This window comes from Phaethon aethereus, assembly GCF_964289735.1.
Source record: "Phaethon aethereus genome assembly, chromosome: 3".
Taxonomy (NCBI): Eukaryota; Metazoa; Chordata; class Aves; order Phaethontiformes; family Phaethontidae; genus Phaethon; species Phaethon aethereus.
The window spans coordinates 91,174,048-91,246,136 of NC_138576.1; the positions used below are offsets into that span (position 1 = coordinate 91,174,048).

Genomic DNA, 72,089 nt, shown 5'->3' on the forward strand with positions numbered 1-72,089 from the left:
CAGCCACTGAGGAGCAGTGTGATGAAGTGGTCTGGTTTAGCTGAGCTTGAACTGACAGCAAGGCTTATCTGAGCAGGCATCAGAGAGGCAGGCAGACTGTGTTTGGAAAGAGGGTCTGCAATTCCTCTTGCCCAGTTTTAAGTCTCTACAGTACAGTCATCAGCATCAGTGTCGGAGCCACTCAGCTGGGCTCCCTTTTCAGCTAGGGGAGAGAAACAGGTTTGCCTGGGTGCCATTCATCTGACCTGCTTTAGATACCTCCTATAGGATCAGCTGTAAAGGGGGTCTAGGATGGCAATGCAGGTAGAGACACCTGTACCTGTTTATTTTTGGTCAGGTTGATCTCACCTTGAGAGATTGATCTGAATAGAGCACTGGATCTTTAAGTTGTTCAGCAGCTGAATTTATGTTTGCATTTGGAATTACGCAGAGATAAGGCATAGAAGAGAAAGAGGACAAGGACAGAGCTTTATACCAACCGTGCTGGAGTCTGGCGAGTGAGATAAAGAGGAACTTCCAAAAGCCGAGCTGGTTGCGTGAGGAAAGAGAAAAAGGAGGGTAGAGCTATGAAAGACAGAGGGAATAAGCTCTCAGAGAGAGTAGCTCTGTTGACTTTGTGGCAAGTGCCTGACAGGCGAACGGAGATGTAGGGGAGAGCTGGAGCTGCCTAAGGGCAGCCAACATTGCAAGCTCCCACAAAAGCCATGCTGATGGGATGCAGGGGCAGAAGCCAGGCGAGGGAGAAGGAGCTGCAGGAGGAGGACTCCAGGCTCTTTCACTAAGCTTATAAAGCAAAGAGAACTGAGATGCATGCTGGTTAAAAGAAAGAAAAATTTATAAAGACTAGTTATTGGAGGGGAGTTGTGTGTTTGTAAACAGTAAGAGGATTAACAGATGTGTTTATTGGAATGATAAAAAGCCAGAGAAGGGTGAGCAATTAAAGAGATAAAATGAGAGTAGGGCAATTAAGGAGATGAGAGAAAGTGGAACCAGGAGCAAGCAGAGGAGCAAGAGCACAAAAACAAGCTCTGTGTCTGTGGCACCAACAAAGAATTGGAGAGAGGTAAGTGGAATTGGATGTGAGACAGTGTAGGGGTGTCCAAAGTCAAAATACTGGAAGCAAGCAGAGAGATCCTGTGCAAACAGAGAAGCAGGAAAGAAGGAAGGAAGGAAAATGCAGTGAAGAGGGGAGATGCTGCAACTGAAATTGTACGGAAATGGTATGCAAATTGAAAATGTTCAGCTAAGCTGGAAAAAACAGGCTGCTTGGCGTACAAGATGTCATCAGGTTTTATGCAGTTAAGATTGTTGAAAACCTAGTGGACAAGCTATATTTGAAACCTCATGTTCTTATTTAGCTAAGTTAATGATCGCCAAATCTGATTGTTATGGTTGGGTAAAGAAGAAGTGGAGCCACTGCTGCAGCAGCACAGCAGCTCTGGAATGGGGCCCCTGAGACCTAGGCACTAACTCAGCCGTTCACTGCCTGCTGCGGTGCAGCTGCGCCTTCCTGGGCGCCAGGTACCTATGCAGCCCTCGGGGGTACCCGGCCCTGGCAATACCCCCTCCCCAGGAGGACTGGGCAGCCTGGAGCACAGCGCTGGGTGCGGGGAAGGGCTCCAGCACCGCTGGCTTCTCGACTGAGGTAGACCCTCTCCTCTGAGAGAGCTGGGGGAAGAGCTCAAAAGCAGTTTTTGAATTTCAGGGAGCTGGAGGTGGGGTGGAATCATGGGCAGCACAACTTTCCTTCCAAGTCAATAAGTCAATACCTAATTACAGGTGAGACTCGGTAGCACAGTCTGCTGCCTTGTGCCGCCCTGGTATCACGGTGCAGCTGTCGCTCCAGCGTAACCAGTCAGCATCTCCTTTTGCCTTTGTATTGTATACAAGTATCTGTGAATCTGCCTCAAAAAGCTAAAATGGAAACTGATGCATGTTTGATAATAATTTTTTCAAATCATTGTGAAGAGCATACAGTAGCATCCTCTACAAGCACTTATTAGTTGGTGCTCACAATCTGAAATTTTCGTTAAGCTGTATCAAAATTAAGCAAATCCTCAGATGAAGAAAGCCCTCTGTTAAAATGAAGTTCAGACTGTAAACGTATACTAGGGACATATAGGTGAAGCAAAAAAAGAAAATGGTGCGGAGTAATAATTATTGTAATGATAATGTAATAATTATTTCCAAGCACAAGTTTGTTTATACAGGATGCTCAGGGATGTGGTTATACTTATCCAAATATGTAATTACAAGGATACAAGTTTAAAAACAAGAATTAAATACAGTTTGATTTTTGTCTTTCAGTAATTACGTAGGAGGAATCTATTTGGAAAACATATCCTGTGTCTTTAAAGCCAAATATTAAAAAGCCTCACTGGCAGTTTGGTGGCACGACAGCCAGGAGTTTGGGCTGTTTGAGAGGTTTCATTGTGAAATGTTTCAACTGAGAATTTCTTGATTCAGTCTGTTTCACAGTTTTTAAAAGACTAGTCTTAATTTAATCTTCTGGTTTCAGAATGCCTGGTTATGAGATACTAGCGATTAGTTCTATACATTTTTTACTCTTAAGTAACTTAGAAATATTCTCAGCCTTTATTTCTACTATATATTTCATTGGGAATAAATATTTGCTATTTTTTCTTTAAAGTGGTATTAATTCAATTGTAGGGCATGACTAATATTACACATTATGCTTACAAAAGCATCAATTAGTGCTTTCCAATATCAAAACCAAAGTAATTAGAAACTTAATGAACCAAAAATAGTATTATGGGATCTCTTCTATTCTCCACTAGAGCAGCAATAATTTAATATAAAAAGAGGCACTCCAGAATTTCCCAGAGAAAGAAAATTAAATGGTGGTTGGAACTGCAGTTGCTGAAGAGTCCTGCAGCCGTAAAAAAAAAAGAGGGAGAGAAGTGTGCACAGTTCAGTTCAAGCAGAAAAAGGGACTTTAGGAGACCTTGAATACTGCTTTCTTGAGCAGCACACTGTGTATTGGTCACACCTCAGTTTCACCTGTAGAAAATGTTACAGCTTGACTGTCAGAGCTACTGTCAGCTGCATTTTATGGATTACAAAACTATGTATTACAAAGTTTTGGGGTTTAAGGTTTGGGGTTTTTTTTCCATTGGGCTGATTGTTTGAAGCCTAGACATCTTTCTCTTGCTGATCTAAAATATGACTTTTCTTCCCTTAAATCAGGTTAGGACAGGACGGTGTTTTCTGGGTGTGATCCTCTGTCACTGCACTGCTGTGCATGGCAGTTGGGGAAGTACTGTGGTCAGCAGGTTGGGTGTGAGCGGTGGCACTGAAAAGACCTGTCTTTGCTCTAACACTTAGTTTGCATATATGTGTTCCTAACTGAGCAACAGAGAGAAGAAAAATGCTGTAAGGTCTGTCCTCAGGGAGGTGGGAACCTCTGAGTAATGTTATTAGCTTGACTAATGCCATTCAGGCTTTCAATTTTGTAATTCAGGGACACCATGTCATCTACTTAAAATCTACAAAAAGCAGTCACGTAGAAGTGAGGAAATGAGGGATTTCAAATGTTTTACATTGCCCAGATAAGCAGTTTTTTTCTCCTCAAGTATATTCATTTCTTCACAATGCAATAACCTTCTTTGTTAACCCAAAATTAATATTGCTCTGTCAATAGCAAGGCTGAGAAGGAATGCAGACGTACCTTCAAGGGAGGTGATTGCTTCTAGAAACAAACTGGTGATTATGACAGGATTTATCTCATCTAACATTAGCCATCTGAAAGATGTGTATCCAGTTTAAGCGTGCCCAAAAGACTGTTTTTCTTCAGCTATGCTGACTGATCCATAAGTCAGATTTCTCTTGCTTACAACCCTGCAGTGCCCTGGACCTTACACCCTCCCACCTACAGCACCACTGCCGATAAATTAAAGAAGTCATCTGGGCTCCCTCTGTAGCTGGAGGAAAGAGCATGCACTTCAGGAGACCTTGTCCCATCGCAGGAGAGGCACCTGGGTGGGTCAGCATGAGTGTCCCTCTGGGGTGCCAGGGTCTCCCTCTAACATTAAAGGGAACCTAGACAAATTTCAGGGAAGGGGGCTTCACTTTTAGATAGCTACCGATGGCTGGGAGGAATCCCTCAGTTCATCAAGGGTTGGGAAGCTGCTGCTGCTACACCTTGTTTAGTGCATAGCCAATTAAATCTTAAAGTGAGCTTCTCCTATATGTTGCACTTGTCAGACCGCTCTAAGACCTTCCAATTATCCAAAATGATCATGAAATGAAAGGCAAAATAACTCGCCAGATGCAGGAGTCTCTAATTATGTATCACAGTTCTTTACAGGGAAGTTCATGGCCCATCATTTGTTTACCCTTCCATTCATGTTTCTTTTTAGCTTCTTGCAGGTAAAGGTAGGTGGTTGCTTCAATGTGTCTAAAATGACTAACATACCAAAAAAAACCAAGGATAAGCTGTGCTAACATGGATATACCTTACACCAGTTAATTCACAGCAGGCAGGTTCTTTCTTTTCAGTTTTTTGTTAGTTGACTGCACAAGAAGTTCCCAAGTTTTCCAGAAGCATTTCACTTGCCCACCTTCTTTGATAATTGATGTTCCTCATTGTGCAACATGAAGGTCACACAGCGAAAGTACCCACCGGTCAACAAAAAGTGGGACGTTCACATTACAGCCGTAGCACTTGGTCTGCATTACAGATCTTGATAAAATTGGGGTTTATACTTGATGATGTGCATAACAACAGATACTCCTTTACATAGGAAAGGAATAGAAGTTCTTGCACAGCATATGTGCAATGTGGCTGAACTAATCATACTGTTCGAGCACGATGGCTTTTATACCTATGCTTTTGCTGATAAATCTCAATGGTCATTAGTCCAAAATCAAGCTTTTCCCACAAAATAAAAAAGATAATTTATTCAGAACTGAGGTTGCATTTTCTGGTCTCTCTTACAGTTCTGACAAACCCCCATCACCTTTCATATTGAAACAAAGGAATAATGAGTTTGCACAGTTGGAAAAAAAGAAATTAATCCTAAAGAGTAAGATCTTAAAAATCTGACTTTGAAATACAGTTTCCCTATGATTTCTGGTGCGGAGGGATGTTTGAACTCAGTTTATGCAGCACAGCAGCAACAGGCAGCGCACTGGAACTGAGAAGTGTGTTGCTATGCTGGGCTGCTGCAAAATAGCCTGCAGATGCTTTCTGAGGTCTAAAATAAAAACACTCCAACAATTAAGATGGGGTTTGTTTCATTGGCACCAAAATCACTCTGCTGAGTACAGGTCGTTATCACTGTGCAAATACTACATGTGTAAGGTGGTTTATACTGTGTTCAAATTTGGAGTGCCCTAATTTAACACAACATGAGCTGGGAAGGGATCAATTTGAGGTTGTTAGTGTGGTGGGTTGACCCTGGCTGGACGCCAGGTGCCCACCAAAACCCCTCTATCACTCCCCTCCTCAGCTGGACAGGGGAGAGAAAATATAACCAGAAGCTTGTGAGTTGAGATAAGGACAGGGAGAGATCATTCAGCAATTGCCCTCACAGGCAAAACAGACTCAACTTGGGGAAAACGATTAATTTAATTTATTGCCAATCCAAATCAGAGCAGGATAATGAGAACTAAACCCAAATCTTAAAACACCTTCCCCCCAACCCTCCCTTCTTGCCAGGCTCAACTTCACTCTCGATTTTTTCTCCACCTCCTCCTCCCGAGCGGCACAGGGGGTTGGGGAATGGGGGTTGTGGTCAGATCATCACACGCTGTCTCTGCCGCTCCTTCCCCCTCAGGGGCAGGACTCCTCGCACTCTGCCCCTGCTCCAGCCTGGGCTCCCTCCCACGGGCTGCAGTTCTTCATGAACTTCTCCAGCTTGGGTCCAGCGTAAGCCCCTCTCCATGGGCTGCAGGGGCACAGCCGGCCTCACCAGAGTCTTCTCCAGGGGCTGCCAGGGAACCTCTGCTCTGGTGCCTGGAGCCCCTCCTGCCCCTCCTGCCCTGACCTGGGGGTCTGCAGGGCTGCTCCTCCCACGTGTTCTCGCTCCTCTCTCCGGCTGCAATTGCTGTGTGCTTTTTTTTCCCCTTCTTAAAACGGGATTATCCGAGAGGTACTACCACCATCGCTGATGGGCTCGGCCTTGGCCAGCGTTGGGTCCATCTTGGAGCCGGCTGGCACCAGCTTTATCAGACACAGGGGAAGCTTCCAGCAGCTTCCCACAGAACGCACCCCTGCAGCCCTCCCACCCCTGCTACCAAAACCTTGCCACACAAGCCAATACAGTTTGTATTAGGCATTTTCTTTGGTGGTTATAGTCTCTGTGCGTGACCTTAGGTCAAAATACCAAAAAGTGTAAACTAGAAAACTTGGATGCAATCAAATCCAAACTTACGTAGCAAAAACACGAATGCTAGAAAATACAACGTGAAAAAGAAAAATAAATCAGACCAGATTCTTTTCACAGGAAATGTGGTCATATATGTTGAAATGACTGTGAAATACAGATCTGTAAAAAGCCTGCAGTATCCAGCAGTTCCTCTCTAAGGAGACAAAGCAAATTATAGACATTCCTTGTGGCCATGTGCAGGGGAGCGCAGGATATCCGTGTTTCCTCAAACCATCTGCAACAGACTGGCTCTTGAAAGCATTTGAGAGAAAGAGTCATTTCCCTGTGCAGGTACAGTTTATTGTCAATGTGCCCAGCTGTGTGACAAGCACTGCTGAGCGTGAGCGACTAATAATTTGCCAGCACAGCAACTGCTATGCCTAATTTATTGCTGTGTGGGCTGTCTGGGTAGCTCAGCCCTGCAGCCTTTTATTCTGCCAGATGCTGATCACCTCCTGAGAGGTGCTAAGATACCTCATTTGTCAATGGGTGCTTGGCACCTTGCAGAAAGTGATCAGCGCCTTGTTGGGATTGACCCAGGAGTACTGAAAAATAAAGGTTATCCATCCTCTTGCATACAGAGACAGCTAACACAAAGCCGGTGCCCTTGAAAGAGCCACTGTGACCTCTGGTGTGCGCAATTTAGAGGAGGAGACATCACTCAGTCTGCTGAATCTGCTTATTAGCTGCTGGAACAAAGAGTCACCGTGAATAAATAGCCCTTTTGGCTTCTCCTACTCCACCATTTCAAAGCTAGAAAATATTTTTCTGGAAGTGGCGTAATGGAAATGAACTGAGAGCCACCAGCCTGGGGGTCTCCCCGGGCAGCCTCAGGCACAGGGCAGTACCCAGCCAGGCTCCGAGGGGGGCTGCGGAGGTTAGCCCCCAGGCTTCGCCCTCCTGCCTGGCTGCCCCGCCTGCGTCCCTGGCTTGGCTTGTGCTGGGATCATGTCCCTGGCGCAGCTGGGATGGGTAACACTGCATGACCTGCCCCAGAGCTTTGCCTGAGGCCCCTGGGGGCTTTCTGGGGAGGGGTCTCTTCCCTGCAAGAGAGCCCCAGCTTGTATGTAGCACCAACGCTGTTGAAACACATCACGTGAGGCAGGGATCAGCTGGATCATCTCCCCGTCTCCACTAGAAACTACACCAGTAGCTTGTACCGTGCTAATTAAACAAGTCAGTGCAGCTTTCAGGAACAAAACAGATGCTGATATCCTACAAGGACCATTTAAAATGAGTTTTTTTGCCAGCTTGTGTTGCTGTTCCTTTTGCTGATTGTGAGAAAATACTTCTTTTAAGTGAGGAAACAAACAGGTATATTTACTATTCCCTCTCTTCTGCTAGCAAACGTCTCTGCCCTAGGTTGTATGGATGTCAGCATCAGACAGTGGGAAAATCATGGGGCGTCCCTGAAAAAATACTGACAAAACAGTCACTTATTTTCTTGTTTCTTTGCCCTCTCCTTGCACTGCCAGCTTCAAACAGCAGATGAATCTAAGAATTACTTTAATAGCTCAGTAGGGACGCAGGGCAGGGTGCTGCCTCCTCACCACCAGTGCCTCCAGCGGAGCCAGCTGCTCCTCCTGGGTGCCACCACATGCAGCACGTCTGCGTGGGACCGGCCACGCTGCAACGCCATGCCTGGCACCCTGCTGCCAGGTACCTGCATGGTATTTGGCTTCGTCCCATGGCGGGTTATTTCCATCCAGAATTTCATAGGATTTGGAAAAGGACTGAGCATTTAAAGGCTAGCAGAGCTTTCCAGAGCAAGGAAGAAAAGCCAGTACAGTCCTGTTACACATATCACTGGCTGTGTGATCCATAACTGGTTGTGAGCAAGTTGTGTGATTTCACTTACAATCATTTATATTACAGTAGTGTCTAAGCCAGCCAGCACCAGTCAGTGAGAGGACTCTGGTCGTGGATCTCACTGGAAGCAAGCTTTGCCAGGTTTCGCTAACTGACTTGTCCTGCAGTCCTAGAGGAGATCCTACATTTCTTTTGCAGTCTCCCAGCCACTTCAACATGCCCCTGCCTCTACTGCTGCTGAGCCCTGTTTGTGTTTTTTTTTTAATGTACCTAGCTAAAAACCTAAGTTCAACAAGTTTGGTCTAACTGCACAGGCTGAGGTAAGAGTCCTGTTTCATTAGGCTTCATATAAAGACAGGATTGTACTCAGCCTGTCTCACAAAGTGCTTGCAACTTGACAAACTGGAAGGGGAACAACTATAATGAGAAATGCCTTGCCACAATTCATGCAACGGATCAAACACTGAGCCAAAAACATTAGCCAGGTATCCCAGTTCCTGACATCACTTGTTCAAGTAGACCAGCTTTCGAAGTGGATAGCAGGTGGATCTGTGTATTTATTCATACCAATAGCTGCTGTCTCTTAAGAAATATGCTCAGAAAATTATACTTATAACTTAAATATACTTTGGAGGAATTGCTGGCCCCTGGCTGAGCAGCACTTCCGTCAAGGAACAGCTCCAGCAGCAGCTGCTTGTGCTGGGTGGTTAACATCACCTTCCTTGGATTTTGCAAAGCTAACAGCATACAAGGACCTACCGAAGGGCCAGATGGCACCATTGACTTCTAGTTCACATTCACCCTTGATTTCAACCGGGAATTCTACCTAAAAATAATCACTGTGACTTGGCCCTGGCTTTGAAGAATTAAGATGCATAGATTTTTCAAGTTATAAGAGGCTAATTCAGTATTCTAATCCCTCTTCCGGCATGAGAACAAATCACTGGATTTTACGTAGTCATTTCCACATCAAGATCATGACTTTTGTCATGATCGAATGACAAATTAATGCTGCTGTATTATGCACGCTAGCTGAGTACCTCTCACTTCAGCTGGAATTAAACCATGGGAGTCCTCCTCCCAAGCCCCCTGCCCTTCTGAGTGAATGTGGTTTGTCCCAAAGTATCATAGATTGTTTTAGCTCCTTGCATACATGATAGATTCTAGCTGCCCTGCATCTTCCGCTTTATTAATTGAAACCAGCTCCCTGGGAAGGAGCATTAGGTCTAGCATTTGCTTTTGACTGTGTTGCCCATTAGGTCTGCCAAAAAAAAAGTACTGCTGTAACTCAAGAAACATAAGCCTGCAGATTGATACACTTGAGCCCTGGGCATACACTTAGAATTATGTGCTTAAGAGTTCTGTTGTGGTTAACCTGCTGTATAATAAGGGAATTCAAAGTCCTTAACACTAGTCAATCTTTTTAAGACTATTTTGCAGTGAGCTGATGCAAATTGTTTCACCTCAGCCTGAAGCCTTTTTGGACAGGACCAGGATATAGTGCAATGTACCAGTGAGACAGACAGAGGGACAAAGGTGAGGTTGTCAGAACAAAAAGGAGAGAAACAGGGACCCAAACTGTGGAGGTTACATACGGTGTTAAAACCCCACAGCTAACTGCAGGAAATCAGGTGTAATGCTGAAGACAGTAACTGAGCAGCTTGGCTGCAAAAAATGAAGAAAAATCAGAACTCGGGGGTTGCCTGTGCTGAGAAGGTGATTTTTTATTCTGTGATACATAGTAATAGGGACTGGGTTTGCTCAGCAAAAATTTAACTGCACCGTAGGGCTAGCACTATATGGGTTGCTGGTTGCTGTACTACCCAGGCTGCCTTGACAGAGCTTCCCCTGAGAAAACTGTTCTTCTGACCATGACACTGAACAGTTGTAACACAAAGGTGTGTGAACCACCAAAATGATGTATTTCCATCTACCTTGTCAGCTCAAGTAAGGACATGTCATATTTCTGAACCAGGCAGAGCTTGCAAGTGTCTGCCAGCAGCAGAGAGCAGAGCAGGAGAGCAGCCGTGCGCAGGGGAGCCCTGCCATGCCGTTTAATTGTCACAGGGCGGGCATTTTTCTCACGGCTCAATGTAGAACAAATAAATAAAGTTTCTGTCAAGAAAGCAACTTGCTGCCAAGCAGGAGAAGGAGCACAGCTGTTGATACAGCAACAGAAAAGGACTTGTAGGAAACCTGAGGCAGTGCCCTGGCAAGTGACAGGCTGTGATAGTTTCTGCTGTGGCTGCCCTTCTCCCTAGGTTAGTGAAAGGGACAGGTCTGGTTTCAGGGCCATAATATCTACACAGGGACAGGTTATTCTTTCTTATTTGGGTGCCAACCATGGGAAACGCGTTCGATTCATTGCACAACTTTCACCATTTTGGATTTTTTTTCATTTGATCTGTTACACAATTCTGCATGGAATGAGCATCAATAGGGAAAAACGTGCATTGCCAGAGGCGACAGCTGCTATACTTGTGCTTGAAGAGGAAGAAAGAAAATCTTTTTGTGATGACTGCCAACAACTTCTTTGTGCTCTTTGAATAAGAGTGAAACAACAGCTGGTACAGACACGTGTTCCTCTCCCTCCCCATCTTGCATTATTAGCAACTGTTATTGCAAGTCAAAATAATAGTTATTTGCTGGTAATAAGTAATTTTATCTGAAAATAGTTAATTCCATACATCTGTGAACACATTCTCAAATGGAAAGATACAAATTAGTCATGGTAATTCTATTGAAGTAAATGGGGTTTTAGGCTCCTTGGACTGAAACTTGTGCAGCATCTGATGTTTAAGGCTATAGCAATAAAACATGAATGATACTGTCATCAAATCATTTGAATGAGAGGTTAGAAACTTGTAATGCTCTGTCTGAGAAATTAGTAACATGACAACACTCTGCATTAAGCAATTGCAGCATTGCAGTTGGTAGGAAGTCAGACTGTCAACATCTCCACAGACTGAGGAATAAAAACATCACCAAAACACACTTTGCTGCAATTGAGAAATCCTTCCAGTGAAGAGAAATAAAAGGCAATACCAACGGGTTTGAAACCCAGCATCAAGTGCAGGTGACACGCAGCGCTTGGCCCAACTCAGGTAATGTACTATTGACGAGCTGCTCCTCCAGCCACCTGCCTTCTTCACTCCTTGCTCCTCAGAGAACAACAGGCCCAAAACACCTTTGCTTTCACCATTTCCACTCAGGATAATGTATCATTGCTTCTGTTACCTTCCTCAACTCAAGGAAGAGGGGAGGAAATAAATCCATGTGATATCTTAGGTGCATACATTTTTTTCCAGGGGAAGGAGTCTGCTTTACTCTTTGAGCTCTTCTGAATATGTTTCTCAGCCTTTCCTGCCATTTCCCATGATAGCAGCTGGGTGACATGTTTTCATACAGAAGGACTGTCTCTACCAGGACGGAAAGGGCATTGCATCCACCTCAGGAGAGTGAGCATGCACCTGGCTATCACAACAGCTTCCTTGTGAGAGCTCTGGCTTGAAGGTGGTACCAGGAGCTGCTTCTTGCAAGGATCAGCTGCTAAAGCTGAGCCATTCTCCAGCCTGGATGAAGCCTCCACAGGAGGTCCTTCCAGGTCTCACAGAGATCCTTTGAGCAGATGTCATGGATGGTCATCACGGTGCATTAATCAACCACAGGGCTATGATGAGTCCCCAGAGTGATACAGACATGAAACAAGTTAAATATAGTTGTCAGATGTGTCAGGCCAGGCTTTTGCAGTAGGCTTTGGTGCTGTTGCACAGAGGCAGAGGTTAAGCCCTCGCCTGCAATCCTGTGACTAAGCCTGGTCACTCATGTTGAGGGAAGATTAAGTCAGATGGAAGCAGGTGAACAATGGAGACATTTTTTGGCAGAGAATATGCTAAAAGGTGCCAAGAAGAAGTCACTGCATCCTTTGTTGGGGTTGCTAGTGAGGAGAGTGTGCTGGAGGCCTCTCCAGCCCCACCAGCTGCCCGAGTCAACCACGCCAGCACTATGGTATAAGGCTGCAGTGGTCCTGTGAGCCAGCTCCACCTCTGAGTCATCACCCTGTCTCCAGCATGGCTGTGAGTCATCCCTCCTTGGCTGTTCTTCCTCTCAGAGTTTCAGCATGGCAGAAAACCCCAAACAAAAGTGTGTTGGGTAGAGGAAGCATGGTGCTCTCGTCAGAAACTGCCACATGCTCGCTACCCTCTTGGGGGATGGCCAGGCAGACCCGCTGCTGCGGTTAAGATCTTTCCCTCTCTGTAACGCACTAATTGCGCAGGGCGTCTGGCATAATCAAAAACATTTCTTTGATTTACTCAAATTCCAGTTTACTCAGTTCCCAGTCGCTGCTTCACCCAGGGGAGCAGGGATGGCTGGGGCTGGTGAAGAGCTCGTCATGTCCTCTGAGCCACAGCAGTGACGCAGTGTCAGTAGACCTCAGACAAGATGTGCTGACAGCTAGAAAAACTCAGGAAACACAGTGCTATGGCACTGGCTGCCCTGTAAAGCCAGGGCCTGGGCAGAAGGTGTGGATTGGTTTCACTGAATATTGGTTGCAAATTAATGATAATGATTTGTTAGATATAACCAGATGATGTCTGGATTGCAAGAACGGAAGAAATTTAGACAAATGGGTAAATTCGGTCCAGCATCAGAACCCACCTTATCTTATAAAGGAAGGCTAATTAGTAAACTCTTGGTAGCCTTTCTAGTCAGGAGTCATTCATCCAGTTTGGGATAAGTCATAGATAGGCTGGGTCTAAACAGAGCCCTGGCCAACAGAGAGTCCTGGGGGACTCACAGGCCAGCATCGGCCACTAGCATCACCCCGCTTCAGGGAACATAACACCATGCTTAGAGCAAAGATGACGCCCTGAACACGCGGGGGTGTCCACTGCTACCCATCAGAGCTGATGTTAGATGGGCTTCTTCATCCTTAGCCTGAAGAGCTCAGTCTGGGGGTGACTTCTCTAGGCAGGGGCACTGGCCCTACCATTGCCTTCATGCCATCCTGAACTCCCTCTTCAAAGTCCCCAGTGACCTTCCCAGCCATGCACACATAGCTTTCCTGTTTCTTACTGTCATTGAACCTTATGTGGAGCTTCTCATCTGACCTAGTCTGAATTCCCAAGTAAGCTGATCCCACTGCAGACCCCCTGCCCTAATGCAGGAGCCAATCCTTTTGTCCCTCCCAGGGGGTACAAAGAAGTCGCCCCTGTGTTCACCTCCTCCATGACCTGCTCAAGGGTGGAAATTCAGCTCTTTTCTGGTCTTTTCCAACTTCATTTGCTTTTAGAGCAGGGAACTCCATTAATTTTCTTTCCTCCACTCAATACACGCTCACCAAGCTTATATTCACCACCTGGGATTGTAGGCTGCACTCTGGATAGGGGCATAACAGAAGTACGCAGGGTACAGGCTTGCATCTCCCAGGGTGGAAAAATCCCATGCAGCATCCCAGAGAGCCTGAAGCTCAAATCATCCAAATGGAGAGCAAATGCAGAGATACATTTTAAAGGCAGCAAAGGAAAAGCCCAAGAGGTGTGGCAAGAGATGGCAGGGCATTGACCCCACAGAGCCAAGCCACAGCTCAGGGACTGCCAGCTCAGGTGGGGTTTGAAGGGTCACACTGGACTTGCTGACACAGACCCAAGGTGAGGTTATGCAGGGAGAAAATTAGAAGGGCCAAAGCCCAACTAGAATTTAATCTGGCTGCTGCCATAAAAGACAAAAAAAAATGTTTCTATAAATACATTAGCGACTGTCCTGGTTTCAGCCAGGGTAGACTTAATTTTCTTCACAGAAGCTAGTGTGAGGATATGTTTTGGATTTGGGATGAGAAAACGTTGATAAGGTGCTGATGTTTTGAGTTGTTGCTAAGTAGTCAAGGACAGTCCAGCTTCTCATGGACAGTCCAGCTGACCCAGGCTGGCCAAAGGGATATTCCATACCATACAACGTCATGCCCAGTATATAAAGCTGGGACGAAGAAGAAGGAAGGGGTGGAGGGATGTTTGGAGTGATGGCGTCTGTCTTCCCAAGAAACCATTACACGTGACTCATCCCTGCTTCCCTGGAGATGGCTGAACACCTGCCTGCCCATGGGGAGTGGTGAATGGATTCCTTGTTTTGTTTTGCTTGCGTGTGCGGCTTTTGCTTTACTTATTAAACTGTCTTTATCTCAACCCATGAATTTTCTCACTTTTACTCTTCGGATTCTCTCGCCCGTCCCACCGTGGGGGAGTGAGCGAGCGGCTGCGTGGGGCTTAGTTGCCAACTGGGGCTAAACCACGACAACGACAAAAGGAGGGCTGAGGAGAATCTCCATCCTTCACTGGATGTGGGGGGAAACATAGCGACAAAGGATGAAGAAAAGGCTGAGGTACCTAATGCTTCTTTGCCTCAGTCTTTAATAGTACGACCAGTTGTCCTCCGGGTACCCAGCCCCCTGAGCTGGAAGACAGGGACAGGGCACAGAATGAAGCCCTCATAATCCAAGGGGAAATGCTTAGTGACCTGCTACACCACTTAGACACTCGCAAGTCTATGGGGCCAGATGGAATCCACCCAAGGGTACTGCGTGGGCTGGCAGAAGTGCCCACTGAGCCACTTTCCACCATTTACCAGCAGTCCTGGCTAACCGGGAAGGTCCCAGTTGACTGGAAGTTAGCAAATGTGATGCCCGTCTACAAGAAGGACCAGAAGGAGGATCCAGGGAACTGCAGGCCTGTCAGTCTGACCTTAGTGCTGGGGAAGGTTATGGAGCAGATCACATTGAGTGCCATTACGTGGCACATACAGGACAACCAGATAATCAGTCAGCACAGGTTTATGAAAGGCAGGTCCTGCTTGACCACCTTGATCTCCTTCTATGACCAGGTGACCCATTTAGTGAATGAGGGAAAGACTGTGGATGTGATCTACCTAGACATTGGTAAAGCCTTTGACACCATTTTCCACAGCATTCTCGAAGAGAAACTGGCTGCTTATGGATTGGATGGGCGTACTCTTCACTGGGTGAAAAACTGGCTGGATGGCCAGGCCCAAAGAGTTGTGGTCAATGGAGTTAAATCCAGGTGTCAACCAGTCACAAGTGGTGTTCCCCAGGGCTCGGTTCTGGGGCCAGTCTTGTTCAATATCTTTATTGATGATCTGGATGAGGGGATCGAGCACACTCTCAGTAAGTTTGCAGATGACACCAAGCTGGGTTGGGAATGTTGATGCGCTTGAGGGCAGGAAGGCTGTACAGAGGGATCTGGACAGGCTGGATCGATGGGCCGAGGCCAACTGTATGAGATTCAACAAGGCCAAGTACCGGGTCCTGCACTTTGGTCACAACAACCCCATGCAATGCTACAGGCTTGGGGAAGAGGGGCTGCAAAGCTGCCTGGTGGAAAAGGACGTGGGGGCCAACAGCCAGCTGAATATGAGCCAGCAGTGTGCCCAGGTGGCCAAGAAGGCCAACAGCATCCTGGCCTGTTTCAGAAATAGTGTGGCCAGCAGGAGTAGGGAAGTGATGCCTGTACTCATCCCTGGTGAGGCCACATCTCAAATCCTGTGTTCAATTTTGGGCCCCTCACTACAAGAAGGATGCTGAGGTGCTGGAGCGTGTCCAGAGAAGGGCAACGAAGCTGGTGAGGGGGCTGGAGCACAAGTCTTATGAGGAGTGGCTGAGGGACCTGGGGTTGTTTAGTCTGGAGGAAAGGAGACTGAGGGGAGACCTTATTGCTCCATTTGACGTGCTGCTAAGCGCCTGTTGCCAAGCCTGAGTTCAGCCCAGTGTTACTAGCACAGCTCCAGGGTGTCCATCTCAGTTTTGGGACAGCCACCATGTTTTACTCTTTATGACTTTGTCTACAGATATACTAATAACCGCTTGGGCTTGGGCTCCAGCCTGCTGGCTGTGAAGCCAAAGTTGTATCACACGTAAGAGGACTACCTGACATAGCTCAGTTAACACCCCCAGAAACATTTCTCGGTGCGCGAGGCTGCCAGGACGCGCAAGGGTAAGGTTTCACCCCGCCACACAGAAGGCAGGATTAGTACATTCAGTGCTGAAATACACATTTTCCTATTTACTACCAGAGTGCCAGTTCTAAATTCCCAGCAGAGGGAAAAGAGGATTTAGATCATGAAGCTCCATTGATAGAAATGTATTTTAATTCCTCTAAACCAGCTTTTTATCCCACGAGTGATGTTTGCTGGTATTTTAAAATAGTCTGTAGGCCTGCCAGAGCCAGCTTTCCACATCTCTAGAAATCCACTATGAACAACATTTTCTTGGTTTCCTCTATTTGAATGCCTTCCAAGTTTGCAGTTGGTGAAAGGACGGGTTTTCTGTTCCTGTGGAGATCTGAAACAGATTTCTGGTCAAATGGCAGAGATACTATTTGGGCAAAGGCAGATTTCCAAATCATCTGCAAGCTGCTTGCTTTCCTGGGAAGACAGGAGACATCTCAGAAGTTTCCATTGCAGAAAACAGATTCCCTCAGGGCTGCGTGCGTATACCTGGCCGCACTGGGCAAGGAGGTCTTTGCTCTGGTGTAACATCCCAAACTGCGGCTGTACTCTATTAGGAAGGGTGAGGAAGGTGAGGAGGAGGAGGAGGACTCTCCCAGGGTTGCCAGAGAGCTGAGTTCCCCTTCACAGGTGTGATAGTGCCCTGTGGGCAGAGGGAACCCATGGCCAGCTCCCAAGGGGTGGTGGGCACAGCATGGGGGCACCAGGGCCTCATGGAGCTGCTCCCCCTCTCACCACCCAGCTGGGCAGGGGAAACCCACTCCACTCAGACTCGGTTCAGGCCCAAGTAACTATGCTGTGAGCCCATTAAAATGAACCCTTCTGCAATCTCCTCATCTTTTACCACACAGTGTAAAAATGCAACACATCCCCACATGTTGAAGGGCCTTTCCTTATGGCAGCAACACTGCAGGGTGAAAGAAATTCAGCCCGAACAGGCATGGTGTGTTTGGTATAGTAGGGAAGTGTGGCTATGACAATATTACGTGTAATTTCACATGGCAAACTGGGGAAAAGTAGGCACGTAGACTGGAAAGCAACCTGTCAGGCACCCTTGATGCTGGAGCTGATATGAGAAGTGTTCAAATAGGATAACTCATCTTCTGGGAATGACACCGCAGGTCAGAGTGCCCAAACCCAGCTGTCTCCTGCCTGGCCATAAGCAATGTGTTTTGCTGTTAATGGATGGATGTGGACTCAGTGGGGTGTACTTCTAGCATCCCTGTCTCCTCCGCTCCTGGAGGAGCCAATGTCTCCACTGATCCTGGTGGCAGGGAGAGGCTTCAGCACCTAGCTGAAAGGCGTGGTGGTGGGATTATTCCAAACATTGCGTCAGCTAAACTCGGTCTGTTCTCTTCTGAATATGCAAAGGAACTGACTTAATGAACTTCTGAAAACTGTGTCCTTTTCTTTTGCCTTTTAGACTTACAGCACTTGTGACTTGTGGGAACATAAACGAGAACCAGACCTGAACGTCTTCCTTCCTACTTTTCCAGGTGTTACCGTTATGCACTTGTTGGTGTCTTCCCACCGACTTTGCTCTCACAGAGATCAAACTTGCTACCTCTGTTTGCAGTGAATAACAGTGTATTCTTGAGTGGCTCCATGGCCATCAATGCCTTTACTCACAGACTATAGTAGTACTCACGAGGAACCAGCAGGCCCTGGCCCTGAATTAGTGTCTGACGTTTGTGTTTCCTAGATCACATCATTACTCATGCAGGGACAGCAATGTTTGTGTTTGAGAGGAGACATCTCTAAAAAAGCCTCCTCTGAGAAATTACACCAGTTCAGGAGGACCCCAGAGGTAGCAGAAGAGAGGATACGAGGCTTCCAGGACTATGCTTGTGTTTAAATGAGACCCTGTGCTGATTTGCCTTAAAAAAGATTTTCTTAATTTGGCAAGTGAATCAAATACAAGCAGGCAATCCCTCTGCTATCAGCAAATGATCCTAAAGTTCAATGGGTGACATGTGTTAGCCTTTTTCTGTGATGAAATATTACAGAAATACCTCCTTAAGATGCATTTTAGTGCATTTGGAAATCTTACATGTCTTTAGAATATTTTACAATGTTATAACAACTCTGTCTCCCAAGAATATGCAACAGGCTGTATCTTGTTTGTGTTATATCAGTATCTACGGGCCTCAGCTGAGTTTGGGACTGCTTTGCCAAGCACTATGAAAACAAATCCTGGCCTTCAAGACCACTTCCAGAGTCAAGCAATAGAAAAGAAAACAACCCCAGAAGTAGTGAGTAACTTGTTGAGGTTCATCAGTCAAGCAGTGACACTGTCAAGGGTACAAAACAGGTATTTTTGAGCCCAAGCCATTAGAGCACTATACCTACCTAGGGAGAGTTCCTCAGTATTTGTGGTTCCAGGACACACCATGGTTTGGCGTTCAGACCTTCTGGTCAAACGTAAGAGGCTTCATGTTCCAGGAGAGTAATGAGAGCAGGAGTGCAGCTCCCAAATGAGTGCTTTTCCTAAAGATAGTCACTCAAGGGCCAAAATTGGGGTTTTTTTTTTCCTTTTGTGTAAATGTATTATGTAAAATATGTACTTTAAAACAATTACTACAAATGCCCTACATTGCCTGGAGCCAGTTTTCTATTGTCTTGAGTGACGTCTCTGAAGCATGGACTGAAGCCAGGCGAAGGCTGAAGCATGTGTGGCACACAGAGATGGGAATGAAGGCTGGCAAGTGCCATTGTTCTCCTCTTTGCCTCCCAGTGAACAGTGTTTCATTCTGTTTTCAGTTGTCAGAAGGGATTAGATATCCAAATTCTGGCATCAATAAGTGGTCTGTCTGATCACTTAGGTGCCGAAAACCCCTTTCACAGAAGGAACTGTCAGATGCATGATTAAGCCATTTGTGTGTTACCACAGCAGTATAGCACATGTTTCGGAAAGTCAGCTTTTGAAAAAAGCACTCCAACAATACAAAAATAATTAAATTAACAAGAGTCCTTGGGATAAAGGATTAATTTTCTCAGCAGGCTGCCAGTGGGTATGAAGGCTGGGTTATCAGCTCCACGTAAGAGAGGTCTTTCTAGCAGAGCCGCAATACCCAGAGCTGTCCTGAGGAAGGCCCTCTCCAGGGGAACATAAATGTTCCTCATTCCCAAACGTAAATGTTCCTCAAAGATAAATGAAAACTAAAATGTGAATGATGGGAGGAAACCAAACAGAAAAACAGTATTGCAAAAGAGAGAGAAAAGGAATGAGCTATTATTTTAAATCCTTACCAGCAGAGGACACTTCTGTTAGCTTTTGGCAGAACAAAAGGACGTTGCAAAGAAAGTCAGAAAAGTGCTGCTTTTCAAAACACTTTACAGGCAACTCTGAAATCATATGTATACTTAGGTTCCAGAGGCTTGAGCAGAGGGATATGAAAATGTCTGCTGTGGTTCTTCTCCCAGAGACAAGGGGAATATATTTTTCCTTATAAAAATAAGGGATGATGAAAGAAATTTCTCAGGAGCATGGTGGCCCCAGGTGTGCTGCCCTGGGGCACTCGTGCTCAGTGGGGCAGGGTGGTGTCCCTGCAGGGAGGGCAAGCAGCCACCAGCCCCACAGAGGAGCTCGACGTGGGAAGAGCCCGTGTCTCCTCTCCATCACAATTAACTGCAATCATTGCTTGTAGGGGGCTTGAAGCGCATGTATGTCCCTCCTGCTCTACAAAAATGCCACGGGAGAGGACAGAAGGAAGACGTGCTCCTTTCCTGCCTGCAGCCCTTTTCCACGTGACATATCCAAGGCCCCGGACAGACAGGATGGAGTTGCTGCTGCAAGGCATCCAGCACCTTGAGGCACCCTGTGCTTGGCTGGTGCAGGGGTGCCAGGCTGCGGGGGCCCCTGGCCTGCAGGCAGGCCATCTCCTGCCTTGGGCCAGCACCAGTTCTCCCACCCTGATCCTGGCTCCTTGCAGTGGATATCTGGGCCTGGGACCGACAGTGGCAATAACGGTCCCTCTGGTGCAAATGTTAAGCAAGACAAAATAAATGCATGGAATAGTCCTGTTCTGTCAGGGTGGGGTAGGTGGGAGGGACAGAGAAGTCTGCACAAGCCCTGTTCTGGTCCAAAGCGTGAGGTAGAGCTTGGTCCCTGCTCTCTCCCTGACTCAGGGGTAGATGGAGGAGACAGCAGCTAGGGACACTGGCACCCACGGGCCATGTGCTCTCTCATCACTTGCAAGGCTTTGGAGGCAAAAAACACAAGGAGGAATCATCAAGGAGGGACTGCTGAGGCGGGGAGCTCTGGGGAGCATGGCTGCTGCTCACGCTTGGCTTCCGCTCCTGCCTGGCATCCTCATCGCCTCCAGCCTTCCTGTCCCTGACTTCACACCCAGCAACCCCCTTCCCAGCATGTTTCCACATGGAGGATTTGAATAAGGAAAGGAAAATACGTTTGTGGCGCTGATGTGACATTCACGGCTCATGCAACAAGAGTTCTGCTTGTGCCTTATTTCATCCTTTGCCTACACATGGCAAAGGGTCCAGCCTTCCTGTGCACTGTGCAGGGACTAGTGCGATGGGACCCAGCCTCAGCTGCCTGCTCTGCTCAACGGTAATAAAGACAATTAATAATTATGAGCAAAGAAGTTTGCCCAGAAGGAAGAAGCCAGCGGGAGCAGGACTTGGTAAGCAACGTCACAGAGGCTTGTTTCTGCAAACAGTAAGTTATAGGCTAGCACAGCTCTGTGTTTTACAAAAGTTTTATTATGTTTGGGAGAAAATTGTGTACAGTCAGTCAGGTCACTCTAGCAGCAGGTAGTATGTTTAGTATGTGTGGTCTGGTCTTTTTCTTTCCAGCTACTCAGCATAATTCTTAGCAGGATTTTATGCTCTAAAAGGTAACTACAACTATCAGCATCTGTGGGGACATCTCTTCCTAATCTGAGTTAATGACACTTTTGGGAAAATTCCCAACTATATTCTGACATTAAGAAGAGACATCTTGTGTTTTTGTGAAAATTCAATAGTATCTCTGTATACCTAATACGAGTATCTGAAAATGTTCGCCATAGACAAAATGTACTGCCAGTGTTGGAGAACATTTTCTTCAACACAGAGCTTTTTATTTGTTGTAGTTTTTGTCACACAACATCATCTCAAGTCTTTTTATGAATAACAATTGAGTGGTTTTGAGTGGACAAATTTTTATTCTGAAAAGAGCCCTGGATTTGCAAGAGAAAAAAAATCCTAATGGAACTGCAATTGCTTTAACAAAGTACATTTTAAAAAAACCCTGTTGGCTGAAGATTAATCATCTGACAGTGAGGAGAGTACTGCTTAAGGAAGGAACACAGGTACTGTGCTTGTGAGTGCCAGTTTAAGATACTTCCATCTCCACGTACTTCGCATCGCCTCTGTGACATGGCACACTGCTCCCAGCCTTGTGCCAGCACAAGTATCCTCTTGTTGCACTATGGTTCTGGGAGCTAAGCTGGCTTTTAGATGAAAAATAATGGGCTGATCTATTTTCCTGGCCAAGGAGACCTCTACTCCCCTTTAAAGTGTGGCAACACCTAGGGCAGTGCCAGCAGAGCGAGGGCTGTGGCATGGACGCAGGAAGAAGCAGCTGCAGAAGTGCTATAAATTGGAGTCACTGCTGAAGACTTTCTCTGAAGTCATGGGCTTACTTTCTACTTTTCTGCATCACTTTTTAGCCAATGCTTTTTCTCTGATGTCAGTGCAGTTACATATCCATTTTTCATAGGTAGAACTCCACTGACAAGCAAATGTGTCATTTGGGTAGTCCCTTTGCCCACAACTATCTGCAATTTCCCCTGTAATTAAAAACAAGAACTTCAGTTCCAAATTACCTTCTTGTCTCTAACAACCCCAGGTTATCATTTGTACAATTAATTATAGTCAGACCTAACATTAAAACTAGGAATTGAAAAAAGCCCTATAAAAACAGAACACAAAGCCCATATTTCAATCATTAAAAAACAAAAGGAATCAAGGCTTTCCTTGATTTTGGATAGTCCGTAAATGTCTTGAGATAGTACCTGAAAGAAAATAAGCAAGAGAGTGAACCTGCATACATACAAGGAAACTGCAGTTTCAATTACAGCTCAGCAGAGGAACCTTAAAACTCCTCCAAACTGCCTTGCTTTGTAACTTCTGTGTGTTACTCTGCAAAAGAGCATTACGAAACTATTTGCACCAGGTTATTTAATTAAATGAAAGCTGATAATACTGTTAAGGTTCTAACAGACCTAAAGTAGAAACTTCAGGAATTCGGAGCAGGGGACCATATCTACTCCAAAGCACTGCAGAGTTGCAAGGGAACCCTTAGGAAAGGTTCACCTTTACAAAACTCAATAAAAAGAGGCTTTAACATGGCGGAAGCAATGATGTAACTGATGTTGGACTAAATGACTGTCGGGCCTGCTTGACTCAACAGGGGGTCCAGCTGACTGCCTTACTTTCACCCAGTCACAAATAAGCCGATAAACTTCTTGTACATAGTATTCAATTTCCATTTTGTCTTGAGTCCTGGCCCTGCTCCTCTGACCCTCTCTGGCATTTTGCAAACTGCACTCCAAGGGCAAACAGCAGCATATGGCAAGAAACAGTTTGATACCTGTGATGGTGATAAGCACGTGGCCCAATGCAGCAAAGAGTGAAAAATGCAAAGGCGAAGGCTGGTAGGGACCAGGTTGCTATGGCAAAACCAAACCATTCCACAATTTCTCCAAAGTAGTTGGCTCCAGAAACATAGGTGAACAGTCCCCCTGCATCGACAGACAAGATATGTAATTTCTACAGTCATCTCATGCACATGGAAAGTTCTTTCCCATAAAGTCAGCAGGAGAATATGCTACCTTTCTTATTCAGAGCCCATAACAGCAACCTAAACTCACTGCCCTGAAGCCAGTGGAGCCATGCCAAAGTTTGAGGAGGATCTTGTACAAGATTCTTGTACAAGAGTACAAGGTGATTCTAACTCAGAGGCTTCCAGTGCTTTCACAACCATTTATTTTCATTTGGAAAATGACTTAAGAAAGCACACTATTAGATTTAAGTCAAAATTATTAACATTAGCCAATTCTCTTCAGGCTCTAAAAAATATTTTGCAACTCCACTACCTTTGGAGAACGCAAAATCTGGATCTTAGTTTTGCATCTTAGCTAATCACATCTACAAGAGGCAAGTAAATATTGGAGGTGAGAAACTCTGGGGGAGAGATATTACCATCTATAACAAGCCAGCAGAAGGAGTCAACACCAAAACCAGGAAACTCCTGGATCCCCATCCATATTGCTCTACAGAGCTAGACATATCCTGGTTCACTGCTCTGTCCCACAGCCACTCTTCCTCACCAAGCCCCACCTTGAAGGAGACAGAAAGGAAATTCTGCACCTTGCATCCTTGGTGTTATTTTTTCCCCAAAATTTTACACTGTGAATCTCCCTTTTGCAGTGTAAGAAGTCCACTACTTCTTCCCAGGCATGGAAAAAAATAGTTCCTTCTTTGCAGCTGCCTTTTACTAAAGTCCTGTTCCTATGTCCCACTTAAATTTTCTCTGAATTACCCAGCCCATTTTCTAAAACCTCTCCTCACAACTCATGTTTCCCAGATACTCTTGTCGCTTCTCGTGCGGCCAGCTCACACTAGTCCCTGCAGCTCAGAGGGGCACCTGAACCGAGTACCTGTGCGATACTGGCATCCCTGGTATTATTGCCACTTTGCTGTAAATTCAGTCAGAAAACATTATCTGTTCTGCTACCCTACCTTCTACAAGGAGGTGCAGGACAAGAATATACCTTGAGGAATCTTGTAAGTGACTTCCCCAGGTTTTCTCAGCTGGCGCAACAGGAGATCACTGTGAATGTTGATTCCCATTCCCAGCAGAAATAAGAGGAGGCCTAAGAAACAAACAAGAAACGGATTAGAAAGACAGCTCTGCCTAGTTATCTCTACTCAGGCACATATGTAAGGTTTCTCTTTGGAGCAGGCAGATAGGAAACCTAACGTGAGGTGGGTGGATTCTTTTCCAAGTCAAAAAGATGCACTGCTACTGAGAAGGCTACTGAACTGGAGAAGCACAGATGACTGGTGACAAATAACCCTATATCTCTGTGTCAGTTGTGGGATCACAATCCTCTGGGATCACCTGCTATGGAGATCTTCAGCGTGGGGAGCAGCTCTGGACAGAACAATGACCATCCTGAGCACACTGTTTTGCCAGTAAGACCAGAGCACTTTCAGCTGCTGTAAGAAAAAGCTGAACTTCCCAGCTGGCCATAGTCACCACTTATTGAACATCAATGGGGGGACAAAGTACCCAGCTGACACTGATGGCAGCCAGCCACGGCTGTGGACATTACTGCAGAGTAACCACTGAGCTGTAGGCAAGTACCGTTACTCTCATTTTACAGCTGGGGAAAGGGTAGCATAGAGAACACAAGGTTATCCAGCACATCGCCAGAGCCAGGAAGGGTACCCACATCTCAGAGCAGCTCAGCCCCCTGCCAGCAAGGCTGCTTGGACAGAGCTATGGGCATGCATGTGGAGCAGTTGCTCGCCGAGGGACGCTGACAGCTTCTGGCCAGAATAATTCATTGACCATACTCCATTTATCTGAAAAACTAAAGGCATTTGATTGAGAAACTTTGCACGTGTGTACTGGGTTTGTGTGGCAAAGTTTTGCTAGTGGGGGGTTACAGGGGTGGCTTCTGTGAGAAGCTGCTGGAAGCTTCCCCTGTGTCTGATAGAGCCAATGCCAGCCATCTCCAAGATGGACCCACCGCTGGCCAAGGCTGAGCCCACCAGCGATGGTGGTAGCACCTCTGGGGTAACGCATTTAAGAAGGGGAAAAAAACGGGGCACAGCATTTGCAGCCAGAGAGAGGAGTGAGAACATGTGAAAACAGCCCTGCAGACCCCCAGGTCGGTGCAGCAGGAGGGGCTCCAGGCGCCAGAGCAGAGGTTCCCCGGCAGCCCCTGGGGAAGCCCACGGGGAGGCCGGCTGTGCCCTTGCAGCCATGGAGCTCCACGGGGGAGCAGATCTCCACCTGCACCCGCGGAGGACCCCACGCTGGAGCAGGGGGATGCCCAAAGGAGGCCGTGACCCCGTGGGCAGCCCGCGCTGGAGCAGGCTCCTGGCAGCACCTGCGGGGACCCATGGAGAGAGGAGCCCAGGCTGGAGCAGGTTTGCTGGCAGGACTTGTGACCCTCTGGGGGACCCCGGCTGGAGCAGCCTGTTCCTGAAGGACGGTGCCCGTGGGGGGACCCAGGCTGGAGCCGTTGGTGAAGAACTGCAGCCTGTGGGAAGGACTCACGTTGGAGAAGTTCATGGAGGACGGTCTCCCGTGGGAGGGAGCCCAGGCTGGAGCAGGGGCAGAGTGCGAGGAGTCCTGCCCCTGAGGGGGAAGGAGCGGCAGAGACAGCGTGTGATGATCTGACCACAACCCCCATTCCCCAACCCCCTGTGCCGCTCGGGGGGAGGAGGTGGAGAAAAATCGAGAGTGAAGTTGAGCCTGGGAAGAAGGGAGGGTTGGGGGGAAGGTGTTTTAAGATTTGGGTTTAGTTCTCATTATCCTGCTCTGATTTGGATTGGCAATAGACTAAATTAATTTCCCCAAGTTGAGTCTGTTTTGCCTGCAACGGTCATTGGTGAATGATCTCTCCCTGTCCTCATCCCAACCCACAAGCTTCTGGTTATATTTTCTCTCCCCTGTCCAGCTGGGGATGGAGCTGCTTTGGTGGGCATCTGGCATCTAGCCAAGGTCAACGCACCACAAGGTGACATGCCCTACATTTCATGCCACATTAGGCACTGAGAAAACGGCCTCTGAAGCAAGGAAAGAAGTAGAGGTTATATGCGCTATGAAGTATAGAAAAAAGACTAAATGCTGACAAACCCTCAACACTTCCAGTAGCAACAGAAAGTTGGTAAGCCTGTAGAGCAAGAATATACTGTTTGCTTTTTATTAAATATTTCAAGTACTGCTAATGCTGGGGTTTTTTATTAACTATATATTTTATTTATTATGCAAATTATGTGGTCTTTTTTTTGTTGGGTATGGGAGCTTTTACTGAACAATGTCCAGGATTTTTAATGTGTGATGGTGTCTGAAAAGACTGAACTTGTATCCACAGTCTGAAACAGGGTACAGAAATTATGTTGGTTATTTTGTACTTGTCATATCCAAAACACTTCCTTAGACCTCCATGTTAATCTTCATGTCTATGCATACATTTAAAAACCATCCTCTGTGCAGCATCAAATGTGTAATGCCACCTGGCTGCTCTTGCTCAGTAATTCTCTCAGGGATTTTACAGGGTGAAATTCAGCTAGGCTATTAAGTCACAGAATATAAAGGAACTGTATTAACATACAACCAGACCGTGCGTGATCTCTAATCTTCCCATGTGCCTTACACAAGAAAAAAGAGCGCTTTGTCTCTAAAGCCTCACTTATGCTGGGGTTTTGCCCTTCTTTTCTCTCTTGGTTGGAATAGCTGCATCAACTGCAAAGCTCCTTGGCAGGGAAGAGAAAGCCACAGTTTGGGCTTGCACACAGCCACTGCTGGGTGGGCACTTCTGTCTGAGCAAGAGCACATCCCCATTCAGCTGGGGCCTGAAATTGCATCTCCACAGCCTGTAGCAGCAGGAGGCTCTGGAGTGGTGTCAGTAAAACAAGGCTGGTGATTTGAGACTAACACATAACATCGTATGCCTTCAAAGGTGGCTGCACAGAAAAAAAAAAGTCAGTGCACATTTATTTGTTTTATCTGGGCCAAAGGCAGGTTTTATGCTGATTTCCATCACAACTGATTTGACTCACATGTTCAGTGAAGATTAGCACATAATTCAAAACACTTACAAATTGCTCAGATATTAGATTATGGGAATCCTGCAGCTATAATTACCTGATGTAAATCTGATGTCGGTGCACCAATCGTTTGGATATTCAGCGCAGTAAATCAGGTAGTACCCCTGGAGGAAGCCATTATAGATACAGAATAACGTGCCAAAGAAAAGCAATTGCAGTGGGAAAGGTCTGCCTCTAGTGAAGAAGGGGTAAATAAATGTCCTAAGGTAGATAAGAAAACAAAGTCAGCACATTACTCATGATAACATTGTCTTTGCAATTCCTCTGCTGTAGGAAAAAAGAACTTTAACAAAACACAAAATATAAAAAAGGTTAATAAAGATAAAAAAATTGAAAACAACTGTAACAAGATCAGCAACTAATGGGAACAAGAAATACTGCTGATATCCACATTTTTCTGGTCCTTCAGGACTGAACACAAGGTGGGAAACTAGAAATCTCATCCAGAGTAACTGCTGCCTTGGGAATGTCTCTCTGCCTTCCTTCTCCCTTGTTGGTAAAATGAGGAACCCATGCACACGAACAGCATTTTCATTTTAAGACCTTCTCTGCCCTTTGCTGTAATGCTGCAGAGGGCTGAGCAAGGGATGTGGAGGCACGTGGGCATGCTGATGTTCAAAACCAGGCTATTGTGGGGCAGTACCAATTGCAATATTGATTCCCCAAGTGAGCATTGCTAGCCCACAAGCACTGTGGAGGAGCTTTGTTATGGAGAAGACATTTCTGATCCCACTGTGAGGACTGATTCCAGATGGAGTTGAAAGCAGTGTTGAGACCTCTCTGGCTCTCTCATCTCATGCGCTATATAGCCTGAGGTGTAATCTCCTTTCCCAGCATCTCCTGCTCCACTCAGAGACCTCCGCTCGTCTCCAGCACACAGCAGCTCTGTCCTGCTCTGCTCGGACACTTTGATGCAGAGGCAAAGCAATGTTGTTGATGGCTTTGGGGAGCTACCTTGCCTCCAGCCCCTGCCTCTTCTTCATGCTTTCAGACTTCTCTTTGAAATAAGAAGAGCTAAAAACCTAAGTTTAATATGCTAAACACCAAGATTTCCATGCAGCTCCAGCACCTAAAGCTTTCTTAGACAAAAGCTGTGCTAACACTAGCATTAACATGTGTAGGGGCAAATAATTTGTGCGTCTATAGTTTTAATTTTCACATATCTTGGGTTCAGGTGAGTGTATCTCTCTTGACACTTTGGTCAGTCCACATCATCCTTGGGAGATCAAAATGAAGAAGTTATATTCATATTTGTCAAGTATTTTCTTATCTGGCCAATTAAGTTCTGTATGTGATAAAATCTACACTCTTCATTTCTTTCTTTTTCCCTCTTGGGCTTTGGATGGTGCTGATCATACCAGTACATAAGCACTGTTGATAAGTAACCCACATCCCAGGTTGCCAATATCAACTTAAGCAACCTGAGGCATAAAATGTCATAACATTATAAATCTAGATTAAATTGTACTGTGTCTGAAAGTGAGAAGCAGAGTACAAGCAACAACACGTTAATGTACTCACTGCTTTCCGAAGCAAGGTAAGCCAGATTTCCAGCAATTAAGACAGTTGTGATGCAGAAGTTCTAAATATTTCTAAATATAGTGAAACCTAGGAGGCATGGAAAATATTTCTCAGACAGTGGTATCACATTTGTCATACTAACTTATTACAGTATGGAAAGGAATGCTCTTTGAAGTAACGTTACCAATAATTATTGGTTTTACCCTTTGGGAATGGGATACTGGAGTTATGAGTAGGTAAGGCCAGCTTTAGCAGTCTGACCTGCCTGTTGAAGTAATATTGACAAATTGGACCTGAACAGCAATGAGAGAAAATGGTAAACTTGTAAATGGAAACTCAGAAAAAGCAAATTGTATAGATGAGAGAATGATATCAAAGCACATAAAGTGAGCTTGGGAGGGAAATTTATACAGCAGATTCGAGTAGGACTTGCACTGCTTTATCCTTTGTCAAAACCAGTTATGTTTGAGAGCCTCTTCAGTTTCACAGCTAATGCAAATGGAAGTTTCTAGCACCAAGCTGGCATTTCTCAGCTCCTGGGTGCTTCCCGATGCTGCTGTTGCGGGATAAAGGTTATAGGCCCTTGAAAGGTGACTTGTCCCGCAGAAAAAGGAGGGCAAAAATCAGCCATCAACCTATCTACCATGGATGCAGTGGATGCAGGACAGAAAGAACCAGGATGCAAAGTGTAAGTGCAATCACAAGGGAGCCAGGAAGCATCAGCTTTTTTTCTGTTGTTGTTGTGGGAGTGAAATCCTGGCATCGCTGAAATCCCGGCATCGCTGAAATCCCACCCCATAGTAGTTTTGAAAATCCAAGTCACAGGAATTCATCCAAGAATCTTTGTTACAGAACAACTTCTCCAAGGAAATCTGCTTGGGTCTGTAAACCCAGAGGCCAGATTCAGTTCTCTGTGTCTGAATAATGCCCTAAGTCTTTGTTTTAAGACAGCACTTGTCAGCTTGTGCTACATAGCTACTTGAGGGTGCACAAACTGTTCCTGATAGGTTTTGAAAAAGTGACTGAGATAAAGCGAGGATATTTAATAGGTTTAAATATTCCATGGGGGAGTCTGCATCTCTGCTGGAATTATTTTGCAGTGTGAAAATCAAAGGGGGACTGAAAGCCATCATTTTAGAATAACAGAACAGTAATTGTCCTTTTGGATTTAGACCAATGACAAATTTGACCTTTTTCTTTCAGTGCAGTATTGATGACTAACCCATTATTCCTTTATTATCTTTACTGGCCAAAGGCACTGCATCTGACTAAGCCATTGCCAACAGCTTCTTTTAAATGAGTGAATAATAAATTATTCATCTTCTTTTCCATCATTTATTTTCCAGAAGAACAGGTTTTGAAGGGAAAATCATTTGACATTGCAGCAAATTTCACCTTAAAGGTATTATTCCAGCTCCTTGAAAACTCCAGAGACCCTCACCCAAACTGGAGGAAACTATAGGTTTGCTCTTCTTTCAGCAGAAGGTGGAAATCTTTTCACAAACGCTACTGTAATCCACTAAGAGTGGGCTCTCAGTCCTCCTCCAACAGCTTGTTAATTGGAGTCATTTATGCTGCTGCTACGTCTTCTCCTCTCCAGGGCCCAGATGCAGTAGGTCAGATAGTAGCAGCTCCTGTTTTCCAACCTGGAAACTCGAGGTGTTTCTAGAGCTCGTGAGGTGTTTTACACCTGGAGTCAAGAACTCCAGGCTGGTGGCTGGGGGGCACCTGGCTCCCTCCCACCCATGCACTACACCCCACTGTGGGACACCAGCCTACTGCTGTACCTGCCCATCTAGCCCTCTGCCACCAGCCCCTCTCCTGGGCCTGACTGGGATGAGCTAGAGGCCAGGAATCCGAGGTACTGCAAAGGCAGGCAGGGCTGATGCGGTGCTTCTCCCTTTGAAGGAGGCTGCTGGCCATAACCCAGCTCGTCCTACCCATGCTGGGGCACTGTCTGAATGCCCTGGCCCATCCCCTGTGACCCTGGCCAGCCTCCTGAAGAGACTTACGGACTTCTCCTGACCAGGGCTGCTCTGAGTCCCTGCAGGGGTTTTTCAGCTCCCCTTGGAGGATGGAGGCAGGCTCTGCCCTGCATCCCCAGTGAGGATGAACAAACATGCGGAACGGCGCCTGAGTAGCTGTTTACACACGATCCGGGCTCCACACACTCCGGTTCCTCGCTTGCCCCACCCAGACGTCAAAAAGGCGAGGGGGCTGGTGGCCCAAGTGAGGCCAGGCAGCCAGGCTCCCGCGAGGGCGATGCCTTCAGGGCCCTCGCAGCTCAGGCATACGCTGAGCTGACGCCATGGCCGGCTGGGGTCATGCACGGGAGGACACTCTGCTGAGCCGTGGGTACGGCTACGATCGTTCCAGGGGTCATGCGGGCGGGCAAGCCGTGCCCCTGCTGCGGGGGAGGAAAGACACCCTGCTACTTCGAGAGCACGTGTCACAGCCCCTCCTCTCGCTCCCCGAAACCCCCTTGCTGAGGTGCTGTCTGCACTTCTCGCCGCTTTATTGGTACCTTCTCAGCAAAGGCCCCTGTAAGCCAGAGGACACCCTCCCCAGCTCCTTCCCCCTCTGCCCCCGGGAGCTCTGGGGGGGGCACCCGGAGAGGGCAGGCTGATGGGGGCCATCCTGGTGGGCGCAGATCTGATTGCCTGTCCCTGTCCTGTCTCTGCCTGGTTGCCCCTTGGGTGCTTTCAGGAACGGATGAGCACTGCGGTGGGCACTCAGTTCCGATTTCACCTTTGGTGCTCTGTTTTAGTTTTGATCCTTTGACTCTCATCCAGTCCCTTTTCTTGTCACTGTTTGGGACTATTATTATTTCCCCTATCATTATTTGGGCTCCCTCTAGGCTCTTTGCTGCAGCTCCCTTCTTAGGGGGATGCTTTTGGTTTTCTTAGTTTATACAAATATCTGTACCGCAGGTAATAAGCAAAACTATGTGATTTGTGTTACACTAACTACAGACTAGTCAGACCTGAAAGGTCTTTCCTGGTATGAAACAGTGGAGTTCCCTTTGATCTGTCGTGTGAAGAGATTGGTGTCCAAACCTGGGGAGATTACACTGACCTCAAAACAGTTTTATTTGCACCAACAATGCATATGAGTCTTTGCCATAGGTCGTCACTGGAATCAGATTGCTGGGGAGCTACTGGAACCCTTGGCATACCTGACAACTTGGATGAAGGCTCAAGATGTTCACAAACATGATGGACTTCTACCTGGGGTATCTGTGATGTCCTGCACAAAGCCTCTCATTATTCTGGAGACTTATGGATGTCATACAACATGTCCCAAAGACATCTGCTGCCGAAGTCTGTGCTAAAATGTCTACATACTTTCTCTTTTTGAGCCCAATCCTGTAGGTTATTTGTGGATTGCACTTTAAGGTAATTTTTAACTTTTACTATTTTTGAATTGTGTTACGCTTATTCCCATTGAATACTTACAGGAGGAGACTGTCAAGTCTCCATGTGTAGTCAACACCAAGGCACAATCTGGCACCTAGTTTTCCTGTGCCCAATTCAAAATGGTTCAGTTATCCCAGATTGGGTTTAAACAAATTTAACAGTTAGAATGTCAGTTCCAAGCAGTAGGCAATCTTGCTATCAGTTCAAAGTAAAACAAAATAACCCAAAATACGTTCAAAAGTGAAACAAAGCATTTTAACTCTCCCTCATCACAACATCTTACAGATGCCCTGGTGTCACAAACTGGAGTAGAGCCTCCTCACCCCTCATATTCCTCTCCTCAAACATCCCACCCTGAGATGCTTTGCCCTTCCCCACTCATCCCTATGGACACCGCAGTAGCCCAAAAAGGTCAACAAGCCAGGTATATCTAAAAAGGAGAGCAAGTAGGTTATTAGCAGCCACTTGTACTGCGCAGGGTGGACTGTGTTCCTTTTGCTAAGGTGTGCAGAGTGAGACGTGCTCTGTTACAGCCTCAGGAATAAAATCTGAGCTACGACCCACGTCACACAAACACCAGCAACGCCGGCAGGCAGGAATGCCGCACCGGCCCTTAAGCCTCTGGCAATACCCATTGCAGGTACAGGACAGACAGCAGATCTCTTGACTGCAGTATTGCAGTTGTATCTCATCCCCTGATGTAAGGAAGGCTGTAAATTCAGGAGCTGGGCTTTTTTCTGGAGCTGATGTGTAGCTGCAGCTGCCTGCGGAGCGCGCCAGCGCAGAGGGTGCGCAGCGGCTGTGCGTGCCGCTGTGTGACTGCCAGCTGCCGGCACGTCCTCCTCGCTGGGGCAGGGGCCACTCCGTGCCCGATTCCCACATCGCTGGGACTGTGTGACACCATCAGGTAACTGCAAGCACTTGCTGGTCCAAGGCCCAGTTTGTAAGTTCATCTTAAAGCATTGTCTGGTGACTGTGATGGGAGCAAGGGATCTGTTTTTATTTTCATCACACAGATTTACAGATCTAGCTATGCCTTTCCAAACCACATGCAAAACATCCTACTTCCATGTTCTTCCAAAGATCTTTGGACAAGCTTTTTATGACTATAATTTAAGGAGCAAGGATATACAGAAAAGCTTACAATCCAGTTGTATAAAACAATAGTAAACCTGTCATGTCAGGTTCATTTCTGAGTATTCTGTCAAAAAACTGTGCTCAGTCTACAGTCCTTGGGCTGTTTGTGGCTCACTTATGAAATCCATCCAACCTGAAGCCTGTTTGTAGGGACACTCTTTCTTTGTGGTCTTTTAGTAGCAGGTTCAGGGTTGAATGAAGACTTCTGGTAGGAGCAGCCTCATCTTTCCTGGGCAAGAGACGCAGGCACACATCTGATCAAGGGATGGGAGAAGGTCTGAGGAAACCCTGAGACAGATGGCAGCATGCCTGGGTTTAAGGAGTTCTTGAGAAGGGCAGTGGAGAGCAGAAAGTCTGGCAGCACTGATTTAAGGCAGAGACAGCAGAAATGCAGAAGGATTCAGTGGCAAAATAAGAGGCATGGAAGAGACTGCCATACTGAACCATTGGTGCTGCTGAATTTGCGCTGGAGATTAATAAGAACAGACATATTAGAGATAAAAAGTAACATACAATATTAGAAAATAATTTATTTGTGAGAGCTGAATAGCTGTGACCAAGAGTTTTCATGATACCAAAAGGAAGTAAGCTTGAATGCAATGAAAAGAAATTTCTGTTAAATGTAATATACAAACAATATTGAAGTAAAGAGGACTGGAAGAAGAAGGGGGATAACCACAGGTTGCAGACACAGGAAGGTCCTTGAATAAAGGTAAGAAAAAGGCTAAAGGTTTGGAATGTTTATCCATTTTCATATTTCAGGGGCTAAATTGTATTCCATTTAAGAGAGGCAGAAGGTAGCAGAAGGTAGCAGAAGGTAGCAGCTGCCCTGGGCAACTGACCACCATTTGCTGCACTTTCTTTTGAATGATACATATTGGCTTCTGCCAAGACAGAGATGACTGTGAAGGACCTCTGCTCTAATCCAGTATGATAACTTCAGGGTTTCATAATGTCTCATGACTCATCTAACCTTACACACAAACCGAATGAGTTAAAAATTATAGAGTAAACTCCCTAGAATAGATGAGCAATTGCTTAACACCTGCATTTACGAGTGAAGCTCCAGAATGATAGTCACTGTCCCAGGAAGGCTGACACTATGAATGACAGCACTTGCAGAAGCCAACTTCATCAAAGACTCACAGTCATAGGGAATTAGCAACTGCGCTTGACCCTTGGCCGCACAGTTAAATACAGACGTCAGGTTGAGTCCTTGGTGCTGGCTCAGAAAAGCTCCATTACTTACAACTGCATTTGAATAAAGTGGGATTATAGGAAAAAATACACAAATATTTGCAAAAGCATGTGTATCTGATATGAATGGCTAAAAATAAAATGCTGCTTCTATATTATTGTCAGTTGTTGCTGGAAAAAAAAATTATGCATTTGACCTTGGATAAATTTAAAGAATCTGAGCTACATAATGCTCAGTTCCAACATTATAATTACCTAGAGTCAGTCATTCCAACCATCTAGCACTAGCCAGTAGTGCCTCATTGATTGCTACAAATTTCAGGCGTGCTATGCAGTTAGCAAAGTAAGAAGGACCAATACAGTTTAGGGATGAAACTGAGTCCTCTTCACATTGCATATGGGAATTATTAGATGCGCTATACTTAATAAAATACAAATGGTTGAAAAAAAGGAAGGGAAAGGGAAGGGACAGGACTTAAGAATGGGTATTTGGTTTTAATTAGTAAAGAAGAACTGTGTAAGCTCAACTCGAAGGCAAAAATTTTTGCTTTTCTAAATTCACTACAACAGCAGGCCAGTTTCAAAAGTGTTTTGATAGTTTGTTTATAAATTACTTTCTTACTCTTGTTCTTCCATTATTTCTGAAACTATCACTGGAAAAATCTGTTATGTCCCAGTGATTATCAGCATCCATTTAGAAACAATAATGGAGAGTTCTTCTTTGTCACTGGTAAAAAAGACATTGAGTCATGAGAAGCTTTGATCTTTTCTACTGGCTTTAGCAGGTATAGGAACAAAATGCTATACTTCAACTATTATGCCTTTTCTAAAGGGAAACCAAGAACAGAAATGTTGGGTTTGGTGCATTAACAAGCTGCATCAGCAAATCACAATCCATCAGCAAGTTACACTCAGTATACATTTATATTGGTATATTTGTTTCTCAAATGATTCCATTTTGGTGTACGAACACCAAATAGGTTTTAAATACACTTAAATAAGAAATATTTTTTTATATATATTTGCTATTATCTAACCACTTATTTCTGCCTTTTTGTTTGTAATGTGGAAAGGAGATCTGAATGAGAGCTGAACTAAACATCGGGAAAAATTGATTGAATGCCCATAACCAAAGGCGTCGGAAGCCAGAGCCTAGAACCAGCAGTTAATATCTTTCTCGCCATCACCTACCAAACTGGACAAATTCATTGGAAAGATGGGGATTCGTTTTTAAAATATTTTGCTCTTCCAAAAAGGTAAAGTGAACCTAATAGAGCAAAGGAAATATGTCCTCTGTACAGATCCCTGTTAAAATCAGTACCATTCCATACAGACCCACAGTTCATCCTCAGACACTACACAGCCCAGTACTGGAGTCTAGGATGTACGGCATGATGGATATTTTGCCTAAAAAGCCAAACACTAATTGCATTGGGTTTGTGTGACAAGGTTTTGATAGCAGGGGGGTTACAGGGGTGGGTTCTGTGAGAAGCTGCTGGAAGCTTCCCCTGGGTCTGATGGAGCCAGTGCCAGCCGGCTACAAGATCCAAGATGGACCCACCGCTGGCCAAGGCTGAGCCCATCAGCGACATGGCAGAGGCTCTGGGGTGACAGAGTTAAGAAACCAAAAAAAAAAAACCACCCAAAAACGGGGCACAGCAATTGCAGCCAGAGAGAGGAGTGAGAACACGTGGGAGGAGCAGCCCCACAGACCCCCAGGTCGGTGCAGCAGGAGGGGCAGGAGGGGCTCCAGGCGCCAGAGCAGAGGTTCCCCGGCAGCCCCTGGGGAAGCCCACGGGGAGGCCGGCTGTGCCCTTGCAGCCATGGAGCTCCACGTGGGAGCAGATCTCCACCTGCACCCGGGGAGGACCCCACGCCGGAGCAGGGGGATGCCCGAAGGAGGCCGTGACCCCGTGGGCAGCCCGCGCTGGAGCAGGCTCCTGGCAGCACCTGCGGGGACCCATGGAGAGAGGAGCCCAGGCTGGAGCAGGTTTGCTGGCAGGACTTGTGACCCTCTGGGGGACCCCGGCTGGAGCAGCCTGTTCCTGAAGGACGGTGCCCGTGGGGGGACCCAGGCTGGAGCCGTTGGTGAAGAACTGCAGCCTGTGGGAAGGACTCGCGTTGGAGAAGTTCATGGAGGACGATCTCCCGTGGGAGGGAGCCCAGGCTGGAGCAGGGGCAGAGTGCGAGGAGTCCTACCCTTGAGGGGGAAGGAGCGGCAGAGACAATGTGTGATGATCTGACCACAACCCCCATTCCCCAACCCCCTGTGCTGCTCGGGGGGAGGAGGTGGAGAAAAATCGAGAGTGAAGTTGAGCCTGGGAAGAAGGGAGGGTTGGGGGGAAGGTGTTTTAAGATTTGGGTTTAGTTCTCATTATCCTGCTCTGATTTGGATTGGCAATAGACTAAATTAATTTCCCCAAGTTGAGTCTGTTTTGCCTGCAACGGTCATTGGTGAATGATCTCTCCCTGTCCTCATCCCAACCCACAAGGTTTTCGATATATTTTCTCTCCCCTGTCCAGCTGAGGAGGGGTGATAGAGCTGCTTTGGTGGGCACACGGCATCCAGTCAGTGTCAACCCACCACACTAATACTCGTAACACCCCACTTGACTGGGTGCTGTATATCTACAACAGCAGGAGGCAGGACTCATTTCTGTATTTAACTTAGGTAATCCTATTTTCTTAAAATAGGTTTGTTAAGTGAAGGAATTGACATAAATTGGATGTATTATAGGAGAGGGATGGTAGCAGCAGAAATTGTCCCAGGTCTTGACCTTAGTAAGATTTTTTACACTGTCTCACATGTCAATCTTATAAGTAACTTGGGCTTTCCTGGTTTAGTGCATGTTATTTTAAGCAGCTGCAAAATTGTGTGATAAATTATATCAAGGAATAGTTAACAATTGTTCACTATCAAACTAGAATGATATTTTGAAAGATGTTCTGCAAAAAACTTTTCTGGTACTACTCGGGGCTTTTTCATTAATATGATTTGCCAGGGCGGGGAAGGGAGAGAAATAATATTCCTACTGTTTGTGACTGATGCAAATCCGTGAGATGCTGAGCACATCAAGAGTCAAGGCTAGAGTTTACAATAATCTTCAGATACTGGTTTCATATTTTTAAAAGAGTAGATTCAATTCAATAAAGACAATGGCAAAATACTACACTTGGGTAAGACTGACCAAATGTAAAAGACAAGCTGGAGAACAATCTGGATAGTAGAGGGAGTGCTGGCAGGTAGCAAACCGAGCATGAGCTAATGCTGTCAGGCTGTTGTGAAAAAAGCAAATGTTAAAATGTGATGCAGGAACAGGAGAGCTGTTGGAGACACCTGAAGTAATCTTTCCGTTCCCATGTTGTTAACAGGAACTTAAATTACACTGTGTCCAGCTGAACTCTGCACTTTATAAAAGACAAGGAAAAAGTGGTAGCAGCCCAGAGAAAAACAACTGTGGTCTAGGAAATGGGACATGTATAAAGACGGAAGGACTCAGGGATGTTTAAGCTAACTAAGCAAAAACCAGTGGAAGACATTAATAACAATGTACAACTGTATAAAAAGTTGCTGCAAAGAAGAAAAGAGTAAAACATTCTCCTAGTCTACCAGCTACATGATAAGAAGTAACAGGCCTAAACAGCTGTATAGAAAATACAGCTTAGACATTAGGGAAGGACAGAGAAGCACTGGAACATACTAGCTGAAGGGTTGGAGGAATACCCATCAATGGCAATTTTTAAGGACAAGCCAGACAAATGTCCATCAGGAATGAGAAGAAAATTTGAGGAACTGTCTGGGAGTGGGAACTTGGAGCTGTCTTGGTGAGAGAGAGGCTCTGACAAGAAGCCAGGGCACAGGGATGACATCTGGAATTAGCTCAGCAAAAAAACGAGCACAAGCAAAACGTTTTGCTCAGGCTATGGACTGAAGTCAATTCCAGGCCAGCTATCTCAGTTGAAACCCTAACTAAACTTGGTCCAGATTTATACTTGTATGAAGATTAGAGGACAGGACAAGGGTCAACATGACTAGATGGATTGTGTCAATGACAAACATGCAGATCTCACAGTGCTTCATGATTACCTTTACTACTTGATAGAATCTAAAAAGCAGCAGTACTTAAACGTTATGAGAACATTTGCTGTTTTATCTAAGCAATGGTGTGTCAAAGGCTTAGCCAGCCAAAGCATATATTTCATCAAGGTATCTCACTTTTTTTTTCTCCAGAAATAACCACTTGATATTTATGAAGACAGATCACTTTGTTCCTATTGCTAAACTGCGGGTGTCTGCCAAAAGCATGAAATATGTGCCAGAGTAACTTAACCAGACACTACGCTATGCACTTCAAAAAGCTCACTGCTCCATTGGAGCAGAGTTCAAAGAGTTCAAAGAAGCTGAGAGTGTGAGCAGAACAAAAGGACGCATCTACATGAAAAATGGTATGAAATCTAAGGATGCACAAATCTCTGCTCTTACAACTGTGCCTATCACAGAAAGTGTAATTATTTTCCATAAGTGGTCCACATGGGGCTGAGAAATTACCAAAGGAAGCCACACATTTGGTAAGCTATCCCTCTCCAAAGCTAAATGCAGTATGCCAGGTGGGGTCTCACCAGTGTGGAGTAGAGGGGGAGAATCACCCCCCTTGACCTGCTGGTCATGCTTCCTTTAATGCAGCCCAGGATACGGTTGGCCTTCTGGGCTTTATGGCTCTTCATGTGCTTTTTTTTCCAGTTCGGAGTTGTCCCTCTCGCTGCCCTACCACTGCACTTCTGCCTCTCTTTCACTGTAGTTCTTTCACCTTTTTCCCTCTCCCTTTGCAGTTATGACTGTATCTTTAGCAACAGGATTGCTGCTTTTGGGCTTCCTAACAGGTCTTTGTTCCCTCTGCAGCAGTTTTTCTAGATCCTGTAGCTGGAAACAACTCAGCAATGACACAGGATTAGTATGGTTTATATTTACCTGTACATGAAAACCCATCATGCTTCCTATACTACTTAATTCCACATTCAGTTGGCTTTGCACTGCCAACTGTGTCATGTTTCAATAAACTACAAACTTTTTGCATAACTGGGACATATAACAACATTAATCCTCACAGTTGCTGCAACAGAAGCCAGCTGTTCGTTCCGGAGCAACATTGGGTGCTTGCGGTCATCAAGGGAGGTGCAAGACCTCCTGGGTCCCCTCTCTCCCCCAAGTGCCCATGCAATTGGTTTGTGTGAGGTAGGAACAGGCCAGGTACCTGGTGGTGGAGGGTGTCAGGTGCCAGTCTCTAGCTGGGGAGCATCTCCACCCTCGGGGACCTGCGAGCGTGTGTTCAGAGTGGGAGGCAGCACGCTCACGGCTCCCACCATGGCGAGCAGGCTCCCAGCTACTTCGCTGGTCAGCCCAAGCAGCCGTGTCTGGCAGAGGGGGTCACAGAGCGGGAGCGACGCTGCGGGGCTGCAGGAGGCTGAGATAGATACACACCTAAGGACACGGGTGCGTGAGGTGACAGCCAGCTGCAGCAGTCTCACCCTCAGCACATGACACATCCGGGTTGTTTATTCTGCTACATGAACTAGTTTGAGATTGTAAGCTATGTGTCGCTGTAAGAAAAAAAAAACCTGTGAGAAAACTGAGGTTGTAAACTAAAGCAGTTTCTCTCTAGCTCTGTTTTATAGATGGTCCTGTCAAAAACAGTTTGAAGTCCTGCCTGTACTGAGAGTGCTTCTTTCACCATGCAGCAGGGTAATGGTAGAAGGATTTTTGACCATTCCACCACAGCTCGCAGAGTTCAGAAGTGCATCACTGGGTCATCTTCTTCCACATTTGTTGCTATGCAAAGAAATGCTCTAAGAAACTGACAGATTCAGCAATAAATCTCTGCAGCAGTTTAGGCTTGTTGTGTGTTGGGAAAGTCGTCTTCATAACTGAAATGGCCAGAAACACTGCATACATCTTTTTCCAAAATGGCAAAAAATTCTAAAGCCGAAAATTATAATTTCTAAATCCTTAGGCTCACATTTTGAAGAACACTGGTTGAAATGTCTTACATTTGGAAAGGTAGTAATCCAGATTTCTTCTGAACCTGTATGACCTCAAGGCATCTGTGGCAGTACATATACACAGAGAGGAGCAAAATTTGAAATAGCCAGGTCAGGTCCTGAGTTAGTGCTCACATTAAATTGATCAGAGGACTTAATATCCTCATTTTTTTCTAAGGAAAACCGCTACCATGGGCTGCTGACTTCTGAGTCACAGTCATCTTTCCTTCCTCCCAAAATGTGTCAAAAGATTTCCTAACACTGAAAGTTGCTAAGTGAAACACTCAACACATAGAAGGTGTAGTATTAAAGCATCTCTTGATACCCGGATGCTGCCCTCTCACATCACCTCCTTTTCCCTTCCATTTCTTCTCACTCTTGCCCCACCTTGTGCCCTAGCTGGTTTTAGCAATTCTCCTACTTTTCCTTCCTGTGCTACTCTCTTTCACCTGACCTTTTTACCTCTTCCCACCTTCTAGCCCTGACTGTAAGCCTCAAAGTATTTTTTATTTCTCTGCATGCAAGACAACTTCTATTTTCTTAATCCATGCTGCCAGGACTCCAGCTAGGAGACCACTTCTTCCCTGTTGAGTACGCTCCCAACCAGAAATGCATGAAAAGTCCTGCTCTGCCCCTACAGTGCCGACCTGGACAATACTTGGCTGGATTGCAGGCTCACACACTGTGGTCCTGCTTATAGCCTGAGATGAACCAAAGGAACTGCTCTGCATGGGCAGACTCTAAGGATGTTCGCTGACAAACTTTATGTTTGAACAGATACAAACACATTTCTCAGAAGCAACTCCGCCAAGTTTCAATTGCTTTTCCTGGGAACAGCCAGAGACACATATCTACACTTTAGTAACCTTAACCCAGGCCACGTTTGAAAACATGAATGCTTTAATGATTTGTGTTTTTTTAAAAAAAAGGTTCTAAAGAGAAGGAAACAAACACAAAGAACTGAATAGCATAATGTAAATACAACTTTTTTCCTCTCCTTCGTTTTTCTCAGGAGCAGCAAAAGTTTTATAGATGCAAATGGATAGATGCAAATGTAGATGCCCTAGATGTGTGACAGGAGTCACTAGAAGGTTTGCTTAGGCCCACACTGTCCTGAGGTATTTTCATGTGCATCTCTAGAAGGAGACCACGCTAATGTGACTAGACTGCTTTGAGTAACCCAGATGATAGCTTAGTCAGAGCTCTTGGTGGCCTTCCTGCCCCACACCCAACGATGACATGAAGGCCTAGCTCAATGGGATTTGGCTTTCTAGGGAAGGTGCCCAGCCCGTCTTCACCAGCGTGTCAAAGTGCTGCAGGTCATCAGCCTGACCCAGGATCAGCTCCAACATAGTCCTGCCTGGGAATTGATCTGTTCTTTAACATCTCCGATAGGCAAACCCTCTTTCTCAAATAGACAGCACATCTCTGCCAAAAACCTCGATCCAGGAATGTCTTTGGGAAATGTCACTGTGAGGCAGCCTCCCAGTATGGAAAGTGTTGGATTAAGTTGGTGAACAATAGCACAGTTATAAGCAAAGCAGTTTCTTACATATGACAGGAGTTGACTGCGTGTGTTGCTACTCTATAACATGTTTATAAAGAGTAATTAGGAAGAAGGAGGTCAAAACCAATTTCCTTCAAATGTGACTTTTTTCATTGTTATTGCAGTTCACATTTTGATGCACCTTTCTGGGAATAGTGAAACATTCTGCCCATCCTTAGGTATTAATACAGTAGCAAATGATGTTTCAAAAGTTCACAGCTAGATAGAATTTAGCTGGGTCTTAAAATTAATTTGAATCTAGAAAAATATATACATTTTTCTTCTTACCAGTCAACTTTTCCCATCTTCCTGCACTGAATATTTTAACACAGTTTTGGTACTACATTTTTTTCTACGAGATGTTCCAAAAATAATTACAATGTTGGCTGGGTGGTCAGCAAAGGTTAACACAGCTCTTGCATTCAAATGAGTGTAGATGTACATGAATTTAATTATGTGACCAAATTCAGTAAGGATCACCCTACTGATCAATTCACCTGCCACATTTAAATCAATCTCGAGAGGGACAGAAGGACACTTCAAAGTGTGTAACTTAAGAATAGTCTCTTGATTTATAGGTTGAAATTATTTCTTTATCATAATTCTTCTTGACTGAAATGACTAATTTTGAAGGAGGTATCAAGAATAAAACTTACACCAAGGGAAATAGGTGCAGTGTCTGGGATGGACATTTATTTATAATCATACTACTAGGAGGTCATTTCATAAATTTTTATTCTTAGCTCAGCTCCGCGAAAATGGGAAATGACCTAACTGTATAAGCTTTTTAGTATACAAAGGGGCTTGTGAAAATTTGTCCTTTTGTCAAGCTATATTTTTTGGTTCATTTTAAAAGTGCTATCTCCCCCCATCATGGCTGCCTCCATTACAATAAGAAATCAAAAAAATAGACTTGTTGACCTTGAAAGAGCAAGGTCCACAACAAATTTCCCACTGCACCTATGGAACAAACTTTAACAACACTTTTCCCTTGCTTTTTATTTCCTACTTAAAAGAGCAGCCCCAATCAGAGAATATTGCAGACATCCCACGATTAAAACCAGTAATTTCCTTGTTTGGTAAAAGCATTATTATTTTTAAGTAAAAACATTTATTGACACTCCTGTATATAACTTAATCTTTTTTCTCTCTGTCTTAGTATAGCCCTTTATAACCCTGCTTTTCCAATATCAACAGCAGGAATCTGGTAATGCAAATGCAGATCTTTACATCCTCATCAGTCTTATCAAAGCTCCGTGGAGTCTGGTGCTCAGAATATATCTTCCAATAAGGCTTTAAACTCCCAGGATATCGAGTGTTGTAACTTCCTCCTCGGGCCCAAACCTCACGCGGGTGAGATCAGAGGGGGCTGCGTGTGCCTTGGTGACAGCCTCGTGCCTGGGACTTCAGGTCTCTGCCCCGGAGCTGCAATTTGAACAGCTCCGCGGAGCAGCTGGGGCCGAGCGCCCACCAAGCCTTTGTGTGTATTTGTCAGCGACAGGCGAACAGGAGTGACAGAGGAGTTTCAGGGCAAACATGAATATTCCTTTAGCTATGGCCGTGCTCCAGGTAGCAGAGATGGAACGAAGAGAAAAAACTTCTGTGCCCTGCTCTGCGCGTTTTGTGCTTCCCTTTAGCTCTGGAGGACAGAACAGGCATTCCGTGCATGGAGCTCAGGCCAGTGGACTGACTGCAAGACAGCAAATGTTGTCTGGAATCCAAAATTGTAATACTGTGCAGCACACAAACATACAAAACTTTCTTGAACAACCAGATTAGGGAATTACAGCCTTAGGTGGCACAGTAGGAGCTGTATGGGGGAGTATGATGGGGAATGGAGAGCAGGAGCGCGGCACACAGGAATGCCTATCTGGGAAGAAAATCTGGAGTATAAATACAAAGCCATGAAGGACTGTAAAGCTGCCCGGTAATGACAAAATAGCACAAATGAATTGGCATCAGATAGATAGAAATACGCTGTTAACAGGCATGTTGTCTTGAAAAGAAATGAAAAAAAGATAAAAGTCTTAAGTTACCTTTGCAGAAATTCTTCCAGTCCAAGAGATAAAAGGAAAAATTATGTGGGTACACTTTGGGCAGGGCAAAAACTATAGGTTTCTGTAATGCCAGCCCACTTTCCAAGGGGAAAGGAATGTATAGACAGGATAATTTGTGCTAATAGTTAGGAAGGCAACCAGCTAGTATTCTATTTTCAGAGCATAATTAGGAAGGTATTTCATAAAGTTGGAGGAGACTGCAAAGAAGCAAACTCCATACCAGCACCAGGTACACTAACATTTTACACTTCTGTGGCAAAGCATACGAAGAGATATTTCTGTTGACTGTTCATACACTAATTTGAAGAACCTGTGTAAAAACAGCAATGAATCTAGTATTTTCACTGAAAAGAAGAAATTAGATATTAGCATTACTGAAACTCACTGGGATGAATCACAAAAAGTTAATAAACTCATTGACTGGGGAGCAAGAAACGCATGAAAGAGGCAGAGCGAATGGCCAGCCTCTGCTAGGGATATTGCTACCAGATCTAGAGGTACTGGTAAGTCCAAACTGCAGGAGAGGATGCAAATGTATTACTGTGTAGCTGGTGAAGACCGAAAGCAATCTGGTCAGGGTCTACTGGAAAGCATTGAGGTGAAGTAAAACAGAGAATAGGATTTGTTACTTGTCAAATACCTGCATGTTGTGTATTGGGAGATTAAAGATAGAGGTTTCATGAGGCCAATAATAAAGATGTCTGTAGTTATTGACACTTAATGATGGTGACTTTCTAAGACAAAAGGATAAAATAACTATTTCTATGCAGGGAAAAAAAAAAATCCCTGGATTGAAGCTGGTGGTTTCTATATGGTCTGATAATATTCACTATTAGGAAGGAGAGTACCACTTCGAAACGTATAGCTATACTTCAAACAATCTAATCTCTCTGTTTATCCACTTCATATTTTTAAAAAAATAACTAAAACCCCTTATGAATGAATACAAAATACATCTAAAACTTTTGAGCTAACTTAATAATTAATTTATTAAATGACTTACTCATTTGGGGCCTGCATCCATCTGCATTTCTCTGGAGGCTTGAGCTGCCTTTCTTACTGATCACAGAGAGGCACACCTACATGAAAAAATGACCAGCATGCCCAGGTAAATGCTGCACCCACCTGACCACCCAGGCAGTACACATAGGCTTGAAAAGGGGCTACACGAGCCACATTCTGCAGAGCCTGGGGAGGAGAGGGAGAGTGTTTTTCTTTCTCCTCACCAACTTAGTTTGAGAGAGAGGGGAACTGGCCAAAAGAAGTGTAAAAAACTTATGCAAGGATATTGTTTTCAAATGCTCCTGGTTTCCCATTCTTTTGCTATGAAAGCCTGCTTTCCCTGATCTTTTTAGAAAGATGTCAATTTGTAGAAAACCAAGTCCAGGCACACCAAATGTGTCACCTGCAACCAAAGGGGCTTGGGGATCCAGCTGTGTCTGAAAGAGCAGCCTACCTAATGTTTGTCGGATTCACCTGAGTGCACTTCAGAAATGAAAACAGCAATATATTTTTTAACATACTAACAGAGTAAAAGATTATGGTTTTTATTGGAAATAAAGTTGCAAGAGAAGAAAATAAATCACTAAATGGAATCATAGGTGGTACTTGAAATGCTTCTTTAAATTGCTGGTGCCTCAGCTATTCATGGGCAGCAGAGTGGGGGAAAATGCAGCACCCTGTCTTTAACACCAGTATCTTCAGGATTAGCTTTGTCAGTCAGCAAATGCCACTGCCACTCTGCACGGTGGCATCTCCTCTGTCTTTCTCTCTTCTAAGAGAAACGCAGCATTAAGGTTTACATGAAATTTGATTGCAATGGCTTCCTCTCATCACCTTACGTTTCCCACCTGTGGTTTTTGAAGCTGGGCAGCAAAATAGAAATGCAGCAAACAGGCTTCTCCCTTCCACCTGAGGGCTTCAGCTGGCATTCTCACTGTTCCTTAACGAGCACAGCCCCTCTAGCAGGACAGGCTGTGTTACAAACTACATTTCAAAGCAAAATACTTTTAAAGTCATTTATTACAAGAAGTATTCCTGTACATACATCTTATGCCACTCATCATTTTCAGCTCATGGCCAGCTTTTCACAGAAATTGCATATACAGATGGCAGACTTGGCATTCAGTGCTCCTCTCACTTTCTTCCTCCTTTACTCTGCCTTCCCACCCCATCAGTTCTGGAGGCCCTACCATCGCAGGCCCTACCTTATGAAAGTGAAGAAGCTATGAGCTTACCTAAAACAGATGTGATAAATTCAGATTTTTATAGGGTGTTTGCCTTAGCACCATAGAGCATTTGGATTTGATTAAATTCACATCATGCTGCGGTAATAAAGCGTACACTGAGACATGAAGAGCTGGCTAACTAAGGATAGCGGGCAAAGAGGCAGGGGGTGGGATTGGGGATTCCTCCCTTCCCTCTCCTCCCCTCAGCAGCAGTGGCAGCCTGCCTTCAGCCCTTCCTGAAAGCCTCAGGGAACACACCATCTTGTGCTTGCCACAAAGAGAGAGGCTGCTGCCTAGTGGTGGCCCAGAAGGATAGAGAGCGTACTGCTATCACGGTTCACCACAGACCGCTGGACTGCTGCTCCTGGGCCAAGGCAGGAAGGGCGGAAGGTCTCCTGGCTCCATCCACCTCCCTCTTGCATCCTCTCGGGCAGCAGATCTTTGTACTGGACTGCGCTAGGGGAGGGTGGGCTCTTTGGCCAGCGGATGGTACCCAGATGACCACCTCCTTTCTCTTTCAGCGGTGGGCGGGATGGGAGGTCACGACCTGCCAGACCTGGCTCACGGGGCTCCACTGGGCAAGCAGAGAGGTCCTACAAAGTCCTTGTCAATGAGGAGCCATCAGCAGTAACCCAGGGAGTTTCCAGAAGAGGGCTGGAGTGGTCCTTACAACACTCCCACATATTCCTCAACGACCTGACGATAAATACAAAATTACCACTGATAAAGCTGGCACATGGCACAAATTCTAGACAATATCAGTGTGGGTAGGACAGCATTACTGAGCACTAAGCCCATACAGAAAAGTTACTTTAAAAATCAAAGAAATACAGTCATACAAACCCAAACCATTCCTAAGGAGTGGCAGATTGTAACCTTGGTTACAATCGTGGTTACACCAGCTCCAGGGTGCTTCAAGTAGCCTGGAAGCACAGGGCTTCCTGGGATGACTCCAAAACAGAAAGCACTCTTCTGATCTGTAAGCATGGGAGTAGCACATGGGAGCGGGAACTTGTCTCTAGATACGCTACTACAATTCTGGTATTGTATTCTACACCCAACGCTGATGTCTTAATTTTAAAACGGATATAGGAGAAAAGCCACAGACATTATCTGAGGGCTGAGGGAAAAAAATGTCTTGCATTGAGGGCCTTCAGCTGTGGTTCAGGGACATTATAAATCTGGTTTAGGATACCTCAGATCAAATAAAAAATGTTGCAGCTACTTGACACCATGTCCAACAGCATGACAAATGGATTTTGCTGGTTTAAACCTGTTCCTAAATTTATGAAAAGGTAATTTTATCCTGACTAGCTTCATGCTGAATGAAGTATTATGTGTGTGCACCACTCTATGTCAGATCAGGTAATGTCTGTTCCCCTGTAGCTGGCATAAATCCACCATAAAAACATAAATTCAGCATAAACACCATATCATGTGCAGTAGCTAATTCATCAGAAATATGATCATGTGCTCCTACATTATCTGGATCACACTGGTGCAGATGGAGGACCTGACAGCTCTGTAACAGGCAAATTGAAAGATGATCTGATTACTGTATAAGTGATATCATGGCAAGAAAATTCTAAAGGATACTAAGGAGTGCTTTAAATTAGCACAGAGTGAGAAATAGCAAGCACCACTGGGAGAAAATCAAGGCTAGTCAAATTCAAGCAAGACATTTTAAACACGTTGTTTAAGTGGTAGTAAAAGTGTTCAGAAGACTACACTACCAAAGAAAACAGTGGATTCTCCATAGAAAATGATGGCAGCTTCATCTTCTGGGGTCTTCAGATCAAGACTTGAAGTTACTCTGAAATACATGCTTCAGTCAAAGACAAGCTAGTGGGGCAGCACGGCTGGTCATAACACACCGGAAGGCAGAACAGCTACTAGCATAGCTGTCCTTTAAAAATCTATGTTTCTCCATTATGGACTATATTGTCCTTCTGAGCAGACCTCTAACCAAAACTTCCCTCCTGCGTGCATGTTTGGTATAATAGATGAGACAAAATTAGGAATGATAAAAGCTTCCCTGTGGAGAGAAGTCTCTAAATTATGCAACAATATATGAAGAAACTTTTCTCTGTTTTATAAAAACATAAAGGAATGCTTAAATACAGATGTCAGATGATCAGTAGTAGAAGTAGGAGTAGGTTCATAAAATATATTTATAATTAAAAGTGGAACAGCTTTATTCACTTCAATTTTAAAGTCAGAAAAACTAGAGTAGGCTATATCCATTAAGTAAAAGTAATTTTATTATTGATCAATTGTATGTTTTACTCATTATACTTGCAGTCAAGTTTAATCATGAAAGCATTTAAAACTGTTGTTAGAGTATTTCTTGTAAAGATAATAAATTGAAAAAAAATCAAGATAAAGTCTGGCTGTTATATCAAAGTATTGAACCTCTTTTCAAATACTACATGCTGATGAAATGCCCTAACCCAGTGTGACCAGTAGCCTCTGCTCCTAACCCCTGGTAATAAGGTTAGCACAACCAATGCCATTTTATAAGGCAAACAGCCATAATACGTAAGCGCGCTGAGCACATATCACCCATCCCCCCTCTTCTTTCTACCCCTTTTTCAACATTGCGATAAGACTGTTTGCCCACCAGCGCTGTCGCCAGGATGCAGCAGCACCTGTTACGGAACAGGGAAGCGTAACAGCACATGTGAGATACAGCCTATAAAATCCAGCAGCTGCAAGTGGACTTAAGACGGGAACTGCTGGTGGACGGCAAACCCTGTGATCCCCCGGTGGTCAGGGATGCCTCTGCCATCGGTGGCTTCTTCCTCCGAGGATTGAGTGAGTAACTCGTGTTCTTTTAGGTAAAATCTGAGTCTAGATTACAATCGTTGTATCACGTGTTGATTATTAAGAATTTGACCTGATCTGCAGAGAGTCCAGGTGACCAAATAGTCTAGGTAAATAAAAATGCTAGATAATAAGAAAGCTACACAAATTATTTGAAATTCTGTTTAACTGTAGGCTATGCTAATTGCGAAAAATTCTGTGTAACAATAAGCTATGTTAACTGCTAGGAATTGTAGATAGCAATGTTATGCTGATTGTTAAAATTTTTATGTAATAATAAAACTCTAATTATAACCACAACCCTGTGTCCATTGGCCATTCTACAAAGGATCCCTCAAAGAACCTGCCTGTTCCCATAGCGTCAGGTGACACCCAGAAAAACTCCTGATTTGCAATTTTTGTTGCTCTTTTACATAACAACAGAGCACTAATATTTAATACAATATTTAAAATATTAATTGCTTCAGTAGAATCTCAGAATGGCTTGCATGAGAAGAGGCTGCACACTGGAAGAATAATACTGGAGTAACATGCAGAAAAAAAAATGTTTGTTATAAAAATGTATACAAATAATTGTTGGTTAAAACGAGGGTTTTTATTTTTACAAGGGAAGAAGTATACTCCAGTCACAGATGAGAAGACCCCCAAATTATTTGAGAAAGAAAATGTATGAAAACACAGTGCTTCTGCCTAAGTCTAGTAGTAACATTGAAAAAGAAGCCACTACCTCAAAAGATGTATGCATACTGGTAGGGTAACATTTCTTTCAGTTGTCTAGTGGTGCTCATTGATTGCTGTGTTTCTGAAATTATCAGAAATTCTTGAGACTAGCAGAATGCATTAAATTAAATTTAGTATGACTACATATAATTAATACATCTAGCTTTCTGGGAGCCAAATGTGTTATAGGTAGTGTACTCCAGCTGACTTAGTGCAGCAAAGAAAAGATAATGTTAGTGATAACGAATATATGTCTAACATAGAGTTTTACCACTTAAATCCTTTTTCTATTTTAAATTTATCTACAACAGCCTAGAGTTTCTACTCCTGAACTGTCTGTAGAAATACTGCAGCTGGATTTTCAACGTATTGATTTTGGTGAGGTTGCAAATAATAATTTCTGATCAATTATTACCTGAATGTTTTCTACTTCTAGGAAGCAAAATAAAAAATAGAAATAGGAATTGTGGTCAAAATGGCAAACCAAGTCAGAAAAAGTTTTGCCTCAGAAGTTACATAGCTCTTCACTATGCAATGGCATAAAATTGTCACATGCACTTGCCATTTGTGAAAAGGCATTTTTTTCCATGAACAGAGAAAAAAAAAGCAAAATTTCTCATGAAAGAAGTCCATAGAAAATGGAACTGGAGCAGAAGATAAAACACACTCAGCTCAATATGTCAGAAGATAGATTCTGGTGATATACTCCAGAACCAAGTCCCACTGACAGCAGAACCAGGTGACAATTGTAGAGCTATGCCACTTCAAAATTATCACCAACAGTGGGTCAAATCTCTACTTTTTGTTTGAGCTCCTGGTTAGTAAGTACAGAATTAATTAGAGTTACAGCATTCATTGACATCTGATACGACAAAGTTTCTAAAAAGAAAAAAAAAGGAAAGAAAAAAAGATAAATTCATACTTTGCTAGTGAAGTGGGAACGACAAACTGAGCATAAAGAACAAACTTTCGTGTTGGGGTAGAGAAAGCCTGCAATGACTTTGTTTTTTTCTTGTGCTAACTGCACAGCAGTGCGGCTCATTCAGTCCTTGCTCTCTCACTGCCGTAGCGGTTTTGCATTCGGGGCATCCTCACGCGTGTTCCCACGGCTTGCCTTGGCGGCCGGCGCTGCTCGTGCTGCGCTCCTCCTGCCCGCAATAAGCACTTGGCATCTTCCTTTACATAATATTTGGATTAGTTTCACCCAAAATTTCGTTCCAGTTTAGCGAAGCCTCCTTCTATTTATTTTTTTTTTTTTAAGACAAAAAGCCGAAGCATACATCCTCTCCCCTGCTTCAAGCACCCGAGTACCACCTGCTTTTTCCCCCGGCGGCCAGGACGGGGGAGAGATGCCGGCCCCACCGGCCCCTACGTTTCGAGCGAAGCCCGCCGGTGATCATTACCAGGACCGCGCCTGACACGGAAGGGAGCGATGCTGCAACCACGACCACCGCCCACCCGGCCCCGGCTGCGTCCGTTCCCGCCCCTCCCCTTGGTTCACTATCTTCCCCCGTTTCCCGAGGGGAGGCCGCAGCCCTTGGCAGCCGCCGCTCGCCCCCGCGGGCCGGTGGCGGGGCGGCGGCGGGCGGCGCCGGGGGAGCCGCGGGGGTGCGGGAGCCCTGCCCGGCGGCGGTACCTGTAGAAGTAGTGCCAGCAGAAGAGGCAGCAGAGGAGGCGGCAGCCCAGCGGCTCGAGGCGGGGCGGGCTGCGCAGCGCCAGCAGCAGCGCGGGCACCAGGAAGGAGGGCAGCTCCTGCAGGAACCAGGCGCAGCGCGCCGGCAGCCGGCCCCGCGGCCGGCACAGCCGTTCCTCGTGCTTCCCGTAGCGGGACGGCACTCGCAGATACAGCGAGAGCTGCAGCAGCGCCAGGGCTCCCAGCAACGAGCTGAGAGCCAGCACCAGGCTGGGGAAGCACTGCATGCTCGGGGGCGCCGGGCAGCGCGGGGCACCGAGGCAAAGAGCCCTCGGCCAGCGCCAGCCCCGGCCTTATTAGAGCTGCGGCCGTCACCCCGCCCCGCTGCGCTGCCTCCCATCGCCCGGGCTCGTCAGAGGGCACAGCCCCTCTTGCCGGCGCGGGGGAGGCACCCCGTCCCGCCCGGAGGGGAGCTGCCCCCCACGGAGCCCGCTCCGGCCCCTCCCTCAGCAGTCCCGGTTCGGCCCCGCAGCCCGGGTGCGGCGCTCCGCCGGGCGCGGCCCGGGGGTGGCGGGCGGCGGTTGGTGGGCGGGCGAGCGGCCGTTGACGGCCGGCGCGAGGGCGGGGGCGGAGGGTCGGGGGGCGTGCGGGGGTGACGAGGCGGCACCGCAGGCAGCGGGCGGGCGGCCGAGGGGCGAAGGCGCAGCCCGGGGGTTCGGGCGTGTGATTCCCAGCAGGAGGCGATTGCTCCCGGTGAGATGGGAGAGGCGGCGCTTCCTTCCCCCTGCCCCAGGGAGGTGTTGCAAGGTTCGGCTCACCACGGCCGGGCAGCCCCACCCTGGGTAGCTACGTGACTTCTGGGTCACCAGGCAGGAGGCTGTTTGCAGGCCACGAAACGATAACTCGGCCTTCGCGGTGCTTCTGTCGCCGTAAATGCCACGCCGTGGCTTGCCCGGTGATGTGTGATGGACGGGCTGAGCAGCCACCTGCTCGCAGGGAGTGCCACTCCACGTGCGTGCAGGTGGGGCGTAAAGGTCGAATGAAAATTAACAAATGTAGATACCCTTGGTAGGACTAGGGAAACCCAGCCCAAAACCTACCAGTCTGACAATTCCCGCTCTTGTCTGGCATAGCCAGACCGTGCTTAAACTTTTTACGTGCCCCAAGTTTTAGTGAAGGTGGTCCTAATGTGAGCACTAGCTTTGGAGTATACTCAGAAACTCTTCAGTCCCAACTACGTTTTGGTAGTTTTGACAACAGTTTTGAAGCGGTTTTGACAACGGTTTGCCTACAAGTACAGTCCAGGAATTAGGCTTTTCTTTACCTGTGTCCTCAGGGATCTTAATCTGGTAAGGACTGTCAGGGTGTTGAGTTACTGCAGGAGGGCTAACAGAACATTAAACTCTGTATTGTTACTGGCCATTACAGCATATCACCTCAAGGCCATGAATTACAGTTACATCCTGTGTCATTTTGCAGTTGGATCCAGCTCCGAAAAGGATTGGATGCCACATGAAATGCTCTTTTGTAGGGCAGAGGTGGTAATTGTTTTTTATTCGAGGTCTGAGTGGTGAATGCGCTAATCTAGGATGTGGGAGACTTGGGTTCAATTGGCTCCTGTTTACGGGGATTCTCTTTCTGCAGAGGCTGACCAAACCACCAGGCTACAGACCATCCTGTAGTCCGGGAGGCACTAGTTCTGTTATGTTGCCTATTCTATGGGCCAGTTACTTAACAGAGGAGCAGAGCTCTTTCAGTCATGGACAATTTCTCCCATACCCTTGCAGGGCCGCAGAGGTCATGTTTATTGCAGTAAGTAAAACAGGTCAAGGCTTTTCTGGCCTCAGAGGTGTGTGGCATATTATGGCTGTCAGCCACATGCCAGAGCATTCTTTCCCCACAGGAGATGCCTGTCTGCCTCCAAGCTGCCTGCTGGAGACAGTCTCTGGCACATGCCATCTCCCGAATGTGCATAAAAGAGTGCTAGCTGGGCTGGACCAGAACTGTGCCAGGTATGCTAGCCATAAAACAGTATAGGTGACAGCAGGCTAGTGGCATCAACACCTGTGTTCAAGCAACAGTTCCTGGCTGTGAACCGTCAGCGGAGGAAGGTGCCTGTAGGAAAGATTTTAGAAATCTAAGCCTGTATCTGAATTAGGAAGAAGTGCAGTCCCAAAGAAATGGCTCCATAGCGAAACAGCTGGATATGAGGACCCAGCATCTGTAATATGCACATTTCATGGGGAATTATTTCAAAATACCTCTAGTGTGTTCTCATGAATTGAACACACATTACTGATAGAAGCACATCAGTGTCATTCATGAAGTGCCTTAGTTTCATCTGAAGGAGAACCAGGGATAGACTCAGACTGTTTCATGAAGCAAATCAAAGCACAGGATTTAGTTGGAGATGGTTGTGGAAATAACTTCAAAAGTATCCTTTGGATTCAAACTAAAACTCTAAAGGAGGGACAGCATAAGAGCTAGAGGAGGCTGTGATCTCAAACACAGCACTGGTACCTTCAGGTAGTCCCCTGCTCATCATCCCAGTTGGTTGTATTCGAGCTGAAGAGGCCTAGTTCTACTCCTTTACAGGGGAAGACAAATGGGATAGAAATTCTTCTAATGTTTAAAAAGTAAGCTCGTCACATAGAGACCATTTCCAGCCCATGGAGAGAAGGAGGCACTTTGAAGGTGAGATTTATCTCATTCAGAGGCATAATAAAACAGATAAATGAATCATAACGTAGAAAAGCCTGTTTCTCTCCGTTGGCTCTAAAAGAGTCTAGAAAAGTGTGCCAGGAGAACTAAATCCCACTCTTGCTCTGTAAGTGAGAGCTCTGAAGTAACTTCTGTGGACAGACACACCTCTGAGTTAAGTACCACAGCCTTTATGTTCATTGTTGGAAACAAACACTGTGTGATTATTCATCACATTCAACCACTGGACAAATCTTCCCCCAAGAATTCCTTCTTCTTGCCTAAGTACCACATCAGGGATTGCAATGAGATAGGTGAAAGCAGCGCTGCAGAAGCATTCTTTGTATACATCAGTGGGTTTTGAGAAGGCAGCGAGGTGCAGTGCTGAAAAAGTGTGGTTTGTATAGGATCACCAACACTTTATTTTAAACCAAACTTTATTTTTCCCATGGGAGGTTCGTTTCACCAGCCCAAAGGAGCGCCAGGCAGTAATGAATCTTGCTCTGAAATTTTCTTGAGCCACCACAATCAAGCTACAAAACACAGGCCGTTTAATTCAGACTTTTTCTCCTCCAGTAAATTCTGACACGCCTGTGCCTCCTCTGATCCCATGGTGTACCTCCCTGCTCTGGAAGCTCTGGGTGAGAACAGAATGGTTCTGTTTGGTTACCTTTCTGTGGTCCAGAGAAGTTTCTTACCTGAGAGAGCTCCTGCAAACCAGAGTCAGAGTACAGTGGAAGTAAGAAGTGGTCTGTCACTTTTTTGTGGTGTAGAGAGTACCATTAGGTGTGCAGTCCTTGCAGTTGCACATATATAATCTTTAGGAAGGGCTGCAGGATTAAGTTCTGAATGAGAACACTCGGTAAGATGAACAGTTGCGTAAGGTAGTTAGATCTCCCAGAAGTTACATGTGCACTGGTGCAGTTTTGAACAGATCTCTTTCCAGTGCTGACGTGAATGCAGTTAGACTGGTGTTAAGAAACATTGTGAGCCATCAGATGCTGTTGCTGCTTTGTTTTATATCGTATGTATCCTGTGCTGAATAAGAAATTGTTCATTTCCTCGGGGTTCATTTCCTGTTGTGCTATCCTCAAGTAATTTTTAATGCCACAAGACCACAGAGTTAACAATCTGATATAGACATTTCCCTCTCAGCCACAAGTAGTGTTTTACTACTTAGCAGGAATTGTCATCTATCGACATAAGAAGCTGCATGACTGTCACTTTGCATCATATGTTAGATCCAGCAGGTGAAATTTAAAACATTTTAAAAAAGAGAAAATTCTTTTCATTTTCCTTCAAAGGTGTTGGTGCATAGAAAGAGTAGGAACCAAACTACATGTGGCTAGTAAAACTACATTTCTTAAGGCCTGTTCTGTGTGCATTAATTTGGCTTGTGGAATGTAATAAATAAGCTGCTGCTGTTGTTTGTACTCCTAACACTGCTGGAAGTCTGAGAATAGGTCTTGAGGAAGACAGGGCAGATTACTCCAGCGTGTATGAAGAAGGAGAAATAAATCTCTTGCAGGATTAACTTTATCCTAGTGCACATAGAGTTTTGTGGCAAGTTCTTTTTAATAGTGAGTTCACACCGTTACTGGGATGCATATAAAAACTATGACAAGCAAAATCCCACAAACAGTAGGGAGAGACTCAATATTTTAAGGCTGGGTTTCCTTTTACTTCAGATTTGCTTGAACAGCACCTATATAAATCAGGCACGAGATCGGAATCTGATCCCCAGTTCTCTCCTATAATTCATCCTATTTTATCTGGTGATGTTCTTGCTGTGTTGTCTGGTTTTCATATTCTGATTCCTGAGAGCACAGTTCTTTCAGCAGAGGAGGAAGATGCCTTTACACCCACACTGCCCCACCTATTCCAGTTTGTTAGCACTAAAACATCCTAGCCACTGAATGTTACAAGAAGATGAGGAAACACACTCAAGTTAACTGTCTGGCTCATTGAAGCTGAGCCAGAGAATCACAGAATGAAAAGCAGGGGGAGCTTGAGGAGCACAAGAGAATCTTCCTCATCTGCTGCAAAGCACTGAGTCCACACAGCACAGAACTGCAGTTTCTATGCTCACCAGAAGCTGGGACATTGTCATTGCAGACAGCCTCTCCTGGGAAATTAGCTATAAACTCTAACATGTTTCTCCTGATCAAACCACGTATTTTCAAAGACTTCTTGCTTGACATGTCCCAGATGGGAAGGTCACCTCCTGACAAATTTCATGTGAATGCTCCAAAGCCTGGGGGTGCTAAAGCAGCTCAAAGAAAATGTCACTGTTTTTTTTTAACGTGGTTAGTTACTTTCTTTTCAGAAACAGTTGAATTGTTGGCTGACCTTTTCCAAAAACTTTGAGCAGACACCAATCTTAGAAAACTGCAGACTGTATGGTTAGTGCTGGGAAAGTTATAAACAACATAAGATGGGGCCTAAACAATGGGAAATGCCAGGCATCGTTAATGATTTTTGGTATTTTTTCCCCCTAACTGCCATGTACGGAAGTAACGAATGAGGTAGAGCAGCCCCTGTGCTGTTCCCAGCAGCAGGGGTTGCCACTGTACCACTGTTGTGGCCTGCCCAGCCTATGACTCAGTGGCGTGGGTGCTCTGAGCCAGCAGGGCATGCACCCTGTGGAAACTCCGGCTGTGCTAGGTTGCAAAGCAGATGCCTTCCCTGGAGGTCCCCGGCCCTTTCCAATTAAAACCAGGGACCTGCCTGGAGTGTGCCGCAGCTTTCAGCTGATACAACTGGGTTTCTCCTCCGTGGAAAGGAAGAGTCCAGGAAGGGGACAGGACCTGAACAGAACAGAGCTGGCATCCTTACATAGAGTTGGTTGGGTAGTAAATTCTGAGTACCCAGGTCCCGCAGATATGTATTTATACCTCGGTTGCCTGTGTAGGATCTGTTTCCAGCCATGTAAATTAGTGAGATTTTGGGTTCTGAGCTCTTATGATGGTTAGCAAGTTCAGAAACAGGAAAATTGATTAATACTTTAGGTCTGTGGCTTGCTAACCACCTAGCAGTTGTTTTATATAACAGAGGCATGGAAAGTTTTCTTTTCTCAGCAACAAGCACCCACCTTCCTAGCTGGCTGTGCTGTTCCATTCTGCCTGTTTGCTCTGCCCTGGCGTAGCAGTCCTGCTTTGGCCACTCTGAGCCACTCCAGTATCCAAATTACCTCCCGAAGGCTCTCCATACCCAAGCAGACTCCACAGGTGGAGTCCAAACTGCAGCAATCATCAGATGCTAGAAGACCATAGGTAGCCTGCAACAAACCAGGGTAACCTAAGCCCTTACTCACAGAAAGACAGAATTGTCTCTTTGGAGTAATTCGGTGTGATGCACAAGACTATTATCATGAATATATCTATATGATTGTATTATATAGTATCTTGAACTCTCAGAACTGTGATAGCACAGCAGTATCAGTGTTCTGCCTGTCAGCACTTTATGGCAAGTCAGCTCTAAATTTGACCCTCACGGCAAAGGCGGCTGACAGTATCCCGGGCTGCATGAGGAGGAGCGTTGCCAGCAGGTGGAGGGAGGTGATCCTTCCTCTAATCAGCACTGGTGAGGTGACAGCTGAAGTGCTGCGGCCAGGTCTGGGCTCCCCAGTCTCGCCAGAGAGAAATGGAGCTACTGGAGAGAGTGCAGCAAAGGGCACGGAGATGGTTAGAGAGGACTGGAGCACTTCTTCTATGAGGAAAGGCTGGGACAGCTGGGACTGTTCAGCCTGGAGAAGGCTTAGGGGAATCTCATCAATGCATATAATATCTGAAGGCCCGAAGTAAAGAAGATGGAGCCAGGAACTTTCCAGTGGTGCCCAGTGACAGGACCAGAGGCAACAGGCACAAACTGAAACACAGGAGGCTCCATCTGAACATCAAGAAACATTTTTTTGCTGTGCAGGTGACTAAGCACTGGCACCAGTTGTCCAGAAAGGTGATGGAGATATCTGTCCTTGGAGATAGATATTCAAAAGCCATCTGAACACGGACCAGGGCAGCCTGCTCGAGGTGACCCTGCTTGAGCAAGGAGGTTGAACCAGATGACCTCCAGAGGTCCCTTCCAGCCTCAACTTATTCTGTTGATTCTGCTAAATTCTGTGGCAATTTCTTTTAAACTGAGGTAGGGAAGTTACCAAGTGAACAGTTTACTATTGGAATGTTGCTAACACATTTATTTCAGTAACTGGATGGATTTGTTTGTGCTTTGAGTGCATTTTAATTTTACCATGGATTTTGTGATTATAATCACAGTCTATAATTTATACATTTTTACATAAAGATTGCTAGTCTTTCATGGTATTTTGTTTTCCATTTCCAATTGTTTACTCTGCCAGAAATACAAAACTTGAATGAAGCTAATATCTTCATGTAATCTCTTGATCCTAATATTTAGGGCATTATGACAAACCTTAATTAAAGTATAAGTTGCAATAAAATTAAGATGATAATGCTGTATCACTGATACAAGTTGTTTAGTTTAGTTGAGTGCATAACCCTCATCTAAATCAGGACTGAAACAACCATTAGAGAAGCAGTTGAGACTACTGGCATGTGAATTGCAACCTCAAAGTATAGCTTGGAGTATGACCTGTCCCACTGAGAGGAATGAAACAGGTCATATCTTTCATTGATGATACTCCAGGCAGTCTGCAGGCTCCTGGACCTATTTTGCATGCAAGCTGTCTATAGGGAATAGACCCTTGCCAACACCACCTGCCAAAGCATGCATTATAATCCCAGCTGAGAGTTATTTGGTTTAGGCCAAAACTGTGCCAAAGATCATTCTAGCAGTTTAACAGTTACCCTCTAGTGCCATTCATGGCATCGTCCAATTCAGCAGAATAGACGCAGCCAAAGGTTGCCAGAATGTGTTTATTTTTAATGAAAGACTAGATTCCTCTACATCAGTCTGAAGCCATTAACTCTCTAACCAAGCATTTCTCTTGGTGAGACCTAATGGGATGCCTTGAGAGATGAGGACCTTCAGTTCCTGACATCGCATGAAACAGAGCAGAGTTCTGTTTTCACCTTCTCAACTCTTTCCACCTTCCTCTGAGTTGCTTTGGGTACTTTTAAATCTATATGGTATTTACAATTGATGGTGCCAGTTACAAGGGGAATTCTGTTTCCAAACCTGCCATTAACATTATTATAAAGAATGTTTCCAAAAGTGCTGAAATGAGCTATAAAATTACTCTAGGTCTGAAAAATATCATACAGCAATATTTTAAGATGACTTTGTTTTTAAGATTGAGAGGTGACTTTATACATGTGAAAGTACCTTCACAGAGGTAAATTACTTGGTGCTAAATGACTCTTTAGCTTATCAGAAAAATGTGCAACAAAAACTAGTATCTGGAATTAAAGAACAGCCAACTTCAATAAAAAAGTCAAATATTTTTAAAGCTGGAAGTGACTATCATAGAATAAGCTTTCAAAGGGAAGCAGTTGATTCTCTATTGCTTAATGCTTTCCAAGTAAGACTGGCTGCATTTTCAGGAGGTATACTTCAGGTGAGTAGAATTACTGAGTTCAATACATAAGTAGTTGGATAAAATAAAGCGGCATCTGTTAAGTACTCAGGTAAGGTGAATTATGTTCTTTCTGGCCTTGAAATTAATGAGTGTACGAGAAGCGAGAAGAAGCTGTTGCTGGATCTATTAAATCCACTTCTGTTCTGGTTATAAGCACGAGCTTATGAAAGCTGTACTGCTCATACCAGAACATTGTTCACTTCTTTGGCCTTTCAAGAAGTCAGGATACAGCCTAGAAATAAAGTGCTCTTCAGAACAGTGTGACATGCTTACAATACACCTTCACCTGTCATATGGAGCATGGATGAGTTTCTCCAGCAGAAGCCAGAGAAAGTACATAGAAGCACAAAGCCATCAACGCAAGTACCAACACACACCAGCCAAGCCTCTAGAGTTCAGTTTTTCACATACAACATTGAATGGTTCAATTAGATTTGCAGCAACAGTGAAGATAATGTATTAGATTATTTAAGAAAGTTTATGTGATCAAGTGATCAGGCAGATTGGTGCATGCTTATGGTTATATACATACTTGTAAGTAGTTGAATGAGTTTAATTAAGTAGGGCAGTGGTGGCAGTAAATATTGTGCTATGTAGAAGCTGATAAAGCAGTCTCATTTGACTTGGTCTGCTAGAAGCTGATATCCTTGATTATACCTCTTAATTGTTTCTTGGTGTATTTGTTATCCTCACAGTTCGTTGCAATTTTGGCTCATTTACTATTTGGCACTGATCTAGTAACAGGACACCACATGTTGCTATGTTGCGCCTTCTAAAAGCCTGGCTGAAGAATCACTTTGCCAATTTCTACTAACTTTCATTTCTGTCGCTATAATAAGCAATGGAGAGACCCTTATGGAAGTGTCATGCAGGATGAGAATCAGTTGTGTCTGGCAGTTACAGTAAGAATCTGGGTGATGTGCCATCTGGATAATAAAAGGCACCCAGGCTCTTGTGTTACCTTTATATAAAATTCTGGAAAAAGCAATTAGATATCTGTCATTACAGCTAAAGATCTACAATCCAGCATCTCAAGTGCCAGCAGGAACTGGGTGGGAGGGACAAGGAGGATTGGCCATGGACTGGGCAGAGAGCAGTGGCTAGTAGGTCTGCAAGGAGTAAATGAGAGGAATGAAAGGTGTGTGACGTGGGGGCAGAGCATCTGTGTACTGAACATATGATTAAGTGTTTGTGGATTCAGGCAGAACGTTTGAAATACATGGTATGAAGTGCTCAGTACAAGGTTACCAGGGCATGATGCAGCCAAAAGGACTGTTTTCTGAACTGTAAGCTGACACCAAACTCTATGGCTCTTTTTATGCACATGTCTGTGGTTTTCATATTTTAATCAGCGTAGCATCTGTTTAACATGCATTTAATCTCTATTTGCTATGTCTTCTTCCTGCCCCTGTAAATTCATTGTAAATTTATTGAGATATTACTTGGAAAGACTCCTCTTGCCTTTAGAAATCTTGGCCTTTTCTTAGATTTCAAGGGAGTATTATACTAGTCATTGGCTATGATTTTATGTTAGATTTAATCAATACCATTTGAGAGGAGACCCTGGGGACATGTATTTTCTCATATTTTTTCTTCAGACTTTGCTGTTGTCCTAAGTATATGCTTGAGCAGACAATAGAAGTTTAGCAAAAGAAAGAATGGTTCAATATTTTACCCAGCACTCGGAGGATCTACATTCACTTCTCAGATCTGCCAGAAACTCCCCAGGTAGTTTTGAGGAAGTTATTCAGTCACTTTTTCCCTCAGTCCCTTGTTTGTGAAATGGCAAGTACAGCACTCTATTAAGTTACATTTGTAAGAAGGCTGGTGTGTTCAGGACTATGGGTTTCTTGAGCACTACAATACTATGAGCTACGTGCTTAAAACAGACCACAAGGAACTAAAACGAAGCAAGTGTGCATCACCAACCCTCCAAGACCTTGTCATTATCAGCAGCGCTTCATGGCACAGCCTATACATGTGCCTTGGTGCACAAAGCAAGCTGTACTGGTGATGAAGCATTTCTGACTTCACAGTCTGTGAGACTGACATATTCCTGGCATGACCTTAAACAACATGGGCCACACTGATTTTATGACTCTGCTATTGAAACATAATTCTTTTATTTTACCCCTGGCAGTATTCTTTTAGGAACAGTTTGTTATTTTTCTTACTTATGTTACAAGCGGCATTGGTGGTTATTCTATTTCAGCATTTCCCTTTTGTGTGCTCGCAAGCCTGGTACACAAGTAGTGGTAATGGAAGGGCCATACTACTGTTTACCTCTGTTTTGCCAGGCTCCTCTCACTATCGTACAGGAAGTAGAAATCTATATGCTTGGTGCTTCAAGCATTTGATTGCTTTTTTGGTTGCTTCATTTCTGGGGCTGCTGAGCATGCCTACCTAAAGGATTGGCTGTAACTAAGGGATGTGTCAAATTTACATTTACTGTTTAGATTGCTATTTTGTTTAATGTTCTCCTGATGTGTCCCATGAGGGTGTCCATGACACCATCCATCCTGCTGTTCATTTGGGAACCACAAACTGCCCCAACTCCTGCAGAGGCCCTTCTACCCAACACTGACATTCTATACTCCCTGCAACATGCTGCAGAGCCCTGAGTAAGGTTCACTGCCCAATTCCTTTCACTAACCCCCAAGGACTTGTAGCAAAGGTGGGGTGAGTGGAAAGGAACGGGAGGGAGGAAGCATGTGAACCAAAAACTGCATCTCTGGAGTAGTAGCTTAAAAGTCACATTGGCCCCTGTAAGCAGATTTCTTCCCATGTAAAACAGGGTTGCCAACAGCCATCCCCAGAGGCTTGGTTTAGCTTGAATGCCTGAGCAGAGCAGGGAGGCCCTTCCTGCCAAGCCTCCTCTTGGGTCACAGTGGTAGGATCTGTGGCTTTCCTCCATCATCTCCCTATCAGCTGTGCTCTCCCTCGCAGTCAGCTTACAAGCCTGGTCCAAAACCAACACAGCTCAACAGCACACTGAGACTTGGCATGGGCTGGGGGAAGACAAGGGGACATGACCTCTTCTTCGGGGTATTCTGGCAACATTTTTGTTAAGTTGTATCTCCTCCATGGCTGAAGACAGGGACTTGCTATTTCAGACTACTTGAATCTAAGCTCTGTTTCAGAAATGTGCCATTTGCCATTCTCTCAAAGAACCACATTTATTTGTTCAAGTTAGAAGTATTGTTATCATTAAATAGAGCTAAAATCATAATTTATGGCTTTTATTAAGAGAATTAGAATAAGATGGACATGATTCTGGCAGAATTAGAGGACAACTATAGCTGAAGTGCTGACCTACATAAAGAAAAAGAACAAACTGAGAACTTCTTCACTTGGCGTCAGTGACAGGAGAGAAGCAACCCTGCCTGTGTTAAGCCATATGCCAAGTCATGTAACTTAGAAGTTCTACATATTGGCACACATACAGAACTCATACACTTTTAAACCAGCAACTGCCTACTTACAGCTTTATAGAAAATCTAGAAATGTCTAATTTTAATAACAAGTGGAATATGAATTCAAATGGACTAAAATTAAATTTTTAAAACTAGAATGAGCACTTAAACTAGTGCACACCCAGGAACAATTCACAACAAATTTTAGTTTCTCTTAGGAAAACATTCTGAATTCCTGTATTATATATCAAAGTAGCATGTATTTTTATAAATACACAGGCAATTCAACATATATGAAATTGTAAATATATGTTTCTACACGATGCTTTTAATCCAAATCCCATCAGTCCTGTTGAATTTATCTGTTTACGGTTACCAAGTGAGTGGCTGACTGACCTGTGGACTTGCTGTATTGACTCGGTGTGAAACCATGCCTTTTCCTTGCTATAAGACAGAACTGGATACAGAAACATCTACTTTCCTTGGGCAGGCACACACTGGCTGTTCAGTCACTAGCCAGCTGTAGTTCAGTTAATGCACATAGCTAGTAGATAGCTTCTGGTTGCATTAAGAACGGGGCGAGCACTGATCTGCACACAGGATAGAATATGAACTGGAACTAGTTCATTACTCTGGAATTAAAAGACTGTGATTGGAAGCCTTTGGGAAAAAAAAAAATCTGATTTAAACATCAAATTCTGACTTGAACACTGAAAAAGACAAATGTTTTCATGTGGAACTAACTGACTTGCTGCAAAGGCAGTTGGCACAGTTAGGATCTACAGAGCCACAGTAATCAAACGTGCCTTTGCTGCTTGAGTTGATGGAGCTAGTGTTACAAGTAGCAGGTTGCTTTTGGTGTTGACCTGCTGCCTGCTAAGGAGGGATGGAGGCCCCCAACGCCATAGGTGTTTGGGAAACTCCATGAGAAGGGTGAAAAAAATCCTACTTAATTTTCAGGCATGGGATGGAGGCTGTTTGGCCATTTGGTGGAGATCAAGTATATTCAGTTCGCTGGGAGAGACTAGGCCATACTCGTTACAGAGAGGTGTTTGGAGAATTAGCTGGCAAGTTTTTAAAAGTTTCTAAAGAGCATACAAGTCATCTGAAGTGTGAAACTGGGACACACTTCACTATATTGCAGTGAGGACTGGCACCAGGATAAATCACTGCCAAGTGAAAGCTGCCATCTCTAAAACATGGACGTTTTTTCTCTGTTTAACAAATCAGTTTTTAAGAATTTGCTATGAGGGAAAAGACATTCATTTTCCCTTCACCTCATGCTCAGAAAGGCTGGTATCTTTCTCAGAATGAATTTTTAAATTATTTTACTGTATTTTAACACAAATATTTTGGTTTTGCTAAAACTGGAGGGAAATGTATTGTTTTCCCCATATGAGTGATGTCCCTAAAAATGCTGAACATTTCACTTATTCTTTTAATCAGTCTTAGGCTCTTCAAGCAGGGGAAATATAGGAAGGAAGAAAATAGGGAAGTGTCAGCAACATTAAGCATAGGCGTTATTATTTGCACTGCTTATAATGGCTTCTGGAATAATGGAAACAAGCTAGGTCTATTTATCCCCTTTTCCACTATGATTATTTTACTTAGGAAAATTATTTTTCTTCATCCACGTTATAATATGAACATTTGAATGGAGAAGACATACTGCTGAAGTGTTATAGGCAACTAAAAAGGTACACAGTAGTAACTGTGGATTGTTTTTTCTTGTAGGGAGGAAAAAAAGACTTTTACTGATACTGTCTCTTTTTTTCCAATTTAACCCATATTTTTTCTTACAATAATTAGAAAGAACTTTGCCACTTTGTTAGGAGTTGAAAGCAAAATATGTAAAAACGTCATTCTGATGTATATCCAAGCTAGAGCAACTGCTGCTGCAATTCTTCCTGCCTCTGCCATGGTACAGGGCCTTAGGTTGTACTAGCCTTGGCCTGACTAATCACATTGTTCTGGTACAGCCTGGGCTGAATGTCCCACTTTTCTCTGAACGTTATTGGCATATGCCAAAGAGCTCATGGAGGAACTTATGGAGGATCAGACTCTATCATAACAACTTATTGAGGGGTCTTTCTACGGAGACATGCCTCCCCATTGGCTTCTTCCCAGCAATCCCAGAATGCTAAAATTAAAATTGATCAAAAGCAGTAAACCGTATGTGGGAAAAAAACCACTCCTGAAATGCACCAGGTGGTGTGACGAAACCAGTGAACTGCATTAGGTCTGTACAAAAAAATAAGTATAATGTCATGTAATCATCATCATCGGAACATCTCCAGTAGAACTCATCTGACAAAGGAGTGTTAAATTAGGGCACATAACAATGGTACAAGAAGTTTGCCAGGAGATTTAACTGAAAAAATGCCTTTCCATTTTCAGGCACTCCCCACAATGGCATAAGCAAAAAGAAATTAAATTCCAAAACTGCAAAAAATTAAGGGAAAATAATATTTTATCTGCGCTGGCAGTTGGCTAACATTGTTATGCCATGTAACTATGTGGTTTGTCTGTTCTGGTAACCCCTGCTTGGGCATGGCCTATATAGAAATGCTTGTTGATCTCATGAGTCATTCCCAGGAGATGGCAAACATGACTAAAAGACTGGAAGACAAGACACACACTACAAGATGAGAATCAAAAGAACTGGAGGTTGATTGAAAAGCTGTCAAGAGAATATCTACGCAGTGACTATGCAAGGAAAAGGACATGAAGGAAAGATGCAGAACATGATCACAGCACCCTTTTGCTCCCGTTCTTCCATAGCTGCTGTTCCTGTGCAGGGAATCCTGTGCAATCCCGCATAGAGCTGAGGGGAGAGACAGCTGAGTCACTGGTCCCAGCCCCAAGACAAGGAGACCAGTAAATGGTCCCCCTGGCATGTAACTACCATTCTCCATTACACTACCATAGCATTTCAGTAAGCCGTCCAAGAGTTTGCTTGGCTGAGGGTTGACATTGTCTTGCTATTTATGAAATCAATAAAAGCTCTTTGTTTATTGAGCATATGTTCTTGGTTAAAAGGTTTATTGAAGCACACCCGTCCTTCATAAAACATGTGGATGTCTTTTGGGATGGACAGTCAAATTTTTAATGTCACAGGAGGTCATATTCAATTACAAATACCATAGCATATTAACAACACATGTACAGCAGCTTCAAAATTGATAATGTGCAGTAATAATCTATTAAAGTTCATTAAAAGGGCTGGAGGCTTTTTGTGAACCGATGCGTGAAGAAGTACTGGGTCACATGTAATGCCCCTGCACCCTGCTTTTGAAGATAAAAGTGTCTCCACATGCTTGCCCAACTGATGGAGGCACTGAGCAGTCTCGTCTCCTTCTCTCCTTCTCTCATTCTCTCCTGTACTCTGCTAGGAAGAGCTTTCTGCAATTCTGCCACCCACTGAGTAGGCATTTGCCTTTAGAAACTTCTAAAACACAATATGCATTGGTAAGACAAGGCAGGAATTTCTCAAGTGCTCCAAGCCATGCCCTGACATGTTTCCATTTTTCTTTCCCACTTCCAGAATTGACGGTCGTTCTTCAGACATTGGTACTGTAGCTCAGAAGTTTTTCTCAGATTTCCACTTACTGAAAAGCCTATCACCCTGAGAGAAGATAAAATCGGAGTTCTCAAAATAACAGTACAATTAACATACCATTTAATGTCTGCAATATGGGGCTGTGGAAAGTGCGGGGATGCAATATTTATGCAACCGAATTAGAGTTTTGAAACATCTTGGCATCAGAGACTATACCACTTTGTAGACCATGTAGCTTAAAGCAGTTCAGGGAGAGAAAAATGGAAACACGTTTGCAGGTTTAGTTCAGCATTTCAACAAAAGAGAAGCAAATGAAGAGAAAAAATTAGTCAACATAAGTCAATTATGCATTTCAAAAGAAAGTCTTCATTTAAAACCTGAAAAAGTAGTATTAATACTAAAGCTGTTTAACTCTACAAAGCATAAGCTAATATATCATTCAAATTAAAAAAAAAATCCTATTTCTCTTAATTTTTGTTTTGTTGAAAAAGAAAAGCCACTAATCAATTATTTGTATAGCTCTATCTGAGTCTGGCTGCTGTATGACATTTCCTTTCTTTTTGCTTCAGTTTTAAGACATTTGTTATACTTTTGTAGATTCCATCTTATTATCTGCATCTCATTCTGCACCTTTTCTTTTAGATAAAAAAATTGTACTTTTTTACTTACTTTGAACCTAGCAGTGAAGGATGATAAGAAGAAGAGATTTTATATAGATGTGTGTGTTTGCTTGGACAGCAGAGATGACATTCTCAGCTATGTTCTTTAACAACAGCTCCTGACCCAGAATTCTGTGTAAAAAACAGCATAAAAGTTGGCATTGAAAATTACTTCTTCATTACCAAATAAAAGTTTTAAAAACACAGCAGCTTATTCTATAATATGTTACTGTATTGAATAACTTCAGCCAGTGTGGGCTGTTGATATTATGTTATAAACTTTTGACAGGTGACAAAAGGACACCAAACATATTAGAGATAACCATATTACCATTGATTTATTAATTTTAAAATGTGGATCAACTGGTAAATTATTGTTTTTTCTTTCTTGGTGCAAAACTTAGTAAGAACAAACTGTAGTAGATATAAGCACTTTCTGTGTTTTGTTTGTTAGCACAATTACATTCAAAGATTTGTCTTTGTTTCCTAAAGACCAAGTTACACGCACATTCAACCATGGTGTCACTGAATTTCCATTTCTGTCAGCAGTACAATCAATTGAAACATCACCACATTTTTGCATTTTTCTTTGTGGAAGAAAGAAAAGTGGGTTTGGCAGTACAGGAATGTTGCAGCAGAAAGGTTCACAAGATAATTGAAGCTGGCTGAAAACTAGAACTGTCATTGTGCCAAAAAAGTAATCTAAATTGCTTTTTTTTCAAATTTCAAATGTGTTTTAAATGTAATTGCAATTTTAGGGCAGAATTTCTTTGCTTTATATAAGAGTGGATAGTAACAGTGAGATTTACTTTGGAAAAGTAAACTTGGGTTTACTTTGTGTTTGTGAAGACTCTCTTTTTCCTTATCATAGCATGATCAGTATGGATGGAATAGGGTTTCATTTTGTATTTTTCCATGCTCTTCTGTCATTTGAAAAGGGTCAAAGAAATTGTCATTTCTTGAGAGACTGGCACCTAATGGTCACTGTTACAAGTCAAATGTTAAAAAACCCTCCTCCTCCACACAGAAGTTTAATTTTTCTAATTGCAGTAATTTCTGGGATATGTATGGTAGGATGCTGAAGTAAGCTTTGGGAAGACTTCCTAGCTCTAGCAGATGTTAAACATAGGATGATTGCATATTTTGTTTGTTTCAGAAATTAAAGTGCTTTTAAAAGTATTTTCTTTTGGATTCTCTGACTGGAGTCCAGCAGGCTTACCTGTGTGGGAGGAGGTGTCAGTGTACTTTGGCTTTGTATTCCTGTTGCCTGGAGCAGTGACTCACAAAATACAGGTACAACATGCTGGCCTCTGTGGGAACCCTGCTGACTCCCTTCCTGTGAGACCCCCAGTGAGTGGGTGGCCTTTCCAGTGGACTGTGGGGTCCCAGGGCTGCCCAGGCTTGAGCTGCGGGGACAGACATGAGATAATACAGTGACCACAGCCCTCTGTGATGACCAGTGGACACTGAGGGCCCTTGGATCTGGGGCACCCTGGTAGCCAAGCTGTCCTAGACCTATGTGGTTTTACCTCCCTTTGATGAGAATATTTTTAAGTCAATATTCCTTCCCATGTCAGAAGGAAACAGGTTTCCCCCCACAAAAAAATGAATTGCCTTTTCCTGGTCGTCACTATTGAAGCTGTTGAAAGGAGTGTAGGAAAGCAACATGCCATAGTCCCACTGGATGCCAGTGGGAAGTGGGTACCTAAGCAGTAGAGGTGCCTTGGAAAATCCCAGACAACTACAAAATCAAGCGACACTCAGCTGTCATCACATATTTCAGCAAAGGCTGTGTGTCTCTCATTTGCAGGCTCCAGACTGTCTCTAACAATTCGTGTCTCTCTTTTCAGCATGAGAACAGTGCTGCTTCAAGGAACAACGACACGTTCCTGGTGCATTACAAAGTAAACCCCTTGCTGCTCTGAAAGTTCCCATGGCCTGTAATGTGGGGACAACAGATCCCACTGAAGATAGGTTCATACTCTGGGTGTCAAAATGTTTCTCAAGGACTGGGCTTCCTGTTCAAGCTTTTGCTATATTCCCTGGTTTGCATTTTGCCACTCATTTTTTCCATTCTTCTGCAACTAACTATTCATGAAGATCTAGTCAGCAGGAACCTACTCTGCTTCAACTTTACAAGAATTTTGACAATTGAAATTCACCCCATCATGTGTTTCAAAGCAAATCTCAACAATTCTTCATCTATTCCTAGCTGTGAATTGCCCAGACATCTGACCCAAATTATGGCTTCAGCTGGCAAGAACAGGAATTTGCTCAATGCAAATCAATTGCTTCCAAAGATTTTGTTTCATCCATGTAATATTTTTAAATGCAAGTTTGAAGACCAGATTGGTAAGAACTCTTTGTTATCACTTATTACCAACTAAAGACTGTGATTTCCTCTACTATTTTCAAAACAGATGGAAAATTAATTTCCATGAAATATTATTTTTTAATTGGAATGTATCAATTCTGATGCAAGATTTCATAAGAATAATATTGGAATGACTTAAAATGAAAATGAGAGATTGCAGTCCAAGTCTCTCAATTTATTTTCAGCTTTCTCATTTCTCTTTCATTGTTACATTGCCATTTTTTTCACGTCACAAATGCCGTTATAAGATGGTTTCTATGTCTTTGGATACATTTTTCTCTTTCTCTCCAAATTTTTATCCTAGACTTTGTTTACTTATTTAATTTTCATCCTGAATTAGAACAAAAACGAGATTCAAAATGCAAGAATTTGTCTTGGGAATGAATCACTTTCTTTCACCAGCTCAGAATTTGATCACAGCTGAATCATCCCAGTAACAGGTCTCGTATCACACATAAGATTCCAAAGAACTGACTGCAGTTCATCCGCATCACCAGACAGATGCACTATCTTCATCTCAGTCTGTCTGAACCTGGGTTAGTACCCGTCTGCCATACTGAGGAACTTTTAGTGTGGGCCCATGTGCCTCTGGGCAGACGGAGCGCAGTTATAGCTTGTCACTGATTTCAGCTCTAGGTTGCCTTCTGCCAGCCTTTCCTTAGGATGTGAAACCCTATATTCAGGCTCTTCCAGGCACTGAAACTAGTGGCACAGATCACTCAGTGCTCTTCTTGCCTAGTCTCATTTCTTGGCCATCCACCTATGCATGGGAACTCACATCTCATCACTTATTTTCTCCAGTATAACAGAGTAGAAAAGGGTGCAAGGCAGATGCAGCAAAGGATGCCTTAGCCACTTTAATATCCTAGGAAATTATACACAAGTGTCCTGACCTGTGATGTCCCTGCAGCAGATCTCATCCCTGCCTGTAAGTCTGAGAGAGAGACACAGCAAGAGCTGTGATGGAGACCTCACTGTACTGTAAAGCCCCACTTATATGCCCTGTGGATGGATACACACAAGCTCACTGCAAAGTAAACACAGTTCTGCAATGTCTGTTCAGACCCTCAGGGTTTGACTATGTCCTGCATCTCTTTTTTATTGGCATTTCAGTTTTTCAATAGTTTGTCCTGGGCTTCCACAGAACAGTTCATGTCTTGCTCAAACGCTGTGCTTTGTGACAGCAAATGACTCTTAACAACACCTTGTAAAGTCTTGTGAAAGCAATGCTGTCAGATGCACCTCATTAACTGTCCTGACAGCTGTAGCCTTAGGAAGAGACTTGATCTAGCTGCTAGAAATACTAATGTAAACAGAGCAGGGGCTGCCACGGTGTGCAGCTGGAGTGAGACAGGGTTGCTCAGAGGGCCACCCATTCCCAGAAGCGGAGTGACATGAGCATCGGCATTTCTTAGCTCTTTGCCCTCTTCAAGTCAGTATATCATTTGAGGTTAGAGGAAACCAGGAAGTACAGGAAGGTTGGGGTGCAGGTCCCTAAACATAGGTGTCTACTGCTGTTTTACACATAGGACCTACGTGGGCTTGTGCGTGGCAAATAGACATAGGGTTTTATAAGTCGCTCTCCCTCTCCAGCATGCCTGTTGGTTCCGTTTGGCTTTAGTCCATCTGTACCAAACTCTAGACACATGCCATCCCTCATGCTTTCACAGCATGAGTCCTCCACCAGTGATAATGGCCTCCTCATGCCAGATCAGGTTCTCATCAATACTCTCTGTGCTTGTATGGGATCAAACCTTCACACATCATGGCTAACCTGCCAAGGATCATCATGCAAACAACAAATGGAGGCCATGGCTGGCACAAGGAATGATATTTGGCATTTCTCTCTTTCCAACCTACCTCAGTGTTTCTGAGTGCCTATCTTGAAGCATGTAGTTATTCTCAAACCTATTTCAGAAAAAGTTACATTAAGCATGGATTTAAGAACTGTTAATTTACTTGTTGCTGCAATGATAAGGTTTAAAGTTAATTTGCTCAAGCAAATCCTTGTATCAACATGTCAGCATCGTGTTTTAGCCAACAACTGGTGCTATGTCTTACCTAAATCTCCAAGGCAAAGTTCCAGCATGTTGTTTAGAAGCGAAAGAATTGTCACATGGAAGAAAGTCCAGAGTCCTGGGGCCTCCAACAGCAGCTGGTGCGGGTGCATCAGAGAAACCCTACAATTGGCACTCCTCCCACACACCCAGGACTTCTATTGACACGTAAGATGCGAGAGGTCTGATTTTAATGTCAAGACCCAAGAATGCTGCTTTAGAAACTTCTCTTGTGATTAATGTTAATGAAAGTATTCTCCACATGCATCCACTCAGTGTCTAATTTCTGTATGAGGTGTGAGTTGTTGGTCTGAGTGACAACTGTCTTGGCAGAGAGTTACAACTCCAAGCTTGGGAGCAGGGAATCATACTGGGGATTACTGACTGTCCTGGT

General features: G+C 44.5%; 1 protein-coding gene across 1 annotated transcript; it reads right to left on the bottom strand.

The window, feature by feature from the left end:
- Positions 1 to 22,164: 22,164 nt before the first annotated feature.
- Positions 22,165 to 51,780, bottom strand: SRD5A2 (steroid 5 alpha-reductase 2; the record flags this gene model as incomplete). The annotated part of the gene is made up of 5 exons (XM_081998358.1): positions 51,383 to 51,780; positions 27,103 to 27,266; positions 23,993 to 24,094; positions 22,810 to 22,960; positions 22,165 to 22,231 (listed from the first exon to the last, which is right to left on the bottom strand). The coding sequence occupies exons 1-5, from the start codon at positions 51,664 to 51,666 to the stop codon at positions 22,165 to 22,167; spliced, it is 768 nt and encodes a 255-aa protein (XP_081854484.1). The 5' UTR covers positions 51,667 to 51,780.
- Between the last annotated feature and the right edge of the window lie 20,309 nt (positions 51,781 to 72,089).